Genomic DNA, 72,089 nt, shown 5'->3' with positions numbered 1-72,089 from the left:
CATTTGCAAAATAATAATGTAAAAAAAAGCACAATAGTCAAGTAGAACAAGGTACTAAACACTTGATAAAAGACAACAATCCATGGCTTAACTTAAGTGAGTGGTTTGCAGCCTGGGAAACCCCCCCCATTCCAAGCAATAAATAGTGGACTCTGTTAAATGGCTCCACCACTGAGCAGTGCTCGAAAGATTTCTTTGGATGATGCATAACCGAAATTGAATAATGCATTTTAAACAGCGTCAATGTGGTCTGCTGAGACTGCATAGACAGATACTTTTCTGGACTAAACGAAAGCCTTATAAACATAACCAACTAAATAAACCGAGTGCTTTTAATTCCCAACAGGTACATTGCTTTTCACCACCATGGAAAAGCGTTTTAAAGAAGACCAACATTGGCTTGAAATTGGAGAAGAAAAAAGTGAACTTTTAGAATGACTCCTCAGGATGATCCATAACTGAGACTGAATATAGCACTTTAAAGAAAACCAGCATCCATGTGCTACACTGATTCTGCATAGATAGATACTTTTTCTGGTCTAAACGAATGCCTTTTAAACTGAACCAACTGAATAAACTGAATGTTTTTGTTTCCCACAGGTTCATTGCTTTTCACCACTGTAAAAAGAAGACCAAGATCCTAGAACTGTCCTGAGACTGGCTAAGATAATAGCGAGCTTTTACAAAAAACTTTTACTAAAAAATCTTTTAACTGAATAAACTACAACCTTCTCCCACAGGTACAACATTTAGACAACTGAAGGCATCCAATAGTCCATTTAATTTATTACACAGGGGACACTCCGTTTTCTCTACACAGAGCTTGATAGATGAACTGCCAACCATCCACTCAGCTGGGAGATCTTTTAGTAGAACCTGACTTTCTAAACTGATCCTCCTTTTGGGGGTTTGTGAGACTTGCTAAACTAAAATAGTACCCCCCCCTGTTCAATAGGGGCTACTCTCTCATTTCTGGGACACTGCTTTTGCTCTTCTCTATATCAGAATCCTTCAGGAAATGTTTTACTAGTTTTGTAACAAAACAATTTTGCTTGCATTCTTTGATTTAAGAGTTTCATAAAAGGTGCATACACAAAGTCCTCTGAGTTATTTGTCTGAATATTTCACTGAGGAAGCATTGCAGCACTTCCACACACTGAACTGTACATCTGTTTTATAATAAAACATAGGTGGCCTCAAATGTATACACATCATCTTTGCTATTTTCAAGAATTTGGTCATATCTATTCAGTGCAGTCTTCCACTGGTACATGCATGCTGTTAAGATTTTTCTAGCTCACTGGCATCCAAGTAATTTACTTTATATTTCTCAACTGTAAAAATCTAATGAGCCTCTACCCTTCAGAAACATCAGTCTGACTGCTTTAGTTGGTTGCTTTCTCTGGACGACCTTTTGAACATATGGCTCCCTCATTCCGGACACCCTGCCTGTCTGCAAACAAGAAAAATGTAACTAATTAAATTACACAACAGGACATGTCTTAATAATAGTAATACCATTAGGGTGAAATCATCCCATGGATGTTTTCATATTCAGCCGCCAAATTGACTTCATCATTCTTTCCTCATTATTGTCAGCACCTTTTCTACTTTGATACAATCCTCATTGTTCCTCACACTGACACGTACCAGCTATAGCTAGCAGGTGCTGGCTGGCATACACTGTGACAAAAGTCTTTCAATATAAGTGATGAACAATCAGGAGTCACTTGCTACTGCAACCAGGTGGCTAAAAATATGCTGGGTGTTTTTGACAGTTAGTCTGCCTGTCTTAAGCCATTGGCAGTCACAAAAAATATATATTTTTTTAATTAATTTCAGTAACAAGTCAAGACCATTAGAATCAAGTCCCTCTTTATTTAGGGGTGAACTTAGAAATATTCCTCTCAAATGTCCCTAATTTTGTCTCACATTTTTGTTCTGACAACTCACAAAGAATTACAGTCAGTCAATAATGCAAGACATTAAACATTCTATTAATTATTTAAACAAAATAGAGTAATATTTAAATCTTGATCATAATTTTGGGCCTTTGTCATCCTGCCCCACTATTTTCGTTTAGCCCAGAATTCCTGAGCAAAGCAGATGAGAAGTATGGCTGGAAATGTCCTCTGGTTATACCACTTAATCAATGGCACAAGCTAAAGATGGAGGCCGGTTGAAACAAACCCTGCATTGTAAAATAAAGCTCATCTGCATCTCACATCTTTTACTGTACTGTAATATCCTGTCAGGCAGACTGTTGCAATCATATTTTGTTTAAATCTGCATCCCCTGTTTTAATATAAAAATTCAATAGTTTATAGTCTTTTTTCATACTGGCTTGCAATGACTAAATAAAATATACTAAATTTATCATAAGCATTGTCATCAGTTTGTATTAAAAATGACCCTCACTATTTGAGTATGAGACTGTATCCAGTGAAAGTAAGTACGGGATATTAATTAACACATCATCTGTGGTGCTGTTTGCACCAAAAGTGCTTATATTATTATTGGCAAAAGGCAGTTTATTTTTCTTTGAAAGTAAAGCTTCAGATTTTATTGTAGTATTTCTCTTGGTATTGTCTGACTAGGAATTAGTCTGCTCATAAATTAATTTTCTTTTTGCTATTTTATCAGCCACTCACTAACAGTAAAACGAAGCAAGAATAAAATAAATTCTAAGGTAAAATCATGATATGTGTAAAGAATGGACTAAAATATCACAGGTATAGTGAGGGCTGTTATTCTGCTAATTTTATTACAAACATTATTTGTTTATTTGTTTAATACAGGGATGCTGTTACTTAGAACTTCAAATGTTTGTAAGCCATTTACTGCTGGTCTGTGATACTGTCACTCTTGCGTACGGTAGTGTCTCTGGTGCATTCCTGTTTTTCATTGCCTATGTTAGTATTTTAATAGCAGTACCTCTTTTAATAACAGTTTCTCTGGTGATGTAAAATTATCAAGTATCCCTAAAAGTAAATTGTCATTTTCAAGGATAATTCAAGAAAACAAAAATCATGCTTATAAGCAAAGGAAGTAGTTAACTGTCAAGGTAGCTAGTGAAATAGAGGAACAACAACACCATCATTATACCAGGGCTGATGTCTACAAGGGTTCCAGTATGAAACATTGACTTCCTGAACATTGACAAACTTAAAGGATGGAAAAAATGGTGTAAATAGAGAAGGATGAAAAAAAATCAAATGTAATTGTTTTTTGCAGGGGGCAAGCCCCACTGTATTCCCAATGTGGGGGAGGCAAGCCCCCCTTCACTCCTGAACCTAAATATATATATATATATATATATATACCAACTCTACGGTTGCACCAACTCAAAGACGGGAAAAGAGAGACAGAAATCTTCCAAAACAAGTGAATTGTTCCAGCAATTATAATCTGTGGAAAACAGCATTCAGTTATATGTAGCAACAACAGAATGACCAGTTATCCAAAACTTAGATAGAATTTAATAAAATAACAAACACAAGTAATATCAAACAGTTTTCACCTTTAGTGCCTTGGCTACTATGCCTTTACAGAGTATACCTTTCCCTCTACCTTACATTCCTTAAATACATTATGCCATAAAACTATTATTGAATTAAACAATTAAACTTGTTAAAAGTTAATCAGAGCAGACATTTCCAGTTGCATTCCTTATTTAATCCACCAGGGGCTAAAGTGTTATATTTTAGAATGAGAATATATTCCTTTTTCCATAACCTTCTTTTTATATCATTTATATTTACCCCGTCATTACTTATTTGTTCCAGAATTGTAGCTTGTAACCCCTGAGGGATACTACCATGAAAATTTAAAAAATGAAAAGCTACAGGATTTTCCATTCTACCCCTTTTGATGTCCCTAATGTGTTCCTTAAGTCTGGTTTTAAAACTTCTTTTACTTTCCCCTATGTAAACTTTTCTACATGGACATCTTAGTCCATATATTACCCTTTCATTTTGACACCCATAGGTCCCTTTTATTTGAAACATTTTACCATTAATTTCCTCAAAAATTACAACTTTTATATTTCCCACGCAGAAAAGTACCTGTCAACTTCATCTATTTATTTCTTTCTGTACTGGGTAAATAAAACCTACTATGTGCCACAAAATCCTTTATGCTTCTACCCTTTGTATAAGAAATCTGAGGTTGATTTTTAAATATAGGGCCTAAATACTTACATTTGCCCAGGATGTCCCAAAAATATCTTACTAAACTATTCAATTTCTCTGAAAACACTGTGTATTTAGTAACAAAAAATATTTTCTGTAACACCTCTATTTTACCATTAAATCTCTCCACCTTTCTTATACATCTACCAGAATTCACAGGTCCCCCTTCTAATTTTCTAATACCATCTCCTATTGCCTTTCTATCATAGCCTCTATTCAAAAACATCTGTGTGACTTTTTCTATTTCTTGCTGACATTCCTTTTTATTATTACATAACATTGTTATTCTTAAAAATTCTCCATATAGGATAGATTTTAGCATATGGGGAGGATGTTAACTTTCATCAAACAAGACATGGTCATATTGTTCAAACTTTCTGTATATCCTTGTTTGAATAACACCATTTCTACTACCTTGTAAAGTGATATCCAGTAAATTGACTTTTTCTCCTACTTGTAAACCATCAAAACAGATCCCAAATATGTTTCTATATAAACCAGATATAAAATCATCCACTTTTTCTCACCCCTGTCACAAATGAAAATTAAATCATCGATAAATTTGTAATATCTTACAACATGTTTCTTAAAAAATGCTATTATAGATATATACATTTTCATATAGCCCCATAAATAAATTTGCATACATCTGGATGAATGCCGCCCCCATGGCTGTCCCCTGTAGTTGCCTATATAATTCCCCATTAAATACAAAGATATTTGTTAAACAAAAATGTATCAGCTCTAAAATATATTGTGTTTTTGGGGTGTCGTTCAAAATATATAACACAGCCTCCATACCAAATGTGTGCTGAATACACATATACAATCTTTATCTATAACTATGAAATACATATTGCTTGTCCATTTAATGTTTTTACTTTATCCATAAATTCAAAAACATCATTGATGAAAGAAGGCAACTTTATAACTTCAACTAATAAATATTTGTGCAAAAAACAATATAAGTTGTGAGTAAAATAGACACATACTGACACAATAAGGTGGCACAGTAGATCTATCATACTTTTATGGATTTTGGATACACAGAAAAAATATGCCATAGTACATTCTTTAATATTAAACTTGTAGTATACATCTTCATAGGAGAAATATTCCAATCTAAACCCTTTATTCAATAAGCTTTTATATCAATCCAATGCACCATTATAAACTTCTAACCCCACCTTTTCATATATTGTTTCATTATTTAAATGAGCATAATACATTTTCAAATATTGTGTGAAATGAAGTATTACCAATTTCTCCCTTTATTTGCAGGTTTAAACATCAACTGTCTAGTCTGACTCAATTTTTGCAAGCTTAACCATTCATTTTACTCAAATTAAATGCAACATTAACTTTATTTTTATAGAACAATTTAAGTTATTTTTCCACACTGTAATGTAATGAAGTTGAAAAATGTTGTATAATGTCATTTCTGAAAGGGGGTATAAAATCACTTTTATATACAATTCCTTCAGTGTTAAACTTACACTTTGATTTAGTTTCACATTCTGACATGCATGAATAAAAACTTTAATCACTTAACTGGATTCACTTTCTTCATTTTCATATTTATCTATTTCTTCCATACTTCTTTTATCCCCTTTAAAATTTTCCCTCAAATGCAACTTTCTCACAAGTTTAACATTTTCACATTTAATTTCATACATTCAGGGTAATGCTGTAGGAATAAATTTCAGTGAAAATGGTTTGATATCACTTGAGTTTATTTTTTTAATAAATTCTGTCTAAGTTTTGGATAATTGGCCATTTGTCATTTTGTTGCTGGTACGTAAAGTCTTTGCTTGCAGTGGTGGTGAAAAACATTCAGTATTATGCCTTTTTCCCTTTTTTCCTCATCTACTGACACTTGAGCAATTTCACCTTGAGCAACTGTACAAGAGCCTTCTGCAAGCCTCCAGAGAAATTTTTTTATTTATTTATTTGTTTGATAAGTGGGCAAGGGAACTGATCCTTGTTAACCCTTTTCAACTATGATCTGGAGCATAAAGAAAAGGGTAAATTAAAGTCTGCGTTCTTTTTGCGACATTGTGTATATTTTAACATACTTACCTTTAGGTTATAATTTAAAAAAAAAAATATGTAAAAGAAGGGCACAAGGGACTCAAATTCAGATCTTGAAATATATTGGGCATCTCCAATGCAGTCAGTAAAAATAATGCAGTTTTTTATTAGTGTGCCCTTTGTGCAGGATTGTCTTTGTTTTTAAGCAATTTTGTTGGCTACTAAAAACAAAGGATATTTCAAAGGAATTTTCTTCAGAAATGAATAGTAGGGTTTAGAGGTATTATATGTGTAAACAATAGTACATGCTGGAGAGTAGATTGAACAGCCTCAGGAAGTTGTGCAGCATGAGTCTAAACTAACTGCCTGAGTGCTTTACAAGCCATGGTATGGAGTGATACCTGCTCAGGACATAAACCAGAATGGGTTGCAAATGCACTTACGAAGTGATATGATACCGTTATGTTGGATTTTACTTGTTATTATGCAGTCATATAGTTTGGAGGTGAGGTTTCTTTTTAAATATCCATTGAACAGGTTTTGCAAGCAAATCCTTTAGCCAAACAGGTAGCTGGATTGGTTTTCTGAGCCTACTTCATAATCCAGCTTCAGCTACCTTTTCATGTTTATAACAGAGGTTAAGCACTAAGCTCTTTTACAAAAAAAAAATTAAAAAGAAAGAAACAAAATAAAGGAAGAAAAGCAAATAAAGCCTGCTTAAGTAAAGCATTCAATAATATAAACACAACAAAAACATAGGCAGTGCGTATTGCAGCTACGTGATGTTATTATACTGCAGACAATCTACGCTAAATGTTGAGAGTGCAAAGAGGAAATATCATAAGATATTAGTTATGCTGAAGAATGCTGCTAATGAGTTCAAAAGCAAAATCCAGGGCAGCACATCCTCCATGTTGCCCAACTTAAATATAACAAAGTTCTGGGGTCCAGTGACAGTTCAGTATAGTCAAACAAAATAACAAGTTCTCCAAGTCCATAGTAGTCCACAAAAAGATTGAACAAAAAAAGAAAGTAATTATAATATCTTGCTGCTTTACAAACATAAGGTGAAGCACACACCATCCAGAGAAAAACATGAGAAACGTTGCAACAGAGTTGTAATGGAACAACAAAAGTTTACTGCAAGCTCAACACAGCCTGCATCCAAGCCTTGCCTGTAAGTTAAATACAGTCATAGGGCAGACCATATGAAAGATAAACCAGCACAAAATAACAACTTAGCAAAGTAGCTCAAAAAATAGCTACAGTACTTAAACTACCACACTTCTGAAATGAACAGTCACTCTCTGGAAAGAGTTTAGTCTCCAGAATTACTCAGTGAATACCCCAAATCCAGAAATGCCTATCTAAAATTATACCAGATGGAAACAGTTCATAGCAACTTAGGGAAGATCATTTGGTCTACAAGCCAGAGAGTTACCATCGATAACATGACACTCTGGTAATGCAATAGTGCAAGCAATAGATTCTCTGAATTGGAACATAGGAATAGCAGAAAACCGCAGTAGTGTAGCCTTCAGAAACATTGGGTGAAACACCAGGCAACAAGAATGGTAGAATATGCAACATCACCAAAAAAAGCATCAAAGTGTAAGCAACAAAGTAGAAAAAGCCATAAACCAGAAAGTGTGCTAAGACAGACACCTGCTGCTGTCTTAGGACATTACCAGTGTTTATATATATATATATATATATATATATATATATATATATATATATATATATATATATCAATGGGTACGTGTCACTTCAGCTAAAACCCATTTCACCTAAACTCATTTCACTGAGATCAAATCACCTACAGGTCATTTCACCTAAAACTCATTTCACTGACAAGTAGTGCTTTAATGCAATTGAAAGGTATATGCCCTTTTCCTCACTGTAGTGCAATCCTGGTGTTAGAATATATATTAAGGGAGGTGTGGGGGGTGTAGCCCCCCACTTAGTTATCTTTTACCAAATAATATAAAACAAAACCAGACAACATGAAACCAAAATAAGTGGGGGGCTACATCCCCCACACCACCAAATGTGGGGGGCTGTGTCCCCCCACACCACCCCTTACTATATATACTAACTCCAGGATCACACTACAGTGACAAAAAGGACATATACCTTTGACTTGCCTTATTGTACTACTTGTCAGTGAAATTCATTTTAGGCGAAATGAGTTTTCGGTGAAATGGACTTTAGGTGATTTGGTCCCAGTGAAATGAGTTTAGGTGAAATGGGTTTTAGGTGAAATTACATGTACCCATATAAACATATAAAGACACATTCACATTCACATACCTGCTTACATACATATGTGAGCCTAATTTTTCCTTGACAGCAGACATGGTCAGTCCTGTCGTCACTGACTGCTACTGATCAAGTCCAGAACACATCAATCCACAAAGAATTGAAAAACATATAATAGAAATGTTTTTTGCCAGGGGGTTCAAGCCTTCCTGTACTTTCACACACCTCTTAATTGTATATACCCAGTCCAAGGTCACAATACAATTCGGAAAGGGCTTATTCCCTGATCCCCACTGTATCAAGATTTCTAACTTAAAATGACATCATTTTTGGACAGCTGATTTTCGATCAACTGCACAGGCTTTCCCCCTTCGATGAAAACACTCAATGAAAGTCTATTGTCTATATATATATATATATATATATATATATATATACACATATATATATATATATATAATATATATATATAGATAGATATAGATATATATATATATACATATATGTATATATATATATATATATATATATATATATATATATATATATATATATATATATATAGTTAGTCTAAACTTCAATAAATTGACACTGAAAACAACAAAAAAGCTAGACATCCTAATACACATGCATTGAGGTGCAACACCTTGGACCATGAAAAAGAAATGTATTTGTTTTGTAGGGGATAAAGCATCTCCCTGCAACTCACGCACACACACACACACACACACACACACACACACACACACACACACACACACACACACACACACACACACACACACACACACACACACTAACTCCAAGATCAGACAATCGCTGTGGATAGGGCATATTCCCAACAGTGGGGATTGCCAGTCTTGCACATCTGTCCACCATCAGTTTTGCTGCACAAAGTATACAGACAAAACAGTTGTTAACATTTCGGTGTTTATAGAATGAATGGACTAAACCCTGAAAGTGCTGATTGAATGTGCATTTTCTTGCATGTTATGGAGATTACTTTGTGAGAGCTCACACTACAGTGGGGTAGGGAATTTACCTCTTCTCCACTGTACTTCAGTAATGCAGTCTTGGAGTTGGTATATCTATATCTATCTATATGTATATCCATCTATGTGTGTGTGTGTGTGTGTGTGTGTGTGTGTGTGTGTGTGTGTGTGTGTGTGTGTGTGTGTGTGTGTGTGTGTGTGTGTGTGTGTGTGTGTGTGTGTGTGTGTGTGTGTGTGTGTGTGTGTGTGTGTGTGTGTGTGTGTGTGTGTGTGTGTGTGTGTGTAGATCTTTCTTTCTATCTATCTATCTATCTATCTATCTATCTATCTATCTATCTATCTACCTGTCTAGCTATCTAGCTATCTAAAATTAGCACAGGTTGGTGTATGGGATGCATTTGGCTTGCCCCTGCAAAAAAGTGCTTTTTTGCTGTTTTTTCCTCAATATTTTGTTTTATGATCTCTGCTGCTGTGATCAGTCTGGATTTAAGAGGTTTTTTTCAAAGAATCAAAATTCACTCTATCTATCTATCTATCTATCTATCTATCTATCTATCTATCTATCTATCTATCTATCCATATTGTAAATAACACTCTAGGCTATAGTCAGACATGTGCCAAACATGCCATAGGTAGGGGCTTTGTATGTATGTTTCACACACACATACACAAACACAATCAGGTATAATGAGACAATTTCACTGACCCAATCACTTTCAATCCACTGAGATGTACCCATTCAAAATATGGTACTTAGGGATATTCCCTGTGTGAAAGCAACTATCCACAATAGTCACAAAAAATGTTGTTTTGTGGTTCTTTAAGAAACTTGTTGCTTTATACTACTTCATGAAAGAAATGCCGACACAACCTATGTTCTGTCTTTCAGAATTATCACTTCATTAATAGAGATGCACACCATTTATTGTGCTTTTGTCTGACAGCCTGAAAATATGCATTCGATTTGACTTATATTCATTTTGTTTCTGACTGGGACAATTGTTCTAGTATCTCTGTATCTACTTGCACAACACAAGTGCAGTTTACAAAAGAATGCCCCAATATTCTTTACGGAAGATTTTAGTTGAAAATGTGTATCTGTTTCATGGAATACAACCACTAAGATTCCCGATAGCCGGATGTAGCAATTAGAATATGCATCATAGTAAATTGTATTTTATTTCATTCTGTAAAGGGCAAGTATAAAATAAAATATGTGTCCAGAAGGTGTCCACATTAAGTTGGTAGTATATTAGAAGTAAAAATTATATATATTTCTTTAGAAAAATAACCTTTACTGTCACTAGAAAGATGACACCAGCAACTATTATTTCATTATCCATGACAAAATAACCGAGCTTAACTCACTGTTGACTTATATATAAATTATTAAGGAAGAAAAGAGAGTCTTTGATGCATTATATACCTGACAGCCCAGATATAATTCTTTGGGATTTTTACTGAAAACTGTCAAAGGGTGTTTGAGATATACAGAAGCTATTATTTAATGGATATACAGAAGGTTTTTAATTATGTGTCATAGGAATTTATAATAGAATATGGAAAAACAAAGCTATTAGAAAGATGATAGATGCAAATATAGGATGTACGGTGTATTTATAGAGACCTAGCAGAGAACTTGTATGAGCATTGTGGGCTTACTGGGTCCCTGAAGATTTCCATTTTCACATGATGCTGTCGGACAACCTCTTTAATTTTCCCCCCATATTGTCCAGAGTCTTCCACTCTTGACATGTTAGCGTTCTACTGCACTTTGCTTCATTTTTAAGCTACTGATCTTTTTATAGAATTCTTAGAGATGTTTTCTCACAGTGGCTGCTACTTCCTCATCTCTCCTAAATTCTGCTTATTGTAGATTCATAAACCATCTCCATCATTTTCAGTAACAGATTTACTTTTAAGCCTCCCTTCATTTTCTTCACTACTTTGAAGTTATAGTTATTATATGTCACAGTCATACACTCCAGGGCACATTTGTTTGGAAGAGGAAGTTGCACAGCAGGTGTATCTTTCACAGTAAAAAAAAAACAAAATAAAAAAAACACTTCTACAGAGGTCAGATTGCTATGCTTGGTTTTGATTGGTAAAAGTATCATACCCTGTTCTCTAACTGGTTATAATCTGACTGTATGATTCTCATTCCTCTTGTGATGATTGGACATCTGATCAGAGTGGCAAACCACAGGCTTCTTTTCATTGTAACAAGATGTTTTCAGAAATGGTTCAACTTTTACAGAACAATATATGGTTAGTATAGAAGAGTCAGAAGAAGACCTGGATGAGGAAATAAACACTTAGAAAATATGAATTTCTACATAATGGAATAAAAAAGGTCTAAGTCTTCAGTGGCTCTATATATACATATATATATATATATATATATATATATATATATATATATATATATATATATATACACACATACATACACATACACACACACACACACACACACACACATATATATATATATATATATATATATATATAAGTTTACCTTTAAAATGTCACAACACACTTGTGTGACTGTTCATGTACCTGACTCGAAATGTTGGAAACTGCCGTGTCGAATCCTTGGAAGAGTGAACCTTGTATCCAAAGAATTTTTACACTCCGGGAATGTCGAATTTGTGTGAAACACCCATCACTTTCAGATGTCTCCGACAACCATTATGCAGGGGGGAAGTCCCCCTGCACCAACCCCATGTGGGGGACTACACCCCAGCCACTCCCTGCTAATTATATATATTAACTCCAACATCGCCCTACAGTGAGGGAAGGGGTACATGTCCTGATCCTTACTGTAGTGCAATCTCCACTCAGAATGCTGAACTCACAAAAGAGCGAATGCACACTGGCATTCGCTCTTTTGTGAGTTCGTCAATTTTTAGTTCATTAATGCAAAGTTTTGAAAAAGCCTTTCACACATTTGACCATCGCAGTTGTGCACCTCGACATTGTAAAGGTAAATCATATATATATATATATATATATATATATATATATATATATATATATATATATATATACATTGATTGGCACATTTCTTACACCTGCAACAACAGTTATGCTCAATAATTCCTAGACTTTGTTAATACCAATGCTCTGAAGCAAATTGTAAATACTACCCACTAGAAGTTCTAACAATCTTGACCTGGTTTTTACCAACCTAGCTCCTGCCAGTACCCCACCTCACTTCTCCACATCCCTGTTTAAAAATCAGGCCTAGTTGTTATACCCCATCAACAAATGAGACCATCTTTAGGGATTTCTCCAGAGGAAACCTCCTTCATTTTGTAGAAGACATATGCATAATTCCCAACAATCTCTTGCAAATAGCCCCAGCTGAGAAGGATGCTGCACTGACCTCTGACTTTTACCAACAATTAAATAGCTGCATAGAAAAGTCTGCACCTGTCTGCCCTTAATATAATGGTAAATTCAGGAATGATCCTCTCTGGTGGAACTCCTATATCAAGAAAACAAAAGAGGAAACTAATGAAAACTGCATGAAATTCATATCCCTATCCCTCAAGACCACAGAGATATATGCCAACATGGAACTTACGAGTACTGTTTGAAAACATAAAGCAGAATACAAGCTGAATGTCATTACAGATACCAAAGGAAACTACAAATCTTTCTTCAGCTATGTCAGAAAATTAAGGAATAATGTCCTACAATGCACTGATTCTCATCCATAACAATATCACATACACTGATCACAGGGATATAGTCGATGAATTAGCAGACAAATTTAGCAGTAGCTTTGCTGGACCCACCTACAATATACAGCTTAACCTCTTAACACAAGAATTCTGGACAGAGACAAAAATAATGGAGGGTCAAAGGCCCCAAAATAGGGACAATTTGTAAATATTGCTCTCATTAACTTAGAAAAGTGGATAGGATAACAGTCTTTGCATTAGCATGTATTTTCTGAAGGGCATGAAGTCTGAATTTCAAATTTTTGTCATTATATGTATCTTTAATCCTCAACAATTTGCCATAAAACCAAAATTTTTATGACAAACAGACCAAAAATATGAGGCAAACATCTGGACATTCTGCAAAAATCTGAACATTTGGGAGGCATGCCCCACACTGTTACTGTAGCAGATTACAGCATTGTTAATAGGCACAAACAATATAAATAAATTTTAATTTCTCTCGAGACAAATCGTCCCATCTGGCAGGGTGGTAGAAGATAGGAATCTGCCTATGGTGATATTACATGACAACAGTACTAACCATGTTAAGGAAATTTTTGAGTGAAATTGGAAAAATATTTTTAATGTTTTTGATTTGATTGTGAAGTTAGGAGCTGCCCATAGAAGCGTGACAACTTGAAACTGATTTTTGAAAGCAAAAGAAAGGAGAGTTTAGTGGGAAGAACACTCGGAAGGCCTATGATGAAATGTGGGGTGTATAAGCACTACAAGTACATTAAAGATAGTGTTAATACTGTAATAGGATATTCTCCAAGGGTTCTAACTACAGATGGTAGGTATGGTCACAATACTAAAGTAGCAGTGTATATTGTGACCTGCACATGAAGTCTGGCCTTTTATGTGGGAAAAACAGAGAAACATCATAGAAGTAGGATTTACTAGAACTTTTATTCTATTAAGGAAAAGGATCTTACTAATACCTTATATAAGCATACATTGCAATGTGCAAATTATAAAAAAAATATTTTTTATATTTTGGAAAAGGTAGTACATAATGATCAAGGGGAAATTCATCTTCATGTCTTGAGTACAGGGTATTATATTAGCAGTTTTTATTGAATGCTGCACAAAATTCAGGCATTAATGAGAGAATATCTGTAATTAGTGTGTTGGTACTACTAATGAGAGAATATCTATAATTAGTGTGTTGGTAATTGCAATGATCTGATGAAGTTCCATGAAACTTGGGAATGGAAGCGCTTACAGATTAAAGACTTTCTGTTGATTATCCCTCTTTTTTGTGTTTTGTTCCCAGCCTATGGAATAAGTTGCGACTCCAGGTCAAACAAAGTACTACTTTGGCTACCTTTAAGGCTAGTCTTGATAACTGAATGGGTAGAGACAGATTTACAGCAGAGATATCATGTAAGGCCCTGCCTGATTTGGGAGGTAATCAGTATTAAATGCTTAACAAAGGTGGCAAGACCTTTTAAATGTGCCTACATAGTGTATATATCTACACATCTACAGGACCCCATGATCATTTGCCTACTGTTATTCCTATACTCATATGCTTCTATGTTTTTTCTCTTTCTCTGCTGATACAGATCAGTTCAGCAACCAAGCTGTTCTCTCAGCAAATGATTAGCAGCAACGTCATCTTATGCACTCAGTTACCCAAACTGCAAAAATGAAAAGTGTTTCAAATGATGCAGACTTATTTCAGGACAGTTCTCTTCATTTCTCTCTCTTTCATGTTAGGTTCATAGGTTTATAAGTAAGTAGAGCTGTCCTTGCAGGCCATTTACGCCTAGTCAGCTTCCCTTTTTGTTATGGAAATAACTTATCCCATTTGGTTAGATATTGGCCTTACCCATCCCATGATCAATAATAATATATTACCCCTAATGAGAGTAGCAGGGATTATACCCTAGATATCCATGCATGGGATAAAACATTTAGGAACTGCCTCTGCCTATTAGTAATACAGGGGGTAGTCGTGGGTTAAACTTTTCTGTTTCTCATCCAAGTTGTACCTGAAAATGGACAGAGATGAGTTTTATTTATGTGGATAGAGAGTCTGTTCCACAGCAGTGCTATCCTCTTGCAAAATATGCCTGTCCCTCCAAACCATTCTGTTGATATTGCAGAAGAGGTATAGATCCCTAGAATGAGTATTTCTGATGCTATTTGACTTGCTGATGTACAGTAAATCCATCAGTATTAGGTCAGAGGATGCCTTGTATGCCAGACACAGGTCACCTCTTTGCAGTCTGTAGGATACTGAGTATAGTGACAGGGCTTTCAGATGGTCCATGTAGGACATGTTGTTTAAGCCCTGTATCCTTTTAGTAAGGTATCTTTGTGGGCATTCGAGTTGTTACATTTATCTGGACACGTCAAATCGGTCATAATATTCAATAATTGGCCTAATGATGGCTGAGGAAAGGGGGACAATGACATCCCTAGATCTAGACACAATCCTTTTGTTTATAAACTGTGCAACAGACAAGGACTTTCTTACAACACTAGACACATGTTGGTCATAAGTTAAGTCAATGTTCACATAACTTCCCAAATCCCAAACAACTGGGTCAACTTTTAGGGGTACATTGTCAATGTAGCAGTTCCCTGGAGTAGATAACTTCACAAAGGATTGTATTTTTTGGCATTTAGTTTTAGACCATGGTTTTGACACTAGTTATTTATTTGAGACAAACCTTCCTGCAGGATGGCTAAGTCATTTGGGGATTCAGTAAGTGCTCCTAGCTTGCAATCATCTGCAAACCTAGTCAGCCTGAGACCTTTGGTATTGGCTTTTATTTCAGAAAAGTAGATGCCAAACAGCAGAGGTCCCCACACTGAACCATGGGGGACTCCACTGGTGACTGGTGTGTTTGTGGAGGTTACTTTCCCTATTTTGATTATCTTTGTCCTATCTATGAGTCAGTTTGCAATCCAGCATATGGTACAGGGGTTTATTCACTGTTTATTTATCTTTTCTACTATGCCTGAGTGGGGAATTGTGTCTAAAGCTTTGGCCAGGTCAAGGTATGCAGTCTGTATTATTTTGCCTTCATCCATTGTTTTGAAGACCTTATCAAAAAAATCCACCAGGTTGAGTAAACATGACCTGCCCTTGATGAATACAAACTGAGATGGGTCCAGTGTTTCGAGGTTCCCTATGATCTAATTGATTAATTCCATGATAAGTCTTTCCATGGCTTTGCATATGGGGCTGGTCAGACTTATAGGTCTAAAATTGCCTGGGTCTGTGAAAGGTCCTTCCTTACGCAAAGGCATGACTGTAGATGTTCTCCATTTGCTTGGTACAAAACCTGTATGGAAGCTGAGAATGAACAGTGTTGTTAGAAATGTGGCTAAATCATGCTTCATGCTATTTAAGGTGCACCCAAAGATACTATCAGGACCCATCGTTGCAGTATTTTTAACTTTTCCACCTTGGTCTTGTGTGATAACTGGAGGTGACCCAGGTTGCTGTGCTGTGCTTTTAGGTTTGTGAACACATCTAAGAAATGCCTTGTGATTGTCCTTGGCTTGGGTAGCTATTTTGCCCTCAAACTTGGCTTTGGTGGATTTTGTTAAGCTTCTGAGTTGTTTGTTTATTCCAGTGATAAGGGCTCTAACATTGTGGAAATTACTTTTCTTACTTTTGGTCAAAGTTATTTTCCTTATACTATAAAGCTTGTTGATATTATAGTACCACCATGTGGTTTGTATCTGGGGTTTGCCCTGCACTTGTTCCTGCTGGGTACAGTTGCATCTCTACAGCTGCTTACATGCTGGTATAGTGTGGTGGTGTACATTTTTTCATATTCAGTGGAGTTAACTGGGTTTGGCGTGGATCTGAAGTTTGTCAATGTACCCCTTAGGTGTAGGTAGTTTGTCTTAAAGAAACCTCTTAAGGTACCTTGGGTGGAAGGGATCTCTGGTTTCCGTTTTGTTTTGAAGTAGACTGCTTATGGCCAGACCAAACAAGTGATGAAGATATGCAAGGGATGGTGCAAGATGCTCCCATATTAGTGAGGACAAGACCCAAAATGTTATTCCTCCTAGTCTGTAGTCTGACTAATTGTTCCAGGGCATTTGTATTAACAAAGTCCAGGAATCTCTGCGCTTGTGTAGTAGTGATGGTGTAGGTTTTCCAGTCTATTCTTAGTTAATTTAGATCACCTAGGAAAATGGTACTGGGTTCAATACTGAGTGATTCCAGTTCTTGTAGATAGGCATTGTGGCTTTCCTTTGTCATAGTTGGAGTTCTATAGTTAGCTAATATGTGGTATGGGACTTTTCTGATGGTTATTTGGATATGAAGAAGCTCTACGGCATCATGATGTGAATCTCTTATGAATGTAGACTGATACACTACACCTCCACCTTTTTTCTCCCTCTCTGCATTAGCTGGTCTAAACATGTGGAAGGTATATAGCCCTGCACAGTCAGAGTGATCTCTGCTATTTTAAACCATGTCTCAGTCACTTCACAGACATTATTGTCCTCCAGTGTGAGAAGGGGTTGTAGGGAGTGGAGCTTCTTATTCAGGCTCCTAGGATTGATCAGGAACACCTTCATATTTTCCTTTGTCTGTTTGTTTATGTTGGTAGGGTTATCAAGGTGGCATTGCCTAAAAAAGGCACTATGGGGGTGGACAATGTCTTTGGCAATAATCAAAACCCTAGAGGGGACAGATGCAGGCCATCCCTGGCAAAGCAGCATGGTTTGCCGATCATATCCTTCCAAGGTGACAAATATTGGACCCTCTTTAAATGACACCAAAAAAATAAGCCAATTACTGAAATCAGTTTTTTTTGCACATATCATGGCATAATCCTTGGAGAAGGTAGAATGCTGCTAAATGCTAGGCTCAAACCTGCCTTGGACACATTAGCTGAGAACTCCATCATGTCTCTCTTTATATAATTCAGAGAGGTACATCTCAAGTCATTGACACCAACATGAACTATGACAGAGTCACACTGGTACTTGTTGTTCAAGGACTTGAATGCATGGATGATCTGAGAGATCCTGGCACCAAACAAGCAACTAACTATCACTCTTTCCTGGCTCAACCTGGCAGGAGGCATAACTGAATGTCATACAGTGGAATCACCTATAAAAATAATGTAATGTAATGTAATGTAATAATTTAAGGAATGAAACTTTGCAAAATTATACTTATGGTGCTTAGTGCCAATAGCCAATAAATGGGTAGAGGGAGGGAATTATGTTGTCAAATTGTCATAAGGGGCAGGCAATAGCAGATACACTGGGTTTATGAACACAACTACAACAGGGTGATGGGAGGGAAAAGCAATTAGACCATTAGCTCTGAGCTGATTGGCCTGGATCTGCCCAATGCAAAGAGAAGTCCTGAACTAGCCTGACATGCACTCAGTACACAAGAATGAAAACAGAGCTTAATAACAACAGTTAAATCACTTAAAACAGCAAAAATGCAGTTCAGCTATGTACTGTAATCATTATTATAGGTTTAAAGACCTTAGAAGCAGATACAGACTGTCAAAATGAATTTAAAATCAGATCAAGAAAAGAAACACTTATCTGTCTTTCTCCGTCTTGTAGAACTATTACAAATTAGTATTATATTATTAATTATTATTATTATTATTGTATTACTATTACAGCTGAAGTTTCATCTGCTGATCTCCCACCAGAGAGTTTTCTTGATATTAATACATAGGTAAGAGTATACGTGTTTCTTTCCAAGTCTTCACCCAAGAAAGTTCAAAATTAAAAATAAATAAATAAATAAATAAAAACAGGAACAAAATAACAACAGTCTTTTTCATGAGTTTTCTCTCACGCATACAAAAAGCTTAATATGATTTACAACAGTAATGGAAGTTGTATTTATTTATTTTATTTATTTATTGCATTTGTTTACCGGGAAAATCCACTGGGCCTAAAAGAGCCCATTTTCAGTGGAGGCCCAGGGAGAAAAGCTCTGACAAGAACATAGATACAGACAATATTAAATATTAATTGGTACAAAAGTAGATACAGTGTTACAGATGGTGATTACAGTAATATATACAGAATATATACATTAAAGCAGGAACTTTGTTGATTGCCAGATGAATTCATTGAGAGAGGTATAAATAGAGATATATTAATCAGCATTATTGTACCAGTTATCAACAAGTGATGAAAAATAATAATTATGGAGAAAATATCATCAGTCAGCAGTAGCATAAAGCAGTTTAGTTATCATATAAGGAGAAAGAGGAGGTTAGGTTATAGAACAGGTACATAGCCAGGAAGAGTTGAGATAATTTTTCATTATTTGTTTGAAGGTGGAGGTGCTGCCTGTGTTTCTTATAGAAGGTGGAACTGAGATCCATAGTTTGGCGATGGTGAAGGAGTTGAAGAGTTGACCAGCAGGTAAGGTGGGCTTTTCTACTTTTAGAAGTAGATGATTTTCAGATCTTAGTTACCCGCTGGGTATTGATTTTGGCATGTAGGCAGAATAACATAGATGCTGGCAAACAGTCAACAGGCACAATTTTCGGTAAGAGGTTTAAAGCAAAAGCCTCTTGCCAATAAAGAAGGGGGGTATCATTGAAATGTCCATTAAAATAAACAGGTTTCTTGTCAGTGAAGTTTGTGCCAAACAAAGACAGCTCTGGTTCCTGACCAAAACTTCCAACTCAAATGTTCAGGGATTAAGAGCCTGCTGCTCCTCTCTTCTCACCTTCCTACCTGAAATGTGGTTCCCATCTCTTAATGCTCATGTAGCATACCTCTCCCGGTCTAGGCTCTCTCTCTCTCTCTCTTCTCTTCTTTCACCTTCCTACCTGAAATGTGGTTCCCATCTCTTAATGCTCATGTAGCATACCTCTCCCGGTCTAGGCTCTCTCTCTCTCTCTCTTCTCTTCTTTTACCTTCCTACCTGAAATGTGGTTCCCATCTCTTAATGCTCGTGTAGCATACCTCTCCCGGTCTAGGCTCTCTCTCTCTCTCTTCTCTTCTTTCACCTTCCTACCTGAAATGTGGTTCCCATCTCTTAATGCTCGTGTAGCATACCTCTCCCGGTCTAGGCTCTCTCTCTCTCTCTTCTCTTCTTTCACCTTCCTACCTGAAATGTGGTTCCCATCTCTTAATGCTCGTGTAGCATACCTCTCCCGGTCTAGGCTCTCTCTCTCTCTCTCTTCTCTTCTTTCACCTTCCTACCTGAAATGTGGTTCCCATCTCTTAATGCTCATGTAGCATACCTCTCCCGGTCTAGGCTCTCTCTCTCTCTTCTCTTCTTTCACCTTCCTACCTGAAATGTGGTTCCCATCTCTTAATGCTCGTGTAGCATACCTCTCCCGGTCTAGGCTCTCTCTCTCTCTCTTCTCTTCTTTCACTTTCCTACCTGAAATGTGGTTCCCATCTCTTAATGCTCGTGTAGCATACCTCTCCCGGTCTAGGCTCTCTCTCTCTCTCTTCTCTTCTTTCACCTTCCTACCTGAAATGTGGTTCCCATCTCTTAATGCTCATGTAGCATACCTCTCCCGGTCTAGGCTCTCTCTCTCTCTTCTCTTCTTTCACCTTCCTACCTGAAATGTGGTTCCCATCTCTTAATGCTCGTGTAGCATACCTCTCCCGGTCTAGGCTCTCTCTCTCTCTCTCTTCTCTTCTTTTACCTTCCTACCTGAAATGTGGTTCCCATCTCTTAATGCTCGTGTAGCATACCTCTCCCGGTCTAGGCTCTCTCTCTCTCTCTTCTCTTCTTTTACCTTCCTACCTGAAATGTGGTTCCCATCTCTTAATGCTCGTGTAGCATACCTCTCCCGGTCTAGGCTCTCTCTCTCTCTCTCTTCTCACCTTCCTACCTGAAATGTGGTTCCCATCTCTTAATGCTCGTGTAGCATACCTCTCCCGGTCTAGGCTCTCTCTCTCTCTCTTTTTCACTCTCCCTTTCTTTCTCAAACACCTTCTGGACTATTCCAGACACCCTGCCAGAGTTCTGTCAAACCCAACAAAGCTCTGCCATTACTCAGCAACAGGCCTATTAAATAGGCAGCTGCCCTCCCCTTTCTAATTGACAGGTATAACTTTAAAGGGCTAACTACGTCCTGTACCCCAACTATCCTAAAACTTACCTGCCTAGTGGACGTGCATCTCCCATAGTACTACCTATTAGGCATCCATAAGTAGCACCATCATGTTATGTTACAGATACTCCCTATCATGAAGCCTTTGGCATTGATCCAGACAGAGGATCTGTGAGCCCTGGACAAGCAGTTTGAACTGTAATGTTGTGCACTGAGCTGGTGATGAATTTTAAAGTGGAATGGTTCTAATCCCAGGACCCACCAAAAAAAAGCTTCATGTTACCCCGTCATCTTGCTGATGAGGTTGTCTATAACCAAGGTGAACCAATAGCCTAGCAAGTAGTATCTGTCCATTTTATTGCTAGGCATTTTTTTTATATAGCTGAATGCCTATATTACAGCTTATTAAGTTTTTGCTAATGTAGCACATTATATGTTCGTCCATATCCAGCTGCTGTGGGAGCACTTCTCTAATCCAACCTCAGAGGCATCAATCTACAGAATAAATGTCTTAGAGAAGTCAAGGGACACCACAATGGACTCTGCACATAAGTTTTGTTTTAGTTTATTAAAAATCATGTCAGCTTCTGGTGTCGACCTTACCTTATCCAGTCTCAGGCACTTAGTGAGAATGGTTAGGTAATAGACTATAGTCAGCAGAGTCTGATGTAACATTCCTATGGTACCCATAAACTTCACAAAGGCCTAGAACTGCTTTGTTGTGTGGTGCATGTGTCATTTTTTATGGATTCTAGTTACTCCGAGGCTTGGTAAGTTAATGTCCAATAATGTATCCCAAGTATCATGCCTTGGTCTTGCCTTATTATATATTTAGCCATATTTACTGCAAGGCCCACTTCTCTCAGTGAACTAGGAACTGCTGTATTTCAGAAAGGTGTGAGTCCCATTTAGATGAATGGATCTTCACATCATCCAAGTGTTATGCTTTATAAAACTGTTGATGAAGCAAGTCTCTACTAATTAGTCATCGGGTGTACCAGGTGCCCCACAAAGAACAAAGGGTAGCAATATATATTGGATGAGTGTCTGTCACAAAGAAAGCATTTTTAGACTATGTGGACAGAGGGATCTGCCAATACCATTTGGTCTGATCTAAAGTGGTAATGTTTTGGGCCTTCCATAGTCATGCCACCAATTCATCTGTGCTGGGGATCAGATAGGTGCCAAATTTGGAAATGCTATTTTAATTTCTAGAAATCATTACAGAATCAGATAATCCCATCCAGTTTCAGTACCAGCACAACAGGAGTGTTGCAGTTGCTGTTGCACGTTTCTATTACTCCCAGATTCAGCTTGTTCCTTATTTCTTCCTGTTCAGTCTGTTTTTACATCTCAGGGACTTTGTATGTTCTAAGACACACCTACTGCGCTAAGGTTGTTCTGTTCAGTGAAACATGAAAAAAGTTCAGTCAGGCAGGTCAGAGAATATGTGTTTGTTTCCTAACAGAAATTCTAGTATCCCTTTTTTCTGGGTTTTAGAAAGGGTATCATCCTGAATCACCTGAAGGACTACCATATTTTGTCATTTTTCTGTTCCCCTCCCCCCCAGTGCTTGGCACATAGTCTCACTGCCTCTACATTGACCTCTGGATCTTTCTAGAGTTTAAGTACATTAATATTATGTATTGGCTCAGGACATCAATTCTTTATTTGTCTTTTTAGATAATTAATTTTGTTATTACTTCATATAGACCCTCTCATTAGAGGTGCTTATACCATATTTTGTCCTCCTACCTGAAACTCTCTTGATCAGATATTTCTCTTATAATCTTGTTGGTTTTGCTGTGCCTTCTCTGTGTGCTCTACTACTTTAGGCATGTTTGACGACATTCTCTTTTGTAGATTGTGAATAAAGGGATGAGAAGAATGGGGCAAAGTTGGCAGAAGTCATTCATTTCATCAAAGTCTCTGTCATCCAATATCACTGATGAAACTGGCTTTGCAAAAGCAGTCTTTCGAATGCATGCTACTTTTACTTAATGCAGGAAAACTTTTTCCTAGCTTGCGACATAACTAGTGAATTTAGTATGAAGGAGCGTATGAATTTCTTTGTACACTTGTATTATTGTCAGTTTGGCAGAGCACAAGTACTGTAACACCACTGCAGTGATGAAAATAACCCTTCTAACAAAATGTAACACCCCTAGAGTTGATTATATTGAATATGGTTACAGAGAGCATGGACAAACCATACCTTTTGCCCATGGTTGTGCAGTTTCAAACATAACGCATCTTTACAAGTATTACGCTTCTTTGACTGTTTTGGCTGTATGCTGTTCCTATATGCTGTTTTAGGTATTTCAAAGTTTGAGGAAGTGAGCATCATTGATTTTTCACAGGTTTATTGTTCACATTTATCTTTGCAGCAGTTCCCTTTAGTGTGCCTGCCTCATCTTTAAACACTCTAGAACATTTTTCTGTTCATTAGTTAAAGCTTTTTTGAATGGTCTTAAGTTCCTTTAAGCACTCTTACTTGAACAAATTTCATTGAAACCCAGTAACAGCAATCAGTGCTAATTCTTTATTTTGTTTTCAAATGTAACTGAAACTTAAGGAGCTTTCAAAACCTATCATGTGCCATGAGGCACTTGATCAATCCTTTAAGGACCAAATAGCTGATGATCATTCAGTTGGGACTAGCTGACCAAATGGAAGGATTAGTGATGTTGGAAATGGTTGTTAGAGCTGGAGCTGAAGAGGATGTTAATGCATGTGTGGGGGTATGGAAACTTTGCAACCCCCCCATAAATATAAAACAAACTTTTTGGAAATTCCATTCAGTTGTATGGACTCTTCTATTTAATATCTTTATTAATGACTTCCATCACTGTATCCCTAATACTTGTCCAATATGCAGACGACTCTACCATTATCTGCTCTGCTGAATCCCTCCCTAAACTCATATAAATAACACAAGCTGCCATCAACAGCACTGAGACACGGATGCTAAATAATCACTTAGCTCTTAATGCATCCAAAACCAAAATTCACGATCTTTACTCCTTCTAAAAACACCAAAATAGACAAGAACTCCTTCTCTATAGTAAGCCAAAATAAGACTCCCATTGAAATAGTCTCCCAAACTAAACTTCTATGTGTCTATCGATGAGCAACTAAAATTTGACATTCACCTTCAAAGCAACATCAAAAAGCTCACCAGAAACTCGGAATGCTTTATCGGCACAATCGCTACCTCACCTCTTCAACTAAGCTTACTCTCTCTAATACATACATCCTTCCCTCTCTCATGTATGGAGCACCTCTCCTTACCAATCTTCAAGCCACCCTCAAAGCTAAACTGGCATCCTGTTACAATAAAATCTACAAGTTTGCTACCAGCTCTAAATCCTCCTCCCACCACTGTGAGCCCTTACATTCCCTGAACTGGCTGGAGCTTCCTAATTATCTCTCTTATATTCAACTCTCCACTGCCCATAAACTCATTTTCAACCCATCTTAATGCCCCTCCCTCTACTTCATCCTTACTATGCACCTTCCTGATCAAACCCTTAGAGCTAATAATCAAAACCTTCTTGAAGTACAGATACCACCACATACTCCTGGGCAACTTCTTTTGTCTTTTTCTTTCACACGTAAATGGAACTCACTTCTTTCCCGCAACAGAACTACACAGAATCTTTCCACCTTTAAGACTTTTCTCTATTCATATCTCTCTACTACCTGGGAGTGCTCCTGCTCTCATCCCTCCTAACTTCCATCCTATTACTCCTACTCCCACTCCTCCTCTCACTTCCTTCAACCTTTCTCTCTCTAAATGCTACCCATCTCTCACCCGCTTTCTTTCCTCCTTCATCTTTTCTTTTACTTACTCCCTTTAATACTCTAGCTTGTGTAGGCATCTGCCTGCCACATACGATATAATGCTTATTCTCTCATTATAGTTCCATACTACTTTATGACATACCACAAAAATCTTATTCTTACTACTGTAACTAAATCAATTGGTTTCTATTAATTTGTATAATATTTTGTATTAACTACTGCTGACTTTGTTTTTGTAATTTACGGTATCAACTCTTTATACTACTTTTTGCAGATACTTTTTGTATGTATATACTATGGAGCTTTTCTCCCCGGGCCTCCATTGAAAAAGGGCTCATCTTGGCCCAATGGACTTTCCCAGTTAACAAACTGCAAATAAATAAATAAAATAAAGTGGTCTTCAGTGAGTCAAACACTGGTAGACAGACATATATTCATGTCCTATGTATATCAGAGATTGGGATGAACATGTTGATACACATTATAAAAATGACATGATGGGTGAGACAATGGGTAATCTCTGTAAGGAGTTTTTGAACCAGGGAGAACAGGTGGATCATATACACTCTGAAGTAGCTCTACAGAGGAAAAATAGGGGGGCTCCATATTTTTCTAATCTGTATCGACATGTTCAACCCAATCACTCTAAGTGTCGGGTCAGTAGACCTAATGTACTTTTTACCTTTTCTAGTAACATACGGCAATTTTGTGATGTTATTAAAAGGAATTGGCCCATTTTGCTAATGACAGCAAAGTAGGGAATATTGTTGGTGAGCGTCCTGGCTTTATTTTCAGGAATAACATGAATATGAAAAGGTTATTATGCTAATGACATAAAAACCCCATCTCTGAGCCAGCAATGAGAAGGGGCACTTTTCCATGCAATAATTGTAAAGCCTGTTCTTCCATTGTCCTAAATGCTCAATTTATTCATCCAGTGAATGGACGTGTTTTTTCACCTAGGTTTCGAGCGACTTGTAGGAGCAATAACCTAGTTTATTTAGCAACATGTTGTACATGTGAATGTTTTTATGTAGGAAAGACTACACGCCAGCTAAGAGAATGCATATTAAAGCATTTAGGCAATATTCATAATAAAACTGTCACCAATGCCCTAGCTAATCATGCAAATTCATCAGGACATAATGTTTTTTATTTTAGGGTTTTACTAGTTCCACCTAGTAACAGAAAGGGTTATATTAATAATCTAGTAGAAATGCTTGAGGTAAAATGGATTGTATCTTTACAAGCACATATGTTTCCAGGTTTAAACTCTGGTAATCCTCTTAGACCTGCCTTAAATATGAGGCAGTGATTTTTGCTTAATTGATATTATTTTATTGATAACAGGTGTTGACTGGTTACAACTTCTTTTATATTCAATGTGTCTTGTGTTGTTTTTATTCTTTTACTTGAAATTGATGAAGCGGTAACCCTGCAAAAGTGCTAATCCTTGTCAATAAATCTTTTTATTGTATATATTTCTGGTGGCTGTGTTGGTATGCTCACATTTTGTTTTCATTTAGATTTTTCATTATCTCCAAGAAATACATTGCCAAAAATACATTTGTTGATGCTGTTTTCTCTCCTTTTCCTCCTAAACTGTTTGCATTTCAAATACAACACTGCTTTTCAGATGGGGCTTCTCACTTTCAATTTTTTAAATATGTTTTTGGTTTTAGGTTCATAGGTTCATAGGTGTGTACTAGGCTAATGGCCCTGGAGCCTTTACAAGCCTAGCCCATAAGATTACCCTGGCATTGTGCCACTCGACCTTAGTTCCCAGTGCCTGTCAAGTAGAGCCACTGGAGTGATCCCCAAGGTGAATTTTCTATTCCCCATCCAATCATCAAAATTTCTCTTGAAGTGGGCCAGTGAGATGCTCTGCTTGACATGTATGGGAAGTCTTTTCCATAGCATGGGCGGTCTCTGGGTTATGAACCTGTCCATCCAGCACATTCTGTTGATTGTGGTAATGAGGTTGAGGTCTCTGGACCGTGTGGTGCGGAGGGATATGGATTTCTTTAGATGTAGCATTTCTAACAGAGCTGGGTCAGACATGGGTTTGTAAGTCAAGCAGAGATTGCCTCTAAATAGGTGATATGAGACAGAGAATAGTTGGAGTTTTTTGAGTCTGTCCATAAAGGACAAGTATTTAAGGCCTAGGATCCTCTTTGTGAGGTACTTTTGTGGCCTCTCCAGTTGTTGCAGGTGTCTAGTGAGGTACATGCCAAATGGGGCATTGTACTCAATGATTGGCCTAATGAGGGAAGAGTAGAGGGAGACAATGACTTCTTTCTTTCTGGATGCAAAGCCCTTAGTAATGAGATGTGCCACATAGAAGGACTCTCTGACCACAGTTGCGATGTGGTAGTCAAAAGATAGGTTGCTGTCATCCTGTGTTCCAGATCTCTTATAATGTCTTCTGTGTTCAGTGGACTACATTCAATGTGGTAATTAATGGGAACCAGGTTTTTCCCAAAGGGGATGACAACACATTTTGTGGCATTGAGGTTAAGGCCATGATTCTGACACCAATCGTTGGTCTCAGTGAGGCCTTTCTGTAGGATGTCAACATCACTTGGGGAGTTAATAATAGCTCTCAACTTGCAATCGTCTGTGAATTTTGTCAGCCAGAGTCCCTTTGTGTTGGCCTGGACTTCAGAGAAGTAGATATCAAACAGGAGAGGACCCAGTACCGAACACTGTGGGACTCCACTCGTGACTGGTCATCAGTCTGATTTGCAGCCAGCTACTTTTACACTGTGGGTTCTATCGGTGAGCCAGTTTGCAACCCACCTAGTGATACAGGGGTTGTTCCCTAGCTTAGTGAGTTTTTCTATGATTCCTGAGTGGGGAATGGTATCAAAGGCCTTGGCCAGATCAAGGTAAGCTGTATGAACCACCTTGTTTTCATCCACAGCTCTGATGACTGACTCAAAGAAGTTGACCAGGTTGAGCAGGCATGATCTACCCTTCAGAAAACCAAACTGTGTAGGATCCAGAGTTTGGAGATTCCCTATATCCTTGTTTATTACGTCCATCATGATGGGTTCCATAGCTTTGCATATCATACTCGGCAGGCTAATGGGGTGATAGTTCCCAGGGTCTGTAGTCACTCCTCCTTTGTGGAGAGGGATGACTGTAGCAGTGCACCATTCAGTAGGGACAAAGCCTGAGATGACACTGTGACTGAACAGGGCACACAGGTGAGGTGCCAGTTCACTCTGTAGTTCATGTAGAACACAGCCAGGGATATTGTCAGGTCCCATAGAAGCTGCATTCTTGGCCTTGGACAGTGCTGTTTTAACCTGTGCAGCAGTAATACTGGGTGGCTAGCAATCTACTGGTATTGTGATTGGTCCTTTGGAGGTGTGAGAGGGGTAAAATTGGCACTGAATCTGTCGGCCAGTATATTGGCAATATCTGTTGGCTCAATATAGGAGGTACCATTGCGCAGTAGCTCAGAGCAAATCTGGGTATTGCCATGGAGATTCTTTATATAACTATAGAAGGCCTTGTGGTTGTCTTTAATAACTGCTGAAATTCTGTTTTCATAGCTAGCTTTAGAGGATTTGATGAGGGATCTCAACTTTTTGTTGAGGCTGATAAGGGAATTTTTCCAGTCTTGGGACTTCACCTTATTCCACATCAGTTTCTTCCTTCTGTTGTAGAGTTTGTTTATGGCAGGGGACCATCAGATTGGCTTCCTTTTTTTTTGGAAGAGAGTGTCTTGATTCTATTGGGTGTGGCGAGATCCATGCATTTGTATACGTGTTCGTACAGTGCATTGGTTATGATTCGGCGGTCATGCAACTTTTCTCCATTTGCATGGGTGCCATGAAGTTAGCCACCTCTATTTTTAGGATCCCAAAGTTAGCTTTGGAGAAGTTTTTCCATGGTGGTTACCTTTGCGTGGTGGGGTGGGGTGGGAGGGATGTGGATTTCCAAGGTGATTAGTTTGTTGTCTGATCTAACCAGGGAGTAGTTGACTAGTGGTGTAGAGCAACAGTCGCCCATGTTAGTAATGACCAGGTCAAGGATGTTGCTACCTCTAGAGGGGGTAAGAACAAGCTAGTCCAGGGCATTGGAATTAATGAATTCCAGCAAATGCTGGGCAAGTGTATTGGTACATGAGTAGTTTTCACAGTTAATGGAGGGGTAGTTGAAGTTACCCAGTATGAGAAAGTTAGGTTGGACCCTAATATTCTCCAGGGTGCTTAGAAATGTGGAGTGTGAGTCTTGAGACATGGTTGGGGACCTATAGAAGGCTACAACCTGAATCGCTGTCTTACCCAATGTTAGCTGCACCTGAAGTATCTCTGATGCATTATGTTGGGCTACCAGTCTGGAAGTGTATGCATCCTTTATGAATATGGAAACACTACTGCCTTTGGAACTTTGGACCAAGTTCTGGGGCCAAAAGGTGTGGAATGCATTATAGCCTGGTAGTGCAGGGGTGCTTTCTGCTGCCTTGAACCAGGTCTCTGTTACAACACAAATGTCAATGTTCTCCATTTTAAGGAGTGCTTTGAGTGAGTGCATTTTGAGATTTAGACTTCTAGTGTTGAGCAGCATGACCCTCAGATTGCATTTGTTTGTAGTTGTTACGGTGGTAATTTGATCTTTGGAACAGAACCTAAAAAAGGCACTATATGGGTGGCAAGAGCCTTGGCCAGTATCCGGAATCCCAGGGGTGACAGATGCAGGCCATCTCTGGTAACTCATCAAGGTCTATCAATCATGTCATCCCAGGCAGACAGATGCTAGATCCCCTTAGAATGACACCAGAAACTTAACCAATTGTTGAAATCAATCATTTTCTGCATGTACTGTGGTATCATTCTGGGTGATGGTAGGATGCTGCTCAGGGCTAGGGTCATACCCACCTGGACTACATAATCTGAGAGCTCCTCCATGTCTCTTGTCATATAGTCCAGGAAGGTATGTCTCAGGTCATTCACACCCACATGTACAATGACAGAGTCATAGTTGTACCTGTTGTTGAGGGACCTGAGTGCGTGTATTATGTGGCAGATCCTGGCACCTGACAGGCAGCTGACTGTTACTTTCTCCTTATTCAACCGAGTGAGTGTGGCATCAGTGTGCCTCACTATCAAGTCACCTATGACTATTGTGTTGGGCATGCTGTTTTGTCTTAGGGGCTTTGGTTGAGTGGCACACTGTTTAGGAGAGTTATGTGTCTCGTGATTAGTGTTGTGTTGTGGTGCTTGAGTGCATTTCTGCCTTGGAGACCTCTGCTGTTTGGGTAGATTTTTCTTGAGAGCTTCTATGAAGGTGGGTGTGTGGTTTGTGTTTTTATGTGAAGGCAGTGCTGGTGTGTGCTGTGGAGGACTATGTGTTCCATGTGCTGTGGTGCAAGTGTTGACCTCTGCTTGACTAGGTATTCCGGTCTTGGCTGGAGAGTGCGTGCCTTCCAGTTTGGATATATAAGTGGATCTCTCAGAAGTCTGAGTGTTGGGAGGTAAGAGGAGAGGGTTGTCAGTGTACATGAGGCAGATGCTACTTTGCCTCAGGATGCCCAAGTTCACCAGGTTAATAGATACAGTATCTTTTAATAGTCATTTGCTTTGAATTTGTGCTTTCCTTATTGAATGGTTTCTCAATGTGGGCAAACAGTTCAGAGTTATAACATTTCTTATTTCTAAATTTACATTATGTACTAGATGATTTCTATTATCTCTGTAATATAAGGTACCACAAGATTTCTTTAGCCGATCATTTATTGGGTAAGAGATGAACTGCTATTTCAGTTCTTCATTCTACTAAAAATTAATAATCTGGTTAGGTTTGTATAAACCCAGCACATTTTTCTGAACTGCTCCCCCATTCAGTCCATTTCAAACTTCCCAAAATGCAGTGTTTCTTAACCAGCAAAGTTTTTTGAATATTGACATTATTCCACAAACCACTCTGTCTTACACATCTTGCAAATTTGCTCCATGAGTGCACCCCTGTGCTATCTAGCTCTAAGATATACTTTCTTGTTGTAGGATTTAAACCCAAAATGCTGGAGTGTTTATGTATTGTGTGTATATAGGATCATAGGATTATAGGAAGTTACTAGGCTATTGGCAAAAGTAAATTAAGGCACCAAAGTTACACACTGTAAATCAGTCACTGTACTTTATTGCAGAAGACAAACAGTAAGCGATTTCACAACTTAATGTTGCTTCATCACCCCGATGAAGCAACATTAAGTTGTGAAAGCGCTTACCGTTTGTCTTCTGCAATAAAGTACAGTGACTGATTTCCAGTGTGTAACTTTGGTGCCATAATTTACTTTTGCTGTTGTTGTGTGTTTTGGGCACCTCAGTGTACCTGCAGCCATTTGGTTTTTGCATCTTCAGTTACTAGGCTATTGGTCCTGAGGCCCTTATAAGCCTAGCCAAGAGTTTAGCCCATGTTTAGACAAGTCATCACCCAATGCCTCTGTCCAGCAGGGACATGGGTGGAATCCCAGGGATGTATTTTCTGTTTCCCATCCAGTTATCCAGGTTGCACTTAAAAAGGAGTAAAGAGGTACTCTGCTTCATGTGGGGAGGGAATGTATTCCACAGATGGAGGAGTCTATGGGACACAAATCTGTCCCGCCAACAAGTCCTATTGATGTCACAGACCAGGTTGACTCCGCACACGTGGGTTACTCGAGTGGAGCTTGGCTTGCAGATATGCAGCAGTCCCATCAAGGCTGGGTCCAAGATCACCTTGTGTGCCAGGCAGAGGTCACCTCTGAGGAGTCTATATGAAACTGAGTAGAGGGATAGTGCTTTTAGCCTGTCTGTGTAGGGTAGATTTTTGAGGCTCTGGATTCTCCTGATGAGGAACCTCTGTGGTCTCTCCAGCTGCTGCATCTGCTTTGCGAGATACATGCCAAACGGGGTATTGTACTCAGTAATGGGTCTTGTAAGGGAAGAATACAGGGATGTTATGACCTCCTTGTCCCTGAATGAGATACTTTTACTTATGAAGTGGGCCATGTAGAAAGCTTTCTGTACAATGTAAGCAACATGAGGGTCAAAAGTCTGGTTGCTATCAACCTGGGTGCCCAAAAGCCTCTCAAATGATTGTGTGCTTAGGACACTGTTGCTAATGTGATAATTTGTGGGGATGTCACGCTCTAAAAAGGGGATGATGATGATGCATTTTTTGGTATCCAACTTGAGGCCATGTTTCTGGTACCGGTCATTTGTTTGGGTGAGACCCTCTTGGAGGATGCCTACATCACTAGGGGAACTGATGACAGTCCCCTGCTTGCAGTCATCTACAAACCTGGTCATCCATAGACCACTGATTTTGGCCTGCACCTTAGAAAAGTATATCCCAACTAACAGAGGCCCCAAGACCGATCCCTGGGGTACACTGCTCATTATGGGTCTACTGCTTGGGGTGGCTTCCCCTATTTTGACTAAGTGGGTTCGATCAGTGAGTGAGGGGGTGTATGTGATCTGAGAGTATTGGAGGGGAAGGGGGTGAAGTTTGAGCTAAATTTGGTGGGAGATTAGCAAGATTCTCTGGGACATGCCATTTCTCTTTTCAATGCTGTCTGGGGGGTTGTAATATGGCCACCGGTTGCATTCTGTCATCACCACTGTAGTCACCGTTGGAGAATGTGTTTGTGGTAGTAGTGACATAGTCTGGTACTATGAGTTCAGAGGTTCTGGGTCTGACAGCCGGGCTGCCAGCTTCCTCATGATCATGTTATGTAGCATGGAGCATGTTACAGACAGCTTTCAGACAGTAGTAGGAACATAATGCAGTGCCCCCAACATGTCTAGATAGTGTTACCGAGCTGTAAGCAGGTCAGACACTTGCACCATGATGTTATGAATTAATGAATGGGCTTTGGTATAATGCATTTTAGGCTCACTGTGTGGTTTCATTAAGGCCATCTACAAGCAGGGTTCCAATGAGTATTATCTTTCAACTGAAACACAGTGTGAACATAGGGATGGGGATGAAACTTGAGTATGTACTGTCTTAGCTGTTAATTTGTTAAGTGTGGCATCTTGACGTATCACTGTGCAGGAGGAAGTGATATAGAAGATTTGCATGCTATATGTAGGAATCATAGGCACTGCCAAGGTGCTGTGCAGACACGCTGGTTATTAGCCTTGGTATTTTACACACCACATGATAGTTAATGAAATAGTAGCCATTTGCACTGTGATAATGCAGTTTGTGGGCACATGGCAGCAGTTTCATTGCCATATGTGTAACAACATGTTTGATGGTCGAAACTCCAAACATTTTATTGGTCTTTTTGTCTTTATACCTAGACACAACCACACTCCTGACAATCATGACCTGCTTAAACAGCAGTGGCGGCTGGTGACTTCAAATCACAGGGGGGCTGCAGGAGACGCTGAATGGGCGGGGTCAAAGGGAAGGGGTGTGGTCAACCATAAAGGGGAGGAGCTATGCACAAAACCACAAAAAAACTAACTTTAATTAAATACGCTGCCCTGGGTGGCAAACCATCATTATGAAAGTCCAATCAAGACAAAAATAAGTGTAGAAGAATAAAAATATTTCAATGCATTGGCTGCATGACAGCTTACTTAATATCTAGATGGAAACAAAAGGTTGTGAGGCATGAAAAAATAAATTACTTTTTAAATACATTACTGGAATGCCAGTCAAAATCAAGTATAAGAAAAACCAGAAGCACTCAACTCAAACCACTTCTCCTTGCACTGCAGTTCTAATTATAATATATTCAGCTTTATTAAAGTACCAAGCAACATGCTGAAAGTAGAAATCTATGTGATGCCCCCACTTGTTAAAATGTTTCTTATCCCAAAAAGACCTGCTGCCTGACAACTTGTTTCATGGGGAAAACATGATAAAAGTAAATAATGAAAAGCAAACAAGAAACAAGCTCAAGATACATTGCTTAAAGGATTACTGTACATGTTATGGACCACACATGATTGGCATTCTGTTTAGTTTACGGGTAAAGCCTGTAGAGATGACTGGAAGTCTCCAACAAGTGTAATGAGCTTTTTAAAATAATGGAATCCTGTCCTTTAATACCCAAGGCTTATACATTATCTAGTCAAGTATTCTCTGCATGGCAACAACAGAAAGGCTTTCAATGTTGGCAATTCTTTAACAGTATGCTTATTAAAGCTTACTTGCATCTTACGATGTCAGACAAGCTTACCTTATGGTCATTAAAGCATTGCTACTTAAACACAGAGCAACAGGCACTTTGAGTAATAAGCATAAATCAACAGTACAAAAATATGACAGAAACCAGACCATTCTGCAAAATCAAGGACAGATGAAAAGCCACTGTAGTACTTATGCAGTGTGTCCTCCCCATCCAAGGTAGATACAACTACTCCTTGCCTTGCTTGGACACATCCAGAGTCACTACATGGGGAGTGGGGTGCAACAAGCATGTCACAATTTGAAATCTCTCTGGCTGACTGTGATGGCCCTGACACATTTGTCATACCTCTCAACTTCAAGAGCAAGAAATCTGGACAAAGCCATACACAGAAGTGGGACAAAGGCACAACAATAAGGACAATTTTTAAATATTGCTCTAATAAACTTAGAAAGATAATAGAATAGGTCTTGCATTAGTATGAATTTTCTGAAGGGTATAAAATCTGAAACTCAAATGTCTGTCATTTTCTAACTTCAGTCTTTAGTGATTTGTCACTAATTTGCCAAAAACACAATTTTATGAAAATGGACCAAAATGTGATGCAAAAATATAAAATAGACACACAATACAGCTTCTACCTGTCAAAGAAGGGACACTTTAATATTAGTACTGCTACCTTGAGCAGCTGACAAAATAAAATAATCTACATGCATTTCAAGTAATCTATAACTTTGATTATTACAGTTATTTCTTAATTGTAAACCCTCCATGTTTTCTTCCAAAATTGCTATTTTATGGAGGGATTATTAGGGGAAGAGCAACATTTTGAGCCAAAAATTGGGGACAGTTGAGAGGTTGGCTATGCCTAATTCTATAAAGCAATTTATTTGCATGTACCTCTCAACCTGTTAATGCAGTAAATCTGAACAAGGCCAAATATATTGGGGCACATATAAACAGTACTAAAATTGCTCTTGTATAAATTGAGACAGTTGATAGAACGGCTCTTACTTTAACATGCATTTTTATGAAGGTTATGAAGTCTGAAACTTATTATTTAGTGACTTCTGGCAAATCATTTAGGAATTAAAACTACAAATTTTATGAACAACAAACCAAAAATAAGAAGCAAAAATCTATTCATTCTTTGAAAATCTGGACAGTTGGGAGGTATAGTTCAGCTGGGCCTGTCTGAGTTTGCTGCCCTTCCCCTGACAAAATAATGGTTGAACTGGAGCCTCTGCAGCCATTCCAATTAACCATTACTTGGCTATTTCACTCCATTTACCATAAACACTAATGTGCATACTGCTTTACTTCAATGATTGGACTTCATTTGAAAGTTTTATTTTGTATTTTACAGCACAAACATTAAGTCATCTGTTAAACAAAGCAATGCAGTCTCACAATGAAAACTTAGCATTAAAACTTCTCTGCCCTTGAAACTCACATTCATTGAAACAGCATTGAAACCCACATTCAAAGAAAATACATTTTGCCAGTGGCAGATAAAGATTAATTTTGGGCTGTTTTCGAATCATAGGCCCCTTGCATATGAAACATACATGTGCTCTTTGATACACCTTCCTCATTGTACTAAAAATTATATTCCTTGTACAATACAGTACACTTGTTAGAGGGTGTTTTAAATTTGTTTTGAACATTTTTCCAGTAAGCAATGAAACAAAACATATGCACCCATAATGGCAAAACTGCCCAGTTGAGAACATTTATCATAAAAAAGTCTACTCAGACTTCCACAGTCCACCATTCTTAGTAAATATACACAATTCTACAGTCCACCATTATTAGTAAATATGCACAATTCCACAGTCCACCATTATTAGTAAATATGCACAATTCTACAGTCCACCATTATCAGTAAATATGCACAATTCTACAGTGCACCTTTATCAGTAAATATGCACAATTCTACAGTCCATATTCAGTGAATTCAGTTCTTGCCATAGCTGTCAACCTTAGCACAAAAACCTGGACGAAGCCAATAATGGGGAATACAGTCCCAAAAATAGGGACAAATTTAAAATATTCATCTTATAAACTTAGAAAATTGCTAGAAAAAAGGTTGTGCTACTATGTATTCTGAAGAACATGAAGCTTGAAATTCAAATGTCGGTCAATTTTACTGCGGACACAACAACAACAATTTTCAGCAGAGACGCAGGGCTTAATACTGCAGTCACGTCTTTGTAAAATGGCAGGGCTTCAGTGCAAATCCACACAAACACAGAGAGGAGATGCAGACTCACACAGAAGCCACCCCAACCAAGAATCAAACCAGAAAACCTATAGCTGTGAGGCAACAATACTACCACTGCACCATCAAATCTGCAAGGAATTAAACATTCAGAAACCTGAAGTCTGAAATTCAAATGCCTGTCAATTTTACTGCGGACAGAACAAAACAATTTTCAGCAGAGATGCAGGGATTAATACTGCAGACACGTCTTTGTAAAATGGCAGGGCACCAGAGCAAATCCACACAAATACAGGGAGGAGATGCAGACAGAAGCCACCCCAACCAAGAATCAAACCAGAAAACCTATAGTTGTGAGGTAACAATACTATCACTGCACCATCAATTATACAAGGAATTAAACATTCAGAAACCTGAAGTCTGAAATTCAAATGCCTGTCAATTTTACTGCGGACAGAACAAAAACAATTTTCAGCAGAGACGAGGGATTAAAACTGCAGACACATCTTTGTAAAATGGCAGGGCACCAGAGCAAATCCACACAAACACAGGTAGGAGATGCAGACTCCAAACAGAAGCCACCCCAACCAAGAATCAAACCAGAAAACCTATAGCTGTGAGGCAACAATACTACCACCGCACCATCAATTATGCAAGGAATTAAACATTCAGAAACCTGAAGTCTGAAATTCAAATGCCTGTCAATTTTACTGCGGACAGAACAAAACCAATTTTCAGCAGGGATTAAAACTGCAGACACGTCTTTGTAAAATGGCAGGGCACCAGAGCAAATCCACACAAACACATGGAGGAGATGCAGACTCCACACAGAAGCCACCCCAACCAAGAATCAAACCAGAAAACCTATAGCTGTGAGGCAACAATACTACCACTGCACCATCAAATACGCAAGGAGTTAAACATTCAGAAACCCTTAAGTCTGAAATTCAAATGCCTGTCAATTTTATTTAACATTTTTTAATCAGGACAGTCTGACTTGGAACAAATAAACAATTTTCAGCAGAGGCCCAGGAAGAAATAATGCAGACATGTCTTTGTAACATGGGAGGGCACAAAAGCAAACCCACACAAACACAGGGAGAAGATACAGACCCCACAAAGAAGGAACCCCAGCCAAGAATCAAACCCAAGAACCTGCAGCTGTGAGGCAACAATGCTACTACTACACCATCAAATATCAAGCATTGCAACATTTACAAACCACAGATATTATGAGGAACGGATCAGATCGAATATGAGGTAAAAATCTGAAATTTTTTTACAAATGGTGGTGGGTAGGGAACTCAAGTCTTTAACACCTGCATACAGGGTACAGGGTTCAAGCCTGAGGCATTCCCTACCACACCACCATAAGCACCTGGGGCATTTTCACACACACACACACACACACTCCAGTAAAGCACAAGCACCATACACAAACTCCAGTAAAGCACAAGCACCATACACAAAAAAAGCACAAACTCAATAAAAATAAACATTGTAAATTTAGGCACCTTACCTGAATGAATACATCCAGAGTTAACGTCCGTACATACATCCTTCCCGCGCAATACTGAAGACCCGCGAGATCCCAATGCTCCTTCCCGACGCCGATGAGATCCCTAAGGCTCTGTCCCGAGTCCCTGCTGCTCCTCTTGCAGTCCGGACGCGTCCCATAATCCTGGCGGGTCTGTGCACTGTAAAAGTGCACAGACGTCTCCTTGTGTCCCCCTATGGGGACGGCCGGGCTGCCTTGAGCATGCGCATAGACCGATAAGTCGGGACTCGGTCTATGCGCATGCGCGAAGTCCGCGAATTTTAAAAAAATATTTTTTTTATTTTTTTTTCTTTCTTTTTTTATTTTTGAGGGGGCTGCAGTCCGGCAGCCCTATGCCACGAGCCGCCCCTGTTAAACAGACCCTATTTTGCATGTCACCCTACACTCATTATATCTTCATTGGCATGTCGTTAAACACTTATTTACATCCCTCCCTTCCCACCCCTTTTTGCTAATTGCCTTTTAGTGCTAGCTGGTTATAGGCATTGTTACAAAGTTACGTGTCCTTGATGTTGACACAATAATGCCCTTTTCCTCTTTTGTGCTATCTTTGTTACACTTTTAATTCCCACACAAAATTTTTAAGTTTGGTCACAAGTGTTTTTTGTTATTGTTTGCAGAAACAAGGCACTGCCATAGCTACCCAATTTACTCCATTATATGCTAACACCTTTATGTCAGAATGTGAAGAATATTTTGTATCATGAAACGTTTATGCCTTAAAAATTATAAATATATCTGTGTTCTATAGCTGATTTGTTATTTTTGTGTAAGGGAGGTCAAACTGATGTAGAAAACATTGATAAAAAGTTAAATAGCAATACTGTATTTCTCCATAAATAAGACCTCAAGAGAATAAGGCCTAGCATGGTCATGATATAAGCCCTACCCCAAAAATAAGCCTCAGTTAAGATCATCAACAACACACAATGGATGTGTTAAATTATAAAATAATAATATTAGTGACACCTGTTGATTGAGGTTATCGTACTCTGCTCACCATTTTTGGACCATTCAGACACCCAACTTCTTCTTTTTGTAGACATTCATAAGATTCTTTCCCCAGGAGTCCTCCACAATTCTTACTTTAACCCTAATCTTCACTCACACTTGACTTTTGAGATCCTTGGCACATAAACACTGGCGAGTGTACTTTGATTGGTCAATGTACAGATGTCGCAAGTAAAACTTGCACACTTGAAAACAAACAGGTGTGGTTGTGCCTTCTTAACTGTCACCATTTGTGTTGCCACTCCTGTCTCGTAAGTCTTCAATTAAGCCCCCCAGACAAGATGAGTGCAAAAAGAAAGAGCTATTCCATCGAGTACTAGAAAGGAATCATGGAGGACTCCTGGGGAAAGAATCTGATGACATTCTGCAAAGAGAAGAAGTTGGATCTCTGAATGGTCTGAAAATGGCGTTCAGCGTACGATAACCTCAGTCAACAGGTGGACGAGGGAAATTCTAAGAAGTGCAAGTGTGGATCAGGTCGGCAACCATTATTTCCTGAGCTGGAAGACATCATCTGTTAATGGATTGCAGAGGCTTTGGTTGTGTGCAGGGCTGATATTCAAGCATTTGCCCTTGCAATGGCACCACAATTAGAAATATCCCCAAAGGAATTCAAAGCATCATAAAATTGGCTGGATGGCTTCCTTCAGCAATATGAATGGTCTCTAAGAAGATCAACAACACTGCTCAAGTTGGAAGATACTGAAGTTATTAAACGTGCACTTGCATTCAAGTCCTTTGTTGATGACATCGACTTTTCTAAATACCAACTCTCCAACATTATTGCTATGGATGAAACTGCAATGTTTATGGGCCAAGGATCTCAAACAACATTTGATCAGAGGGATGCCTCATCAATCTACAATCCCTCCACTGGTTATGAAGGTGCACATGCTACCTTTATTTTGGCAACTAGATTGAAAGAAAACCCCACCTCTAATTATTAGTAAGGGCAAGAAAGATAAGATTGAATGTGTTTTAGGCATTTACATTCTTGAAACCGAAAAAGCCTGGTGCACACAAGCAGTTATAAGGAAGTGGGTCGATGTAATGCTGCCACTTGTTTTGCAAGGTGGCAAAAGAAGTCTGCTAGTCTGGGATTCAGCCAGCACTCACCATGCTAAAGACATGAAGAACTTCCTTGCACAGAGAAGAATAGATCAAATAATGATTCCCGCAGGAATGACTGCCTATCTCCAGACTCTTGATATTGCAATAAACAAGCCATTCAAAGACCATTTGCACATGGAACTCAATGACTACATTGAAAATAGAATGGGAAGAAATCCGCATGGAAACTTTGTGAAGCCTAGCCTGCAAGAGGTCGTGACTTGGCTGAAGAATTCATGGGATAAAAATCACTAATAGCTGTGTTGCCACGAGCAGGCTACATGGACAAGCAGTGCTCATTTAAGGAGAACTCTATTGCTAGGCATGACAGATTGGGGCCAGTGGTTCTACAGGAAATGGAGTCACAAGAAATTCAGGCTGGAATTTGGGGGTTGGAGACTTATGACAATGTTCCAGAAGAAGACGACATGACTGTATTTGAATAACTTTTTTGTTATCGGGGTGACAGAATGGATTACTTCTGCTTTCAGCTGCCAGCAAGCTCTTGTCAGTTTTTTGGCTTGATTGTATTAAGGTAATGTTTCATTATCAAGGGGTAATTACAAAGTAAGGCCACTAGTTCCCAGACTTCATTTTTATGACTTTCCATCATTCTCCTCTTACGGTTTGGGTAAGGAATAAAGAAAGCATCACCACTCAAAAAGTGGCAGCTATTCACCTGTTTTATTCCCCTCCTCCAATACACATGTATTGAGATTTTTCTGCACTTTCTGTTAAGCATAAAATATTGCACTGTGAAAGCCAAGGTGTAGATATTCTGAAGTTGAAATGTTTGTTGCACTGTTTATGTAGAATTCTCACACAACTGTTAACGCGTTACCTAGAACTGTTGCCCAATAATGGAAATGTTCCAAATAAATGTCAATTTGTGTACATGAATAAATGTCGATTTGTGTACATGAATAAATGAATAAAAGTAGATTGTTGTACTGGGGGGTAAATAAGGCATCCCCCGATAATAAGCTCTAATGCGTATTTTGGCGGGGGAAAAAGTACAATACCTTATTTTCGGGGAAGTACAGTAGTATTTTGTTCACCCATAAAATGTTGATTTTTGGAGTTGACAATTTATATAGGTGTTGGTAACACAATGTAAATCAAGTTATTTTGGAAATAAATGTTGGCTAACACTGAATCTACTTGTATCCCTTCCTTTGGGTGACTTCATTAAAGCTAAGCATACACCACAGATCCTAGTCATCTGAAGGAATCATTTGACAGCATTCAGTATAGACTGAATAAGGGATGTTATATAAAATAAGTTATTTCTAAAGCAGGAAAGAATGTTGAGCAGGGTGAGGGTGGGGTGCAGATTATGGTGGGTGCAGACGGTTATCTGAAAAATAATTTACTTCAGATGAGAATATCTATTTTATTTTTAAATATGACATGTATTCATCATGTTTTACATGAATTATAAGAAGGAACTGGAAAACAGTTAGCCGAACAGAATTTGAGAAAGTTGCTACCTAATAAATAAATGCTCTATAAGGTACATTTTATCAAAGATAGTTGTGAATATGTAGGTATACAAACATGTGGCGAATATAATGTGAGCCATAGTTAACATAAATTGGAAAAATGTCAAGCTGAACAAAGGATATTCTTGTAAAAGCAATATAATTATATATCCTTTCAAAATGTCTGCAGTAAGACAAACTAAACATATGGTGATGATAAGAACACAAGAGCACGCCAGTGCCATAAATATGAAATAAAAGTCTGTCAAGTCCAGTGACTGCACATCTGTTATTAAAACATGCTGGCAGTTTTGATTATTTCATGTTTTCAGTAATAAACTCAGTAAAGTTATCATGACTATCAAATAGTATTGTTAATTTGAAACAAGACTGATTGTAAAATACAATACTATTACACCAATAAGCATGAATTTAGAGGTATCTGGACAGTACATAATATACATTTTATATAATATATTTTGTCATTCATTCATTATATACTGTGTTACTTCAAAAGACCATTTAACTGTGTGTGTGTGTGTGTGTGTGTGTGTGTGTGTGTGCGTGCGTGCGTGCGTGTGTGTGTGTGTGTGTGTGTGTGTGTGTGTGTGTGTGTGTATGTGCGCGTGTGCGTGTGTGTGTGTGTGTGTGTGTGTGTGTGTGTGTGTGTGTGTGTGTGTGTGTTTCTTTAAAAAGTTAATTATCAAAGGGTTTTAATCATTCTTATGGTGTACTGATTGACAATAAAGATTTTATTTCCTTTTGGAAGTAAAGCCAAAACGCTAGGGAGTTTGATAGCAATTTTCCTTATTTTATTTTCAGCTACACAATAGTAATGTTGCAAAACTTCCATTTGTTCTGTGGCTTGTGCTAAATGGGGAACAGAATAAGCTCTTGTTTACCTGCAGTCATGAATATGATAAAACAAGCACAAGAAAATGATAAAATACTTAAAACTGTTTTTCAGTTTCAGTTGATCATGGCTAAATACAGATGCATTTTTGACTTCTTATTTGCCACTCATGAAACAAGAATGTATTTATGTATGCATGCATGTATTTCTTTGCTTTCAGGTTTGGTAGCCTCAAAAATGTCCGTTCAGAAGAGAATTGGGTAACACACAACACAACAGGAACATAATAAAGCTTTGTTGGCATGCACTAAACAGATAAAACTACTCTATTATTTGAGCAAGACAGAGCTGTGTAAATAAATGATGCAAAACTAAAACTGTTGTAGCTGAATGGATTTGTAAATACATTTCAGTCTGATCAAGACTGAATTGTGTAAGGACGCATTGGCACAGAATGGAGACTGTTATAGCTGCTGGACTGGTTTATAAATAAGTTTTGGTAGGGTTAGCTTCGCCATCGCAGTTACCCTCACTAATCTTGAAACACAATCTGTGTGAGTAGAGACCTTTTCATATGGTAAGTAGAACTGTCACAGCATGCTAACTGGTACTCAGCACAAGCCTTTGTAACTGACATGCCTTTTCAGTACATTTTACTAAGTCACATAACACTAATGCAGACTATGTTAAGCATATTACATGAACTATGTTAAAATAGCAGAAGCTGGATTTGAACTCCCACCACTAGGATAGGAAGACCAGAACACACTGCCTTAAACTATTCAGGTATCTAGGCTAATGTCTGAAAAACACTCATTCTTTTTCCCCCCTAAAATGCTGGCTAGAACCCAAAGAAGGCACCATGCCAATACTTATTACAATCTCACAACCATTCTCCTTAACTGTAACTATAGTGACCAATCCACCAATGTGTACTCAGTATAGCTGCTGCTTACGTCAATGAACCACAAGCACTCAATATTGCTTCATCAGACAATATACACTGTTGCTTCTTTTACATCTATGGTTTCTGCTACATGACCATTGTTGGACTGTGGTTTTGATCTGTTTTCTTTTATGTATCAGTTTGTTTCTCCAAACTATGTACTTATTATTGCAAAACTTTTAAGCAAATGTACTTCTCTCTCTGAATTTGGTGTCTTATTTTTATTTCTTTCTTTACATTTTGGTACAGAGGTGTAAGAGTCAACTATAGGCCCATTTTCAGTGAAGACCTGGGAAGAAAAGCTGCTGCGTTATAAGTAACATTAATTAAATCTGCAAATAGTATTATTTTACCATGCAGTTTTATTTTATTACTTTATTTATTTATTCATTTATTTTAGTGGCTGATGGGCAGGTCCATTTTCACTGAACACCTAGGGAGAAATGTTACAAGAAGCATGCATATATTATATAAAACTGCAGATAGTACTACTTTACCATACAATTGTATTAATTAATTTATTCATTTATTTTAGTGGGTAGATAGGCTGAACCACAGACTCTTTTCAAACACAAGTCAAGACACACACACACACACACACACACACACACACACACACACACACCACCTTAAATGTAAATTTGGATATGAACTTTAAAACATATAAAAGTGGGTAATGCCTACATGGTCTAATATGATTGTACTTATAATTCAATTGTCAAGGGTACAGAATTACCTAATAAGCAAGTATGAAATAAGATAATTTGATCATAACTTGATTAATAACCTGTAAAAGAAATCAGACAAAATACATAACAGTTTAGCTAATAACTTTACAGATACTAACAAGTCATAGTGAGCTTTAGTACATGACAGGTACAAATTCATGTGCTGACTTATACAAAGCTAATTACACCTTGACAGACGAAGATAATATGTCTGTGGTATATACCAATGGATTATATATAGCATGTACAACAAGATAATAAATAAAAATAAGGCATAACTAAATGCCAGGAGTGGTTTATTTAGTAAAACACACATTCTGTAGTAGGATAAAATCACATTATGAAACATTTGATGTCAGGGTAAGTTTATGATCTGATGAAGGACTTAATGCCTGAAAGCACTTATCATTAAACGTTATACCAAACAGCCTTGTTAGTCGATTCTTCTTTTTATCATTTGATGCTCAGGTTATGAGTATATCCACACAAGTGAAATTAGCATCAAACTTATGACCAAAAAGGTAACTTACACCAGTAAGGAACTAGATAAGCACAGTAAAAAACAACTAAGCAAGGACTGATTTACACCTACAATTATCATATTACACATATTTTGTTACTTTTAAAAATAATAAAGAACAAATGAAAAGTCCTTCTTTGGACTCTAACCAGGATTTAATAAGAAGAAAACAAAGAGTGCTTTTCAAACTTTAGTCAGGATTCCTGGATTGTCTAGGGTGCTGTATCTAGCTCTTCCTGTCCTAGTGGTCTGAGCTCATTATTAAGAGTATGAGTTTAATCCAGACTTGTACACTTTAAAAACAGACTGGAGACACATAAATAATAATATACTTATTCCAGGGGATTTATTAACACCTCCAGTAAGTGTACATCATTCTGAGTGAACAGACAACACAGGCACAACTCACACCTTCTTCCTCCTCATTGTAGTTTTCCTACTGATATTCTTGCAGCCTTAAGTACTGACAGGGATTCATAACGGTTACCACAAAGTGCAGACTACATGTTCGCTTAGTGTAATCTTTCTGATTGACTAAAAGGTACAAAAAATGTGGTAGGGATGTTCTTGAATACTGATCGTGTCCACTTAGTGTAGGCATTAATGAATCTGTCCCAGTGTTGCTGCAACTACCTGTACACATTTGAGATGCAGGTCCCTGCTGGAATCCTGAGGACCATAGATGTTTTACTTGGAGTAGCGAGAATGAAACTGAAAATATGAGGAATATAACTAAGTCTGACATTGCAGTAGCTTAGAGTATCCCTCAAAGTCCAAGTTAGAGAACAGGATCTATTGCATTTCCTCAAGCTTCAATAGGTTGAAGCTTCAACTAGATAAAAAAGACCAAAGCCTCACCCAATGAAAAATCTAAAAAGAAAGTCTTTCTTGCAAGGAGCAAACCCCTAACACCGCCAGTGTGAGGGACGTGGCCTTCCATGACCCTTTTTTTATATACTAACTCTACTGATATACAGAGGGAAACATTGAAAGATCATACACTGTGTTATCACTTGTTTATGGGTTCATAGTTTCATAGGACAATACTAGGCTATTGGGCTGGAGGCCCTTATAAGCCTAGCCAAGAATTTCACCCATGTTCTCACAAAGTCAGCACCTGTTTTCCCTGTCCAGCAGGGGCACAGGTGGGATCCCAGGGTGGTGTGTAAACAGAAACTGCACTGGAAATGATTTTCAGTGGAAAACAGCAATCGAGGACTAGATAATCAGTATGTCTAAATCAAATGTGCTAAACCTTGAAACCTTGTTGACTTAGAATTCATCACCTAGTAGGTTTCCTACAATGATCTCAGTTTGTATGACAACACGGTGGTGCAGCGGTTGTGTTGTTGCCTCATAGCATGAGGTCCTCTGGTTCAATTCTTGGCTGGGGTACCTTCTGTGTGCAGTCTGCATGTTCTTCCTGCATTTGTGTGGGTTTCCTTCCACATTACAAAGACATGAGTCAGGAGTGTTTCTCCCTAGGTCTCTCCTGAAAATTGGCTTGTTCCATGTCGGACTTTCCTAATAAATAAAAATAAGTGGCACATATCACCAGTCAAGATACACATGAGGTGATGCTTCATTCAAAATACTTTAATGAATTACTACAAATGTTAAGAATCACTATATCATTTTTGTAATCAAACTTTATTTTTTTGAAGCTGTGCAATTTGTAGTTATGGGTCTCATGCTTCTGATAGGGTGCCTCCTAAGAGAAACACTCAACGTTTTTTATGAAGCTGATGTGTAGTGTTTTAACTGAAGTATATTGGGTTTTACAAAATATTTGGCCTAATGTGTTAATGACTTTTCTGAGCAGATCCATTGCTTAAATCATACTGTAACACCACAGTGTAAAGTACAGACCTTGCAAACAAATGTAATCTTATTCGACGACAGTAATGAGATGTTTGGAGGAAGAATATTAGGATGTATCAAAACTTGTGGGACTGACGGGTGGTGCTTTGGGCTGATATATATTTGTCATATTGTAACTGGATGGGGACCACACAAGATTATGCACACAGGGGAGTGTCTACATAATAAGGGAGTCTATGAATATTTAACAAATACCTACAGGAGATACAGACATTGTTTTAAGCTAGGTAACTGTTGTGAAAAATGGTTCTGAAAAGCTTTTTACTTTTAAGATTTATTAATGCATTAGGTACCTTGTTCTAGACTCTAGGCATTGATGAGCAAAAAATGGCAACTTTAAATTAACTGCAATTTCAGATGGAAGAGATGCTTCTTATGTCGGAAGATGTTAATTCTCTAATGGGATGTGCCAGATCATTTAACTGTGGTCTAGCAGAGCCATGGGGAAGATGGAAGAAAATGTAGAGGTGTTTCTCCTGGGAGGGTCACATAATCTGCCAGCAGCCAAGGTTGGTACTGGCTGGAGAAAAGGATAGAGGTTTATAGAAGAAGGCTAGGTTTCTGTAAATGTCCATAACAAGTGGATGACATCAACTGTGCACCTTATTACTGACTGGGCCAGGCAAATAAAATTAACCCAGAAGGTCACTACAAACATCTAAAGCTCATATAAAATGTTAGCCTTGCTGTATCCCTGATACCATGATGTCTTTACTGACTGCAGATGTGGAAAGAATTTTAACCAAGAAGGTCACAAAAAGTGTCCACAGTTAATACTTGACATCACCTCTGCACCATCTCTGATACCACTGTTTGAGGAATAGATCTAGTCATCAGCATTCTTTCTGCACTCACCTTCATTTCCCCGACATGCAAATCATCTGGCATCAACTATGGACATCTCTCATTCAAAAGATGTTTTTATTGCTACATGTCCTTGTTATCACACCATATGGCACACACAACACTAACCAACACTAAAAGCTTTTTTGGACATGACATACACTCTCTGGGTCCTAGTGATGACTTAAAACAATTGGTAGCCCTTCTGTAGTGGCATGAAGCAGACACTCATTAGTATCACATATCTATTATGTCTTATTTTTGAGCATTGTAAAATGTCCTCTACAAATTCTAGCATATAAATATCAATACATCTGTACATGTTATCTAAAGTATACAGGATTTCCCTGTAATCAGAATGTCATAAAAATTCACAAACAGGGAGGGGCATGGCCATGAAGAGAACTGAGTAGCAGCACTTCTCTTCAGCTCTGTTTTTTCAAACTTCTTAAGACAGGATTTTCAGGAAACAACTATCCTAATTGTGGATATTTTTTAAGTTTATAACTTCTCTTGATATAAAGAAGGATAGTATCTAAACATTTTCTTAGAAAAATATAATTTTTCCTGTCAACATTTCTGTGATACTCTGATCTCTACCAGTTAAAAAGATGAGTTTCTCTAAAACAGCACATCAGGATACTATTTTAAAAAAGAAAATACAATCATTGCTAACGAATATACAAGAACTAACTAACAAAATTGACAGAATGGACTTGAAATTGGATAATTTCAAAGAGAGATGTACACAACAAATGGACACTATTCATGAAGACCTAAAACAACAGAAAGAACAAATCTCGGAAATCCAAACAGCTCTCAATGATATGGACACCAGAATTCAGGAAGGTGAACATAATATTGAGTTTCTTTTAAAACAAAATACTCAACTGCAATCAAAGGTAGATGATCTTGAAAACAGATCTCACTGTAATAATATCAGAATCTTTGGACTACCTGATAATATCGAAGAAATCAATATGGAAAATTTTTTAACATCTTGGCTGCCAGAAATTTTGGAACTCCCTGAAACACTTTCCTATGGTATTGAAAGAACACACAGGTCTATGATCTCATCTAAAAACAGCAAAACAAGTTCCACTAAATCTGTGATTGCAAAATTCCTTTCATCACATGATAAGGAAATAGTATTGAAAGCCTGGGGAAAATCACCAAGTAAAGTAAAAGATAATACAGTACACTTCGATAATGATTATTCACCTGTAGTAATTTCCAAAAGAAAGGAAAATCTTTTTGCCCTTAATAAAAGAACTTAAAAAGAACCAAATAAAATCAAATTTATTATTTCCAACAAGGTTGAAAATCTTTCACCAGAATACAACTAGAATCTTTGAAGACTTAGACACAGCTCTTTCATATATTAAATCAAATAAGCTACTGGACGAAACTGAAGACATGGAATGGGCTAATGCTTGTTTAAAGAGACTACCAGAGAATGGAACATGGAAAACCTTTGAACAAAAAAATAAACTTAGAAAATAATTGACATCAGATATATAATTTCACCATTTTATATATATATATATATATATATATATATATATATATCTTTACTTCTTTTTTACTTGCAAGTGACCCAAAAAGTCCGGGGTGATGAAACTGGATCAACAGGTAAGAAATGTGAACTTATTTTGTTCACTGATATTTTATTAATACTTCTTTTATTTTATTTTAATTTTTTGCTATTGTTGTTGGTATATGTTATATTCAGTTACTGCATTATAGTCTAAAAGATTAATTGTATATTTTCTTATAGAATTTGTAGTTATGTAAGAGTCTTTAGTTGATTGTTGTGTTTATGATAAAGATTAATAGTTTATTTTAATTGATTTTAGTTATATTACCAAGTGTTTATATGTTTAACTCTTGATCCTTGCTTTTTTTATACATTCTGGTATGTGGATTGGAAATGTCGTTCTATGTAGTAATAGAATTAAGTTAATGAAGAGGCTATGCTGTGTTGTACTGGGGCTATCTTATTTTTGTGTGGAATACTAGTGATTGTTTCCTTCTTCGGTTGAACTGCTGTCACTTTTTTGGTTGTTTGTTCTTCTTTGCTGGCTTTTTGGTTGTGCCTACATGCATTGGATGAATGAGATGTATTATTTTTTTGCTTGAATTAACTGAATCGAAGGTCTTTTCTTCTGTTGCGGTTGATTTGGAGAGCTACAGATGTTGCTATGGCAATGCTCGGTATTGGGACAGCTTTGTTGTTTTTTGCTTGGTTGCAGCTGTACTGTAGGCTTGAGCTTTTAAAGTAAAGTTAAAATGAGTTTGTACTCACAGTTTCCCACTGAAAACTGTAAAAGTTGTGTCCAATACTTAAAGAGCTTGAGAGCGGCTCCTCGAGATGCCTGTGGAGCCGGGTTGTCCTTTCATCTCATCGTCACTCTGATCTGAATATTTAAGTGAACTCTGAACTGAGCTGCAGTTGGATGATGCAATTGGAACATTCAGACGTGCAAGAAACACAGTGCAGAAGCTTACATGTTTGTGAATGGAAAGGTTTATACAATTCTTGTTACAAAAGAACGGGACAATTATAAAAAAGTATGTAATCTTGTTTTTTTATCAAGTACAAGCTGTGCAAAGTAGTTTTCGTTTAACTACATAATATTTTTGAAGCATAATTAATCCACTTTGCCTCTTCAGTTTCTGAATATAAGATATATGGTTAAAAGTTACTGCAGGTATTCAATTTACAATATCTTTTGTCCTGTGAATTATAGGCTACAATAATTCTTTAATGCATTGTTGGTTTATAAAAAATTATTTGTCTTGTAAAACAAAGTAGGAATGGCTCTTGAATTCTACACTAGCAGTTAGGAATGTGATGGATTTAATAAGATAATAGCAAATACACTTTCTTTACAGTAATGTGATTACATATAAAAGATAATTTAAAATAGTTCAATGAGGTACTGATCTTAGTGCTACAACTCATATATTCATTATGGTTACAGACATTTTAATTATCTGTATTCATATTACCACATATTTAAAATAATGTTAGTCAGCACTGAAATGAGTTTTTTTTCTTTCATCCCAGTATACAGTCCCTTCACAAATGTTATAGGAATAATCAGTACTAATTCAGTTTGATACCTCGTGTTTAGTTTGAGAACAGAACAAAATATTTACATAATCTCACCACCAATTTGTCAGCAACAATTGTAAAAACCAATATTCCTGTCTTGTAATTATAGGAATTATGTATAGGACAAAGCAGTATTTATCAAATCCAGACTAAGTTGATCTGACTTGAACATACTTATATATGTTAAAAACAGATTACTTTAATTTACACATGATAATAGCTTATCCTGCAAACATCTCTATGTTTCTAGGAACAACAAGCCTGTTATTTATATGATTTTATTAGATTTTTAGGTATTATATTTATTTGTTGGCAGATAATTTTTCATTATATCCCAGATCATATAGATAAGTTCTGAATGCAAACTGATTTTATGGGCTTTATACATATTCAAACAGTCAACATGTATTTTAATGATGACAATAAATCAACAGAGTTGGTGAGAACATACTTAGACATGGGGTGCATTCTCAAACTTTATATAGACAATTCTAATTCCAAGAGCTGAATAGAAACCTATACCATAGTACTACTAATGTAACTATTGTTTTTACGGCATGTATTTGTATGGTTGCATTTTAAATTTGTGTTGTCATACCACTGAAGCATTACCCTTCAATGATAATGTAGTCATGAATCACAATAACTTTTATGATGTAGATAAAGGGAGTAGTTCTAAAGTAATGAGTGCATTTTATATAATTATTTAACACATGAGCTAGCATTCATAGGTTTTCTTTGACATAATGATTTCAGATTCTGTGGTACTGAACTCTAATTGTATTATCTCTGGGTACATAACGTACTTTGTATACAACATAAGTATATATGGAACTGTTCTCTTCGTAATGTTATAACCTAGTGCTCATAGCTAACTATAGATTTCATTAGTAGTCATTCTGATATAGGCTAATATGGTAACATTTATAAAATGTTAGACTTGGTTATAATAGTTATTTTTAAATTTTAAAGAAATGGGAAAAAAGGAAGAGAAAATATGTGTTACAGGAAGTTTACCTGTTTTTTCAACTAATTGCCTTATAATACTTATTAAGCAAAAGCTTTTAGTATCTGAAATGTTTTATATATATTTACATATTCAGTTTTGATGACATTTATTACTTTGAATGACACTCCCCCGGATTCACGAATCCTCCGTGTAAGACTTAATAAGTCTTACTCTGAGGCTGCAGTTGAACGGTATGACATCAGAGTGCCATGAATATTCATGAGGGCATGCTGACTCAACCATAAGTCTTACACGGACCGGGTAGGAAAGCAGGGGTGTGTCTGACTGCCGAGCAGCGAAATGGCCACGCCCCTGCAAGGTTTGGAAAAGAAAAATGAAAGTACACAAGAGCAAGTCTGCTCAAATGTCCTTGCACCCAACACCACACTCCCTGACATTGTAAACCCCCATCATAGTTATGAAAAGTAAAAAATTAATTTTATTTTTTTTAAATTCCCAAAATAGCTGCCCATATTTGCGCGGGTGTGCCCATTGCTTAGCTGTAGTTAGCAATTCTGACATGGAAGAGCATAAGAAAGAATGTTTATGCACATCACACCAAATAGCAATAGCGTAATGGTAGAGTGTTCGCACAAAGAAGAGGCATTCATGGTTCAAGTCCCACCACTCCCCTTCTTATTTATGTTTTAAATCAGTACATGGAATAATGTTGTTGCATCTTTTGGCTTCTCCCAGTTAGGGGTCACCACAGTGGAACTCTGGTGTGCTAATGATTGGCAGTAGATTTTTACGTACTGACTTGCCAGGCCTGACGCACAACCTTCAACGAAGGTACGCCCATTCATGCTTGACTCCACACAGAAGACGCTTTAGCTGAGAATTGAACCGGACCACGTCTTACTGTGAGGCGACAACGCTACCGCAGCACCACCACCACCCATGGAATAATGCCTTACACATATGTTTAAAATATCAGTAAAAAGCAGTGAAATGGCCAATGTACCAGTGAACAAAATATTAAATTTTTAAAGGATCCTGATATATAATTGCTTGCAGTTAAGCAGCGCTTTACCCAGCGCAATAGAGTTGCCCATAGTTTAATAGCGCTTTACCCACCGCAATAGAGTTGCCCATAGTTTAATAGTGCTTTACCCAGCACAATAGAGTTGCCCATAGTTTAATAGCACTTTACCCAGCGCAATAGAGGTGCCCATAGTTTAATAGTACTTTACCCAGCGCAATAGATTTGCCCAAAGTTTAAGAGTGCTTTACCCAGCGCAATCGAGGTGCCCATAGCGAAACAGCGCTTTAACCAGTGCAATGTGTTTGCGCGGACGTGCCTGCCGCACCAACCAGGGCACTGTAGGGCACCATGGAGCAACGTAGAGCAAAGTTGCTTAAACGCAGCCACACCCCCTAGCCTGTCTGGACAGTATTAAAATAAAATGAATGACAAGGTTCAAACCCAGGACTCTGTGCATCATAATCAAAGCACAGAACCACTAAGCCATAACAACTTAGGAGAAACAGCCACGGTTAGCATACATATACTTAGTAATGGTAGAGTAACCATTACTAAGCAGGTCTGCAGTCAGCCAAGAATTTTCAAAAATGGCCAATCACAAAAAAGTGTGGGAAATGCAGCATATTTAAGCCCCATAGGCAGTAATACTCACCATAACTGATTATAGCTCACATCTGCAGTTAGAATGGCTGGTGCTGGAGAGGGTACACACTTCCGAGCGCAATGTTGGGGCATAGAGGAGTCAAAATACATGGTTTGGCTCCTTGTCCACCGTCATGAGTCAAGACTCCTGCAGGACCAGTTCCAAGGGACGGAGTACAAGGCAGAGGCTTGGAACCAGTTAGCTCATGACCTCACCAGTGTCACAGGCATTCCTCAGACTGGTGAGCAGGTCCATCACCACCATGCAGACCTGAAGAGACAGAAGCAGGACCGCCTGAACCAATGGATTCAGGAGGCCCGTGGGATGCAGGATGCCCCACAACTGAGTAGGTAACCATGGAATGCAGTATGTAGAAATTGATAATTGATTCTGTATAATGGCTAGGTATGTCTCAATATCCCTTAATTTACTTTACAGCTGCAGGTGACCATGCTGCGAATCAGCAAGCCTATGCAGATTGGCTGCTAAGGCTGCACCACCAGGTAGATTAGTGATTATTCTATATGTATTGTTATATAAAATAGAGGAGAGAGCATGAAATAAAGTGTTGTAGTCCAATAATACAGCCATAAATGGCCTGAATAAGTCCTCTGCATGTACTGTCAGATAAAATAGTCAGAGAGCCAGAAAAAGAGTGTAGTAACCCATTAAGAAAGGTAACATATGTCCGGAATAATATCTCTGCAGGTACTGTCATATAAAATAAGTGAGTGAGCCTGAAAAAGAGTGTTCTAACCTATTAAAAAAGGTATAATATGTCTTGAATATGTCTTCCATATGCACCGTTATAACAAATAAAGGAGTGAGCCTGTGGAAAAGTGTGTAATGTCATTAATAAAGGTCTAAAACCCAGAGTGTGTCTGTGTCACTTAGTTTGAAATATTGTTGTACCCTTGCATTATACAAATAGTACTGTTTTAAAAAGTGCTGGCAACCCAGAGTTGTGCAGTCCCATATAAAGTGGGTGATGGAAGTGCTAGTAGCTGTGAAGCATATATACAGTCCTCAACAGTCAGTTACTGGTTGGCATACATAAGTAAATCTAGCACATGAGTAGCATGTTAATTTGTTTCCCAGAAATGTGAGTGTGTGTCAAGAAATGCAGGGTTCTGTACAAATAGAAGTGAAAATGTCATGTGAAAACATACAGATATGTAGATAAAGAAATATAAATGCAATCAAGGAATATGTAGCAGTAACATCTGCATCTTGGACAGTTAGAATGCCAGATATAGGTCAGGCATATATTGAACTAGCCAAACCCATTACACAACCTAATGCGTGGTGGCAAGTGTAATAATACATGTAGGGGATATACACTTGCAGTCACTAGGAATGTAGTGTAGACTAAAAGTAATTATAAGATGTTAATCGAGGTTTTTTTCTACACCCTACTGTATGTGCATAAACCATGCAATTCCACACCTCAATGGGTATGTGTAATCTTAAATATTTGTTGGGACATATGTCCTATTGTTCTATAAATATTTGCATTCATGTTGATGCATGTGCAGAGATATTATTCCGGACATATGTTACCTTTTTTTAATGGGTTACTACACTCTTGATGATTGGATGGGAGAAAGGAAATTCACCCCGGGGATCATGTCAGTTGCCCTGCTAGACAGGGGTCCAAGGAAGTAAATAGTGCAGGAAGAAATAGCCAGGGAATTGTTATGGCTAGGCTGATAGCCTAGTACCAACCTATGAACCTATGAACCTATGAACCTATGCCCTGTTCAAATACCACAATCATGGTGGCCTGTTGCTACCAAACATCCCTGCATGCTGTTGGAATATCCACTGTCATTCAATATATGCATGTGTTATGCTTCCTGTTCAACTGTTGGAACCTTGGTGTGTTGGGTTAATGGGAATATTATTGCATGCTGTTACAACTAATCTGGAATGCTGTTGTTTATGTTGTAATTAAACACACCTAATCACAGAACGTATGGGAAGGAGTCCCAGCGGACCCACCTGTCCCTCCTCAGCTGGCAAGTGCACCTGGCACCAGCAGGTCCGGTGCCCAGCCCGGGCTCCCCTCCTCCATTGGTCCTGTGCCACCGTCGGGTGGAAGCGCTGCAGGGGATGGGGCTCGTCCCCCCTGTGCAAGCGTGGGCGAAGAAGGGCCACCTGTCACCCTTTGAAGGGTCCGGGCTGTGGTGCGTAGGGAGATCCAGCGTTCAGTCGCTGATCCCCTATGCCAGCTCGAGGTGAGAGTGGTGCATCTCACGGGTGAGCCTGCCCATCCTATGCAGCCCCCCAGCACAGCCACCCTTGGGGCTGTGAAGGTGAAGTGGTGACTGCCCATGGGTGGGGATCTCAGTTCCACTGTTACCATCTGTGGGCTCATGGGCTTGCGATTTCCAAACATCCATCCCCGTCAATTGTGATCACCCACCCCATGTGTCATACACCACCCCTGTATGCATCTTGTCTGTCTTATAGGTTCATAGGTTCATATGTTAGTACTAAGCTAACTGCCCTTGCGAGCCATTTTAAGCCTAGCAAACTATCCCTTGTGAGACTCAAACCATGCACCATAGGCTCCTCATTAGCAGTTGTCATAAATACCCCTGATGATTGTTTGGGAGATTGGTAATACACCCCAGGAACCCCCTCTGTGGTTCTGGTTGGCAGGGGCAAGTGAAATCAAAGTACATGTGTGTCAAAGGCCAGGGTAGCATATGGCTAGGCTGCCATAGGCCCTAGGGCCAATAGCATATAACCTACCTATGACACTATGCACTCACACATGTACTCAATGCAATACCTGCTATGTGAGTTTGAATAAGTGTAACTCTGAATGTGTGCAAGGTCTGTAAAGGTGTGATAGGTTAGTGTGAAGTTGTATCTGACATGGTAGTGTCTATCCTAGCTGTGACACCAGGAAAAGATGTGTATTGTACTGTTAGGCAGACATAGTAGTATGGCATACGATGTGACGTAGTTCCTTGTTGACGACCGTGGTGTCTCATTGTAGGCTAAAGCAATACATGCATGCTTAGTGAGTGGTACTGCTGGTGAATCCAACTCCCATAGGAACTGTAGTACTACCTGAAGCTGTAGGCCTAAACAGCACAGTATGGTGTGTGTTCACATTGCTTGGAAACACTTTCTTGTGTGTTTCCTGTAGTCTGCACAGAAGACAAAACTCAGGCATAAGGGTTTGTAAGTAGTGGCACACAGTACTGTATGGTACACAAGTAATGCTCATCTGTGTTGGCATACAGTGGTGCATTGTATGTTTGTCTGATGTGTGTGTAATTATGTCTGTACCATGGCTGCAATCATATGTGTGTTACAGGGTATACGTGTGTATCCAGCAACATATATACTCTGTTACAGCAGTATGCCACCTATAGTAACAACTGTACACATATGTTAGGCAGGGCTATGGCATCAATGACTAGGGTGGTTGACTGGTACTACTGTAACTGCACTTTACATTCATTGCAATGGATGACATCTCTGTTCGTGCATTGGCATGATATATACCCCTGTGTCGAGGTTGTGCATTGTGTCACAAACAGTGTGCCGGGTACTGTTGTATAGTGGTGCGATATATGGAGTGTGCCAGCCACTGTTAGGCAGTTGTGGCCTGAGAACCAATAAGTAGTAGTGAATGTGTGAACCCCTGACAGACAAATGGATGGTATATATGTCAGTAAAGTGATATCTTTGGTTAAAGGTTTAAAGGGTGCCACAGGACACGCTCACACATATTGTTCATATCTTTTTCAGCCAGATGGCCCACCAACACAACCCATCATATACAGCAGCGAAGGAAGATGAAATTGTCCAAAAACTGGTGCAGCAGTACACAATGCTGTTTTCCCGAAGCAGCCAGCACCAGCAGGAGTGGACTGCACTGTGGCAGAATCTTGTTTGTCAGGTAAATGACATAGGCATGCATAACTGGACATATGAGCAGGTACTCCATCACTGCAGTGATTTGATTAGACATGTCCAGCGGTGTGTGTCTGATATCCAAAGACAACAGCTTGCCACAGGTGGTGGGGTGGCCATTCATCCCCCCTCACCAGAGTGGTGGAGCTGCTCCTAAGCATGGTGGTTCCTGGACAACAGCAGCAACAACCTGTGACATGTGTTGTCATGGAGGCCGGAGCCACCCAGCATGTTCACATGGAGTGAGCAGGTAACACGCCCTATCTGTAGACTACAGTTAACTGTATTGTTAGATTATGTCTACGTGAGATGTGTACTGTGTGTTTAGCAGTTGTGCTGCCTAGTGTTATGGAATACTGATATTTGGAATATTATCTCTACACCTGTGACTGTTGACTGTTGTTCCACTGTAGTTTAGCATACCCACTGTAGCAATGCCACAGTTGTGGCCACTGACAAACTCTCTCATATTCTCGTAGGTCCCTCTGGTGTGACAGCAGGGCAGACGATCCATGCTGGTGAGTGTGGTATAACTGCAATGTTGGTAATTAAATGTGCATGTCATAGGTGAGGTGTAGGCCATGTACACGTAACACACCTACACATAATGCATGCCATGCATGTTTGCTGTAAGACGTTGCACAGCTCAGTAATGTCAGTAGCTGCCTCAATGACATGCAATACACAGCGCATCAGACACAGTTGTGGCAACACCATACTGCACATTGGATAGGCATAGTTGCTACATAGTTGCTACAGTTGTACACAACATAACACGTTTATCATATGCAGTACACAAAAACATGCTACATATGGCATTACCACACACCCGCAGTAAGGTCACACTTCAGTAACCCACATGTCATCCACACACACATGATGTACTTCAGGGGTAGAGGCCTATCATGGGGCTGGGCAACACTCTTCAACACATAACACAGTCATGTTAGGCAATGCTCCCTATTGGGCACCTCACACACACATGTACAAAGTGGCTGTGTAATTGTGAATGTAGCCACGGCACTGCAGTTCAGGTACAGCATGCTAGGTGGTGGTCTGTCACACATTAGTAGCCATGAGTGACCACAAGATGCATGATGATGATGGCACATGGTACTACACCCCATCCAGTTACAGTGACCACAGTACTACACATAGCAGTCATTGCTTTGCACCTCAGTGTTGTGCAAACATATGCACCTATACACAATATGCATAGCATGTTGTGTGTGTGCTTACATATGCCAGTATACACAATATGCACAGCAGTCACCATATGTACAAAGTGCCACATATATGTCCTGGAATGCTATTGGGTGTATAGGTCACATGACACACATTGGGTATGTGTGGTGTTTAATGTTGCAGTCGTGTAGCATGCCATGTCATGGCTGGCACCAACATATCTGCAATATGTCCCACACTCACCATAACCACTGTACAAGTGCCATGTTGAGCATTGGGATTTCTTGACGTCTACATGCACCACTCATCCCATGTGTGTACATAGCATGCATGTGCTACACCTATGCCCACTATTATCTGCTATGGACACAGACACTGTAATCACACATGGCAATCTATGTGTCACACAGATAACACATGCAGCCACGGTATGTATACATGTGAGTGATGGTGCACAGGACATTGCAGAGCTGATAATGCATGCACAGCAATGTTGTATCCATGTACACATTGTGTTCCAGGGTGTAGCCAATTACTGAACAACTACACACATGCATCAAAGCCATGTATAATGTCATTAAATAGGGCTGTCTACACTTGCACTGTATGATCTTGAGTAACACATATTCTGCATGCTGACACGTGTGAGGTGACTGTTTGCCTTGTGATACTGGCAGCCACTTTCACCCATTATTGAGTATGTGTTGGATTGCTGGTGTGTGTGTGTGTGTGTGTGTGTGTGTGTGTGTGTGTGTGTGTGTGTGTGTGTGTGTGTGTGTGTGTGTGTGTATGTGCTGTAGTGAGGAGTGTATTTGTGTGCATGTGTGCATGTGTGCATGTGTGCTAACATCATGTACAGATTGTAAAATGTGTTTCCTGTCTTCCTCTCACAGGTGCTGAGTTTGGGGTGGCTGAAAGCAGCAGGGAACCTGAAGTCACTGCCACTAATAGTGGAGATGATGAGACATGTATTTTGGCACAGGAAGGTTTGACAGGGTCTGTCGTTGGTCCACCAATCGACAGTACACAGCGTTCAACCCCATCTATGCGCACACTCATACTGCCGATACATCCCTCATCACCAATGGCCTTAGCCGAGGGACAGCATACAGTTGGCATTGACCAGGAGAGTGTGGTACCCATGGCACTTCCATCCCTTCACAGCAGCCATAGCTGGATTCCTGGAACAGTATCACATAGGCAGATGTCCAGGGGTTCTTGGGGGAGCACCACTGGTCGTATTGCCCCTGGCAGACGTGCCCCCAGAGGTATTACAACCTCCAGTATGTTCCGGGCTGTAATGCAGGCACAGGCACGTATGGAACGGTACACCAGACAGGGACTAAGGGTGCAGAGGGCCCATTACACTGCTATCAATGACAGCATCTGTGACCTTGCCGGTGCCATCCGGAATTACACCGAGGTCATTGATAGATGTTGAAGGGAGACAATAGATGCCCTCCACAATGTGTCTTCCATGATCCAGGACCGTGTGGGGTGGGTGAGACATTGACGCGGATGTATGCCAGCAACAGCTGGCAGTCGACGCGGATGGCACACAGATCACAGCCGCTCCCGTAGTAGCAGTACCAGCCCCAGCAATGCTGGGGCTGGCCTGTGTATTGACTGTCATAGTAGACCATGTGCACGTGGCTCTGGCCAGTCCCAGCAGGGACATGGGTCCAGTCATCATACCTCTGCCTCTGATGATAGTACCCAGTCAGGGTTGGTACCCGATACTGCCCGTAGCACCCCTGCCAGGCACAGGTACCGTATCCATGCCCAGAGACAGTGATCTGTACAGACTAGCAGGTACAGTCTGTGGCTGTCCCACAACCTCCCGTATATGGCAGCCACATGGTGGAGCTGTGTGCATGCAGACACACACACATTAACCAAACAACTAGGGCTCACAAATACACACACACATATTACATCAACATTGGCCCATGCTGTACTGTTGTCCCCCCCCACACACACACACACACACACACACACACACACACACACATGCACACACACACACACACACACACACACACACACACACAGACATGTCAATTGGATGGGTCAATGTCGGGCTCTGGCAAACCAACAACACACCCTGTGCATATGATGACACCTGTGCCACCTCCTGTCATCTGTAACATTGATGCAGGAACAGGCTAACATGGTTCTGATGCACAGGGTGACATTATAGCAGTGTAGCAATATTAGCAAGTTATCAACAGGAAAGTGTAATGATATCCTTGTAGGTATATCTGAGAAGGCATTATGCATCACAGCTCTTATTGTCAATGTAGCATTGTTTACACCAGTGTTAGGTCTAAGTATGTATTGTCCACCCATGTGCCACTTGGCTGAAGTGTACAGTGTTGCCAGCATGTGTTAGTGAGTGAACAGTACGTGTGTGGTGCATGCATTACAGATTAGCAGGTGTACATCTGTGAACATGGTGGGTGTGCACTCTCTGCATGTACGTGCATAGTGGACACATGGGACATGTGACATACAGTGTTGTACACATTGTTAACATCTCATAGTATCTTTCGATGGCCAGTATGCATTCTACTACAGATATGTACTAACATGGGTACACATGTGTGTATGACATGGGTTGACAGTATGCTGTGGGTGATATTGCTGATACCTGTCAATGATTTGCAGTCTGGTAGTATACACAACCTCAACAGCATGACTATAACCAATCATTAGATGATGTCCTGACAAATGATACACAGTTGTAGGGAACTCAGTAACAGTTGGATCCTTCCGGTAATATACTATAACAGTGACCAGTGGTATTGACTGCCACCCGTTCCTGGGACCACACCTGTTTGGCATATAGCCCTTTTAGGTACATGTAAACACACTAGGGATATGTCCATCCACATCTGGAAATGCATGCATTGGCCTGCAATGCATTCCCTGGATGGGACACATATCCTACACAAGGGTATCATACAAACAGATACCTGTTGTCCAATACATGCTGTATAGCAGTAAGCCGACTATGGCATAGTCATCCACATTTACTATACATACTATCCCGACAGTACCACATAGGTGGTAGCCCTCAAAATTTATGTTGGGTAACAATGTGTACATACAGCCACATGTTATGTCATCTGTCCCTTGGTATCCACATATCCATAGGTATTGTGGAGTCCCTCGGTGTGTCACATAAGACATTAGGGGCCTGAATGCATATCCACAGGGCTGTTGTACACCTATAATGACTGTCCATTATTGCCAGTCATTGTTGTGTATGAACATGTCTGACATATACCCCTGGCATGTACCCTCACTCACAGTACTCTATAGTAACTGTCATGGGTGTGTGTGGCACAGATGGCCTTGGACAGAGATCACTACAGTGGCCGGGCTTGTCACATACATACATATGTGACCTACGATCTGAGAAGCAGTGGCACAATCTGTCAAAGGAAACAAATGTATTCATGTATTATGCAGGCTTCACACTTTTGTACTGATTGAGGTCACGTGTACACATATTTATTTGCCATGCAGATACCTGATGTGTGCAATGCACATACTGTTTTAATCATGATGTCTTACCATAGTAAAAACAAAACCCACACTGCATTGACCAACTGTGTCTCACACACACACTCAGCAATTGCAGGATTCAAACCCCTACCTAACAATGTTATGATACTAGAGCCATTTGCATTAACATGGCATGCTATATGCTTTGCTGGGGGGGGTTTTCTACTCCTGCTATATTTGTAGGATGCTGACATCATCAGACTTTCCAAAGAGGGATGTACCTCTTTTAATTTGTTTTCCCAGTCTCCAGAAAGGGCACTCCCCTCAAAGGAAATCACATACAAACACACACTGTCAGCATTTACAGGATTCAAACCCCTACCTAACTATGTTATGATACTAGAGACATACACATTAACACGGTGCACTATATTCTTTACTGGGTGGTCTCTATTCTCCTGCTATATTTGTAGGATGCTGACCTCATCAGACTTTCCAAAGAGGAATGTAACTCTTTTAATTTGTTTTCCCAGTCTCCAAAAAGGGCACTCCTCTCACAAGAGATCACACACACACACACACTATTAGCATTTGCATGATTCAAACCCCTACTTAACTATGTTTTGATACTATAGACATACGCATTAACACGGCGCACTATATGCTTTATTGGGTGGTTTTTATTCTCCTGCTATATTTGTAGGATGCTGACATCATCAAACTTTCCAAAGAGGAATGTACCTCTTTTAATGTGTTTTCCCAGTCTCCAAAAAGGGAACTCCTCTCCCAGGAAATCACACCCCCTTCCCCCCACACACACAAAGTCAGCATTTGCAGGATTCAAACCCCTACTTAACTATGCTATGATACTAGAGACATATGCATTAACATGGCATGCTATACACTTTATTGGGTGGTTTCTATTCTCCTGCTATATTTGTAGGATGCTGACATCATCAGACTGGACATGGTAATGTGTGTACACTTTGTTTTATGCAATCCCAGGAATGAGCCATGTGGGTCGGCAGGTGTCAACAGCTTGAACAGGACCCCATAATTCTTACCTTGTGTGATCTATCTGTGGACACATTGACATTCCTTCATATGTCAGCACATATTTATGCACAGATTGTTGGTTTTGTGGATACGACATGTGTCAGGGGTGTTGATAAAGGGCTATTCAAAGTCAATGTGGGACATGTGTAGCTCTGTTCAGTGATGTATGTCCTGGGTGTCTACCTTGCAAACAGTCTAGCATGTTTGGGAACCATGATCTGCACATGAACATACCACAGTTGGTAAGGTTGTGTGTTTGTCAGCTTCCAATAGCTCTGTGTATGACTTCAACCATGATGGACCTCATGGCCTTGCAGATCAGACTTTATAGGCTTACTGGACTATACTTCCCATGGTGTGTTGTGCATCTACACTTGTGGGGAGTGCCATATGTTGCTGTAACACATTCAACCATTCCAGATCCTGTGGAGAGGGTGAGGCTCAACAGACTGTTCAGGTGCAGGGTCTGTTTGTTCTGTAGTTCATGCTTGACACATATTGGGAAACAATGTAATCCAATTGCTGCCATGCTTTTGGCTTTTGGGGGAGTTGTTCAGCCATTCTACATGTGATATCTCCTGGTATGATGACTGGGACTATGGTCAGTGGGAGGTGGGTATGTCTATATGGGCCTGTCTGACAGGATGTCGGCATTGTCAGTCAGGTACAGTTGGCCCTGACTCAGGACATATATGAGTGTACATTGTTATTTATGACATAGCTGAAGGAGGTGTCATGATTCAGTCTGGAATCCTTCTCAGCTACTCATTACAAAACACCAACAAACCTGAGCACTAATCCCTGTTATACTCTTTTACACACTTAACACCCTACTGATCCTTTGTGATCAGGCTACGGAGTATGTCATCATGATATCCTGGCATGTCCAGGGGTTGGTTTCGTGTGTACTCTCCAGTCCAGCTAGTGAATATTGTGGTTTTGACACAATGTCACATCTGCCTCTTGTACGCAGACAACCCTCTCCTCCTCCCAACAAACTCAGATATATGTGAGAGATGCAACAATATTGACATACAGGAAGCTGAGCTCTCTCGACTCATGACTGACATAGTCTATCAGGTGGTGAAGGTAACCACACACACCACATATCAGTCTCACATAAACCTATAGCGACAGCAATCAAACCACATTATCACACATAAACATACTCGGAGGCTCTACATAAACTCTGCCTAAGCAGCAGAGACCTCCAAAGCAGACACACAAACAACTGCTACCCCACTACAATATCCACATATCACATAGTTCACAATGTCAGGGTGTCACACAGTCACTGCCCTTTGGGCTAAACAACACACCTAATACACTTGTAATTGGTGACACTTATTGTCAGACACACTGATGTCCCACTCACCAGGCCAAACAAGGGAATAGTCACTTTGAGCTGTCTCTCGGGTGGCAGGATCCACAACATAACACATGCACTCAGGTCACTCCAAAGCAAGTGCAGGACTGGCTCAATCATTGTCCATGCTGGTGCGTACACTCTCAGATGTCCCTCCCTGGACCACATGACATGATACATAGAGGAACTCTCTGATCATGTAGCCCAGGCCAGTATGACCCTGACCTTGTCTAGCATCTTACACTCACCAAGTATGATGTCACAGTATACCAACAAACTGATCATGTTTAACAGTTGGCTAACATATTGGTGTCATTCACAGGGGACACAGTGTCTGTCAGCCTGGGGTGACATGCTCGACATGCCACGTAGCTTCCCTATGGACAGCTTGCACCTGTCACCCTTGGACTTTCAAATACTGGCTAAGGCAGTTGCTACCACCATACTGCCTTTTCTAAGCGGGGCTCAAAAGACAAACCCACCTCCATAGACATTACAGAGTACATGACACTGAGGGTAATGCTGCTCAACACCAGATGTGTTACCCTCAAATTGTGACCACTCAGGAATCTCCTCAGTATGGACAACAGTGATATCTGTGCACTAACAGACACCTGGTTCAGGGTCCCAAATGCACACCAGCACTACCAGATTATATTTCATACCATGCTTGTGTATCCATATACATCACAGATACACATACCTCCGGGTTGGTAGCACTGCACAAAGCATCACAGACCATACATATGCACCTAACATTGTGCATATCTGCCTTTTGGTTTGTTGCCTGCTACAGACCACCCTCCCAAACTCATGAACCACACTCAGCTTTCCTGGGAACACTGGACAATATGAAGGTCTCCCCAAACACCATTATATTGGGTGACTTCAAATACCCACACATTGACTGGGAATAGTACTCAGGCCCCAACACCCTCACCCAACAGTTGCTACTATTTGTACACTCATATGCTATGGCACAACCGGTCACCACACCCACAAGAGGGGACAACATATTGGACATGATCATCACCAACATGGGGACTCTATGTTCCACACCTGAGATATATCCCTCATTGGTAAGGTCAGAACATACATTTATCTCACTGGACATCCATATCCCGTCCACACACCCATCCTGGTAATCTTGGTGAACTTCTCAAAAGCAAACGTCACACTTCTCCAAACCAAGGTGGTATCCTTCAAAGACAGTGGTAAGTATGGCTCTGACTGATGAATCCTTTACATACACGTTCTATGGACACCTAGTGGACTGCATGGATCGTGCTATTCCAAATAACAACTGGACTCACTCCTCCAATGGCAGGGGACCTGTCTGGTAGACCCTGGCCATTAATAAGCTATACAATGAAAGGAGGATGCTACTACATGATAGAGCACAATCCCAGACAGGGAAGGCATCTGTGATCTGTACTAGCAGACAGCTACAATCACTCATGTATTTATGTCAGACCCGCTTCTAACGGACAATTGCACCAGACACGTAGAGCACTCACAAGGCCTTCTTCAGTTAATTCAGGTACCTGGGTGGACACTCACTGATATGCTGTGAGTTACTGCATACTGACTAAACATACCCTGAACCCACAGACATTGCCAACATCCTGGCAAACAGGTTCAGTGCAGATGTCCCCCCCATCCCCCCTAAGGAGCTACTGTCCATCCCAACAGAGTGTAACCTCCTTGACATCACAAATAAACAGGTGAGTGCTTCCCTCCCCACAGCGGACAGCACAGCATCAATGGGACCAGATGGTGTCCCGGCCTGCGTCTTACATGGGCTTCATGACAGACGTAACCCTCACATTACATCACTGTTCAATATCAGAGTTACTGCAGGATATGTACCCACAGAATGGCGTACAGTGATAGTGGTCCTGCTCCACAGAATTGCTGCCACAATGGACCACAGACAATATCGGCCTATAAGGCTAACTAGCCTGTTCTGCAAAGCTATGGAGCGTATTGTAATGCGACTCATGCACATAGACATCGGGTACCTACAGACACTGGGTCCTACACATTTCAGCATTGTTATGGGCAGATCTTGCCTCCTGGATCTGTTCGTATTCTTTAAACAGTTACCAGGTCCATCGGTGTAGGGACGGTTGTCCACACAGCCTGCCTGGACCTTGCACAACCCTTCAACACAATACCCCACTCGGCCATTATGCATAGGCTCACTGACGTCAATATTGACACATATCTCACACGATGAATTGCTACCTGGATCAGGGATAGCACCCACATGCTCAGTATTGCAGGTGCCATGTCTGACTATACACCAGTTACACATGGCATCACACAAGGCTCAGTCCTGGGACCTCTCTTGTTCAGTATATATTTGTGTGATGTACGGCTAACACAGGAGGAATATGGATGACCATGTTCACAGATGACTGCAAACTGGGTGCCATAATCCACTCTCCACCTGACACATGCATACTCAAACGGGGTCTCACAGAGATAGGATGACTGGTGCCTGAGCCATGGACTACAGCTAAATGACATTAGTTGCATAGTCATCCCCTTTGGGAATAACAACATGCCCACACATTACCACATAGGTAGTAATCCATTACATACGGTAGTAGTTGTTAGGGGTTTGGGGACACAACTTGTTTGTACTCTCGCCTTTGACAATCACGTTGCCAAAGTGGTTAGACAGAACTTCTATACAGCCCACCTTATCCCATATGGTTTCACATGTTGATCAAGTGTGGTCATTGTGCCCCTATACTCATCACGACCATGCTTGATTACAATGCCTCATTTGGAATGTACCTTACCCGACACCTGCAGCAACTGTAATGGCCACAAATGTTCCTCAACAAGCAGATGTAGGGACTCACATGGATGCCCTGCACAGTTCAGATACAGTAACTCCAGCTCTACTCAATCGCTTAACACCTACATGGATGTGTTGTGTGCCTGTAGTTTAAGGAAATATCCGACCCAGATTTAATAGACATGCGTCACCTCAGGAAATCCAACTCCCTTGGAGCTACACACTCCAGGGACATATACCTCAGCACAGATGTTAATAGGACATGCTGGAGGGAAAGATTGTTATCCCAGAGGTTCCACTCACTCCGGATTGTAATCCCGGTTTTGCATGGGCAGAGCCACCCACTGACCACCTACAGGAGACATCTTGACAAATGGATGGGTGATCGTATGTTTACCCATGGGATATCTTCTGGGTCCCTGCTAGATAGAGGCACAATACACTAAACGTAAATGGGCTATCTTGTGTAACCTACTATTCACAGACACAGTGTTCTACTTTGACAGGGTTGCGAAAGCCAAACACACTCTGGCTAGGCTTGTACATGCCCTAAGGTGGATAGGCTAGTATCAGCCTCTGAACCTATGCTAATGTTCAGGATGCACAATGTTTATTGCTGATACTGTTTGCAGGTTTTATCGTCTTTGCTTTCTCACTTTCTATGAACAACTTAGGTATCTGCAGAACATATTTGATTATGACAGGGTTCCACTATATTATATATGTGTCTGTTGTCCTATAACTGTGTGCACAGGGCAGATTGCTGGATAGTGAGAGGTTCCTGTGTTAACACATGCAACTGCCTGATATGTGTGGTCCACGTCTGTACTCCGACATGGCCTAAGTGTGTGAGCATGCCCAGTTCAGGCTGTCACTGTTCTGTTGCCTGACATTTGTCTCATTTATTCAAGTGTGTGAGCATGCCCAGTGTGACCTTTCAGTATGTTGCTGTCTGAGGTCCACTACATCTGTTGATGTATGTGTACATGTCCAATATTAACATTTCTACTGTGTGTGTTGAAAGTCAGGTTCTATTCTTACTGCGGGACTCACCTTTGTGTCATAACTCGACAGGGATTATGCTGTGTCTGCAGGGTTTCCATGGAATACTTAGTATAGACTTATCAACATTTCTTCATACAAGCTGACCACTTACTGTCATAGCTTAGTGGTTCAGTACTATGACTATAGTGCACAGTATCATGGGTTCAAGGCCCATTACTGCTTTATATTTTCATACTGAGCAGACCAGACTTTTTAAGGGCCAGTAGAGCAAATATGAGCATGTTGCCTTTTGTTCAGCTATGCCCTACTTAGGTTTATATGTTCATACTAGGCTATCTGCCCTAAGGCATTTACAAGCCTAACCAGAGTGTGTTTGGCTTTCGCCACCCTCTGAACTGATTTTACTGTGCCCTTTTTAAGGTTAGTTTACTGTGCCTCTGTCTAGTAGTGACACCAAAGTAATCCCTGTGGTAAACCTACACTCTCCCATCCACTCGTCAAGATTCCTCTTGAAGAGAGTCAGTGAGGGGCTCTGCCTAACATAGACTGGGATTCTATTCCAGAGCGAAGGGAGCCTCTGGGTTAGGAATCTGTCCCTCCAGCAAGTCCAATTTATTTCTGTGCTCAGGTTCAAGTCCCTCGAGCACGTAGCTCTACGGGATTTGGATTTTCTGAGGTGGAGCGTGCTAATTAATTCCGGGTTGGACATGGCTTTATACGTCAGGCATAGATCGCCTCTTAGTAGGCGGTATGCAACTGAGTAGAGCTATAGTTTCTTTAACCGAGCAGCATATGGCATCTGTTTGAGTCCCATGATCCTCTTTGTGAGGTACTTTTGGGGTCTTTCTAGTTGCTGCAGGTGTCAGGTAAGGTACATCCCAAATGGGGCATTGTATTCAATTATGGGCCTGATGAGGGATGAATAAAGGGGCACAATGACCTCCCTCGATGTAGATGTGAATCCTTTCATGATAAGGTGGGCTGTATAGAAGGTCTTTCTAACCACTTTGGCAATGTGGTTGTCAAAGGGGAAATTGCTGTCAACTTGGGTCCCCAGGTCCCTAATTACTTCTTTCATACTTAATGGATTCCAGCCTATGTGGTAATTTGTGGGCACTTTGTTTTTGCCAAAGGGTATGACTATACACTTTTTAGCGTTTAGCTTTAGGCCATGGCTCTGGCACCTGTTATCCGTCTCTATGAGATTTTTTTGGAGGATGCTTATGTCAGCTGGACAGTCAATTATGGACCCAGTTTGCAGTCATCTGCAAACCTGGTCAGCCACAGTCCTCCCGTGTTAGCCTGTACCTCCTAGAAATATATGCCAAAAACAAGAGGTCCCAGGACTGAGCCTTGTGGGACACCACTTGGTTTAGAGTCTGATGTAACTGGGTTAGAGTTTGACATGGTTCCCGCAATTTTGACTATGTGGGTTCTGTCCTTGAGCCAATTTGCAACCCATCTTATGACATAAGGGTTTATATTTAAGCTGGAGAGCTTATCTATGATGCCCGAGTGGGGTATTGTGTCAAAGGCTTTTGCGAGGTCCAGGTAGGCTGTGTGGACTACCTTCCCCTCATCAATGGCCTTGGTGACTGTTTCAAAGAAATTGACCAGGTATGATCCAGTGTCTGTAGGTCCCCAATGTCTTTGTTTATGAGTTCCATGATGATCCTCTCCATAGCTTTGCAGACCGGGCTAGTCAGGCTTATGGGGTGATAGCTTCCAGGGTCCGTAGAGGTACCACCTTTGTGGAGTGGGATCACTGTTGCTGTACGCCATTCTTTGGGTACATATCCTGTAGTAAGGCTGAGATTGAGCAGCAGCTTTATGTGGGGGTTTAACTCTTCTTGGAGTTCATGTAGAATGCAGCCCGGGACACCATCTGGTCCCATTAATGCTGTGTTTTTTGCTTTGGAGAGGGCTGCTCTCACCTGAGCATCTGATATGTCAGGGAGGCAGCACTCTGCTGGGATAGATATTTGCTCTTTAGGGGGGGAAGGGAGGGAGAAGTTTGCACTGAACCTGTCTGCCAGGATGTTGGCAATGTCTGTGGGTTCAGTGTATTTATTGTCATTTTGGACCAACTCTGAGCATATCTGGGAGTTGCCACCCAATTTCCTAACATAACTAAAGAACGCCGTGTGATTATCTTTAGTGTCCTGTGCAATTTTTCTCTCGACGCTGGCCTTGGATGATTTTATGAGGGATCATAGTTTTTTGCTAGTACTGATCAGAGATGCGTTCCCTTTTAAGGATTTTGCTCTATCATGTAGTAGCATCCTCCTTCTGTTGTACAGCTTATTTATGGCTGGGGTCCACCAGGCAGGACACCTGCCTTTGGATGATTGGGTCTTGGTTTTGTTTGGGATAGCATGATCCTTGCATTCCTGAAGGTGTCCATAGAATGCGTTTATAAAGGATTCTGCAGTTTGAGCCATACTTTTCACTGGCCCGGGGGCTTTGAAGGATTCCACCTCATTTTTGAGAAGTGTGACATCAGCGTTTGAGAAGTTTTTCACTGTTGTTTTCTGGGCTGTGGGTGGGATCAGGATGTGGGTATCCAGTGGAAATGATTTATGGTTCGATCTTACCAATGAGGGTAATACCTCTGGTATGGAGCACAGAGTCTCCATGTTGGTGATGACCAGGTCCAGTATGTTATCCCCTCTTGTGGGGGTGGTGACTACTTGTTCCATAGCATTTGAGTTTATAAATTCTAGGAACCTTTGGGCTAGGATGTTGGGCCTTGAATACTGCTCCCAGTCAATGTTTGGGTAGTTGAAGTCACCCAATATAATGGTGTTTGGAGAGACCTTCATTTACTTAGACCCAGCTTGTCCAACATTGCTCAGTATTAACCAACATTGCTGGACGTTGCCCAATATTACTCAACATTGACTACAGTTGTGCTAGTTGGTGTGTGCGATTTTCTTTACATATACTACATGGTGGTAAATGCTGCTTAGCACTGCTTTATATTGCTTAACACATGGAAATCATGCCTCAGGTGGTGCTGCAGGGCTGGCTATGTCGGATGCACATACTACACTCCCTATACATGTTTGGAAGCAGGTGGTGTCAACTTAGGCATCCCTTTTACTATATGTGCGAGTGAGAGAGAGGTATCATTTCCAGGGTTCCTACTGAGCCAGTGTATGTGCTATACGCTGCCTCTTTGCCAAGGCCAAAGCATACTGGGCATGCCTCCTTCTGCCTACTGGGGCAGGCTGAGTTTGTTCCTCCTCCGAGTCACGATCTGCCTGTGATGGCCTTGGCAATGGTGGGGGGCTGTTTGGTCCAGGCCTATGCTGGTCCTGCTGCAGCTGTTTTTGGAGGATCATATTATGTAGCATAGCACATACCATGACAATTTGGGTACATGTAGTTGGTGAGTACTGCAAGGCTCCACCAGATGTGTCCAGGCACTGGAACCGTGACTTGAGCAGCCCAAACACACGCTCGATTACATTTCATGTTTGTGCGTGTGCCTCATTATGGCATTCCTGTTCAGGTGTGTGTGCATTTCTGATGGGTGTCATCAGCCACGGCTCCAGTGCATAGCCAGCATCCCCCACTAGGTGACCATGTGGGATGTCCCCATTGGCAAATGTCTGGTACAGCTGTGTCAGATGCCAGATATGGGAATCATGGTAGCTTTTAGGGCAGCTAGCACACACATTCAGTATTATGCCCTGGGCATCACACATGACCTGGCAGTTGATGGAGGGAAAGCCCTTGAGGTTGAAGTAGACCCTACCCCACTCACCGGCTGTGCATGCAGTCTATTGCACCCACTACCTAAGGGTATTCCGCTATTTGCTAGAAGAGACACATATTGCTGGCCAGTTCCTCACTGGAATTGGGGAAATATACATGATCACCGACATGTGCTGACATGGCATCCAGGAACTGGTGCAGTACCCTGGATGCTGATGCCTGTGATATCCCCATCATATCACCAGTTGGTCTCTGGAAGGTACATGTTGCTAATATTTTTAGGCCAGCACATACCTTGGTTTCCACTGGAATGGGTTCCCCTCTGTTGATTCTGTGTGTGAGGCATGGCCTGCACAGCTCAACAATTTGCTGCAAGAGGTCTCTGTCCACTCTATAGCACTCCACTATCTCCA

This window comes from Protopterus annectens, chromosome 4.part1, assembly GCF_019279795.1.
Source record: "Protopterus annectens isolate FY-2018-M chromosome 4.part1, PAN1.0, whole genome shotgun sequence".
In the NCBI taxonomy this organism is placed as follows: domain Eukaryota; kingdom Metazoa; phylum Chordata; order Ceratodontiformes; family Protopteridae; genus Protopterus; species Protopterus annectens.
This window is presented reverse-complemented; position numbering follows the sequence as displayed.